At 40.7% G+C, this 72,089-nt stretch overlaps 2 protein-coding genes across 3 annotated transcripts; both read right to left on the bottom strand.

Moving 5' to 3' along the window:
* Nucleotides 1-46,693: 46,693 nt before the first annotated feature.
* LOC147433872 (uncharacterized) lies at nucleotides 46,694-50,448 on the bottom strand. The gene is made up of 2 exons (XM_086490503.1): nucleotides 49,956-50,448; nucleotides 46,694-47,661 (listed from the first exon to the last, which is right to left on the bottom strand). Exons 1-2 carry the CDS (start codon nucleotides 50,017-50,019, stop codon nucleotides 47,525-47,527), a joined length of 201 nt encoding a protein of 66 aa, XP_086346629.1. The 5' UTR covers nucleotides 50,020-50,448; the 3' UTR covers nucleotides 46,694-47,524.
* A 147-nt stretch (nucleotides 50,449-50,595) lies between these two features.
* LOC147433871 (uncharacterized) lies at nucleotides 50,596-56,627 on the bottom strand. 2 transcript variants are annotated; one of them, XM_086490501.1, is made up of 21 exons: nucleotides 56,445-56,627; nucleotides 56,279-56,318; nucleotides 56,059-56,189; nucleotides 55,770-55,844; nucleotides 55,563-55,694; nucleotides 55,299-55,436; nucleotides 55,091-55,198; nucleotides 54,878-55,009; nucleotides 54,676-54,789; nucleotides 54,105-54,242; nucleotides 53,873-54,013; nucleotides 53,654-53,794; nucleotides 52,866-53,090; nucleotides 52,639-52,793; nucleotides 52,438-52,555; nucleotides 52,145-52,254; nucleotides 51,887-51,962; nucleotides 51,538-51,626; nucleotides 51,263-51,462; nucleotides 51,117-51,185; nucleotides 50,596-51,032 (listed from the first exon to the last, which is right to left on the bottom strand). In XM_086490501.1, exons 1-21 carry the CDS (start codon nucleotides 56,472-56,474, stop codon nucleotides 51,004-51,006), a joined length of 2,391 nt encoding a protein of 796 aa, XP_086346627.1. In that variant the 5' UTR covers nucleotides 56,475-56,627; the 3' UTR covers nucleotides 50,596-51,003. The 2 variants fall into 2 exon arrangements, with proteins under 2 accessions (XP_086346627.1, XP_086346628.1); XM_086490502.1 differs by having other exon boundaries at nucleotides 56,253-56,318; nucleotides 56,445-56,613.
* Nucleotides 56,628-72,089: the final 15,462 nt, after the last annotated feature.

The raw sequence follows: 72,089 nt of genomic DNA, 5'->3' as shown, positions 1-72,089 counted from the left end.
TAGACAACCTATTGGGAGCTACCCTCTTATCTTATCATCTCATCTACCCACCTTTTCTCCCTACTGAGGCTCAGGAGAATCCATAACTACCTTCCTTCATATGGATTTGACCCTCTTGGATGGAAAGCTTATCAGTAATCAAAAAAACAAACACTCACCTCCCTTTATCACTCGTCAAATAAATACACAAGGGAGGAAACATACCCTCATTGACTGCACTCACAAAGTCGTCCTACCCAAAATAAAGCCCATCCTCTTCTGTAATCACCACCCTAATAATGCATGTAAATTCATATATGCTTTAGTAGATGCCTTCTATGGAAATGGATTTGAAATATCTAAACTTTAGTGGATCATAATGTTTTACATGAACAAATGTCCGTTGTGTCTTCATACTTGTAACCTTGTCACTATACTCCAATAGGTAAAAATTGGTGGGCACTAGAATCCCTATTGGGGGCCTAGTGCCCCCAATTTGTGTGGTCTTAGTGTGGGAAGGAAGGAGGACCCCACAATACACACATACTCATAAATAACACCCTCTCTCAATCTCTTACCATAAAAACCACCCACTAATCCTACTTCATATATATTATCCCTTTTGGGGATACCTTGAATAAATTTCCTTCATTAACACACCAAGTGGGTGGCATTTGTACCCATCTCACCTCTAGTGGGCCTAAACCCCCAGTTTGGTATGTCTAAGCCACCTCTTAGTTTTTATACCTAACTACCTTGCATTATTCTATAGTAGCTTAAACTATATTCATTTTTATGTAGTGCTAATAATACCCAGTTGACTATTAACTTTAGTAATATGTGGGACTTTCCCTTATTAGATAGCTGTGCGCTCCTTGCCACACTGTCGAAGCAAGGGACTTGCCTAACACTGTGTGCGAGCCACAGACGGCTCCAAGCACACAACTAGCTTAACTAGTAAGCTCAAAAGAGGGCAATGGTGTGTCACTCACCGCTATATGCTCTTGCCGTGGAGGATTCCTCGCCGCAAAGAAGAAGGAGACGCCGCTACGTCGCGCTCAACCGCTTCACTGCCGTCGTGCCGCCGCAATGCTCGATCTCTCTCTCTCTCTCTCTCTCTCTCTCTCTCTCTCTCTCTCTCTCTCTCTCTCTCTCTCTCTCTCTCTCTCTCTCACACACACACACACACACACACACACACACACACACACACAAGGAGGTGAAGAAGAAGAAGATGGAGATGGAGATGGAGCTAGAGCACTCTTCTATTGCACAAATGAGAGAATGAGTGAATTTTAGGTTTAGTTGGCTTTTATATGAGCTCACCCCATTCACACTTGGGCGCCCATGCTTAGCCAACTAATCCCTTGAATGTCCCAGTTAGAGTGCGCCTCTCATCGGCGATCACTCTTACCCTTTTCCTATTGGACCGACAAACCCGGTACCTGACTCTACCAAATAAATAATACAATGTCCACCGTAGATTACAACGTCCGTCTCGTAGGTGATAGGGTGTCCGTGAGCCGTGAGGGTTAACATGCCCCCCTTCTTGATGTAGATTCCGTCCTTGGAAGCTACTGAGTTGAAGCTCGTTGGTCGAGGTGGAAGAGCATTTGAGATGAATGTCCTTAGCCTTCATTAGTCACTGCAAAATCAAACAACATTGGCACAGTAATTGCATTCTCATAAGCGATTAAAAAGCATATGCAATTTTAGGCAGACAATTGATTAGTAACAGAATTTTAAACAATTTGTCAGCAATAAGCATTAAATTGCAATGTAATCAAATGCATAAACAGATGTAAAGGTAAAAAATTAAACAAGTCTGGGGTCGCTAATTTAACGGTCGAAAGGCACTAGAGATCGACTATTAATACCATGGGTAAGCTTCTTAATTTTCTCTGGTTAATTAAGTTGTTTAATCGCGAGAGCCAAGTATTTCATGTTCGAGGGCTGACTAGAGGCTATACCTAGAGGACCTTGCAGTTAAGCTACGATAAAAGGAATTTCTCATGAAATCATCGCCTGACTGATTACCTTTTCTTTGACCCCCCAAAGTCTTTTCACAGTGATTCAATTTGATGTGTGTGCTTATTTTGTATGCCTTGGGTTTTTTGCTTTTCAAGGAAAAGCGCCCACACTGGGAACCTCTAGGGCTTGAGTACCATAGGCAATACATGTGAGTGAAGTACCAAATCAAGCTGAGATTTCTCTTCCAGCTTAAGATTTTACATTGTGGCACTTTGATTTCTTGTTTGTTCATTTTCAGCATTTTAATTTTGTAACTTTGGGGGGTAATATAACACTGATACACCTCCCCAGGCGCATCACACTAGTAAACTCCCTTTATAATACTTAAGCTAAAGGTCAATAGGGTCAAGCCCACTAGAAAGCCCTAGTACATTTCACACAATGCTGCCTAAATCGGATTAAGAACCTAAGTAACCATTGATTATTAGGAAGGCATTCCCCATGGTATTAAGAGAAGATCTCTAACACCTAACTTGGTCAAACTAGCTTAGTCGGACTGCTTGATTTTTAAACCTAGACAAGTGATTATGACAAAAAATTACATTGAATTAAATGTTTGATACTAAGCAAATGCGGTGAATATTAGGCTACCAATCACAATTAAAGCAGACAATCATAGATGCAAAAAAGATAAGGGGCAATGCTAATGGACAAGAAACACTTGTTTGTGTCGATGGTCGCGCTTGATTTGAAGAGTGAGTCGAGATAAAGATTCCATGAAGGTCCAAATCCTATCAATAGCAACACGCTCTTGTACACACTAGGAAACAAAAGGAATACCTCCGGGAGGCACATTAGTGGGAAAAGGTACCAACACTTATTGAACACAACAAAAAACATAAGGAACCCTAACCTAATTATTTGCACTCCCCCTAGAGAGTCAAGGGAATAGGATATTGTAGAGGTTGGGGGGAAACCCTAAGGCTAAACCCCTATCCTCGTCGTCGAGATAAACAAAGTCATCATCCATGAGACCATATGTGCCATCCGTGTAGTCGTGTAAATTTTCTTCTTCATCATAGGTGCCCATGTTTACTAAGAAGGTCACTAGACGCCTATAGTCATCTTAGTCAAAAGGGTAGGCTTGTGCAATGGGACAAACGCTCTCTACTAAGTATGGATCAGACGTGGTCAAGAGACGTATCAGCCATTCTAACTCTTCAAAATTCCTCTCACATGCTAGCGTACCTATCAAATCCCATTCACATGCAAGCACTAGAAAGACCATGTGAAATATTTGTGAAAAGTAACGAGGGTACCTCTCACCCAAGGCAGGAGTGGATGACTCTAGCGTACTAGCCATATCTGTACACGCAAATAGATGATGGTTAGAGTGCAAATATTACAAGGGTCGTGTTCTTGTGCATAATTTTTTTTTATGATTTTGTGTTATGGCTCTTGCTCTTTTACCTTTTTATCTCGTTTTTGTGAGTATAAGGCTTTATATATACATTCCCTAAGATTGGAGATTAAGAGGTCAGGGAGAAAGGTTGAGAGGGAAGCAAGTGAGTAATGGATCTCCACGAACACTCCCCCCTTCCTTGGGTAGATCATACCGTTTGAAATGATGTCGTCACCCTTTGAAACCAGTTGTTCCACGTTGTTATAGGTGAAGATTTTTGCCAGTAGTTTTCTATTACCTTAGGTGCCTCGTCGAGTTGCAAGGGTGGTAAGGTACTCTCCCAGGATCGAACTTGAAGTGGTTCATCAGGTGATTCTTGAACACTGGAAGGTGTGGATTCCTTTATAGCTTCATGGAGGTCCACTATTGTAGGTGGAGGCTATGTAGAAGCTTTTACCTCTATGGATGTATTACATGAGGAGCTAGAAGCTTCATGGAACTCCCCCCTTCCTGAGCTAGGTGGAATAAATTGGTTTTTCCTTGGAGCCCAAACTAGCTCTGGACTAGGTGTGTAGCATTCTGTGATCTTTCCCTTCCCACGGTCTGCCATTGGCTTTAGCGTTACACTGTTTGACTCATATGGGTTTGTTGTCGATAGGGAAGGACACATTTTACGTTTAGGTACCCAGATTTTCTCATTTCCATCATAGTAGCCTTGGGCTTCTAATAGTCGTTTTGGAATCCATCGTGATTTGGACTTGACTCTCCTAGAGCGCGCTCTTGGTTTTCCAGGGGAATTTTTTCTTGGAATGGATGGGAGGGTTAAGGTAGTTGGAAGTAAGGCCTTGGGGACCCATCGATATGTACTCTTAGGTCGTGCAAGTTGAGTAACTTGCAATATTACTGCTTGCTGCAACTACAAGTGTTGAAGTGCTAGGTTCATGGGTAGCCGGCAAAGACGAGTTAACCACCTTGGCTTGTGAATGTTGGCTATCCTTCAACTTTGCTAGAGTTTGCAACGTAGGTGACTTTGCTTGAATGATAGGGGTAAGAGTCGGTGGTCGCGTCGTGACACTACCAGTATCCCAATCAATAGTGCATTTGGTTGCCAATATCCACGTGCGTCCCAGGTTTACGTTGCCTTCCATAGCTCCCGCAGGCATGACTATGCTTCCATTGTCATAGACAACAGGGGTCAGAAGGGCTCCAAGAATAGCAGTTTTCTTTTTATTAATTCCCTTGACTTGCATCGTACTCGGGGATAGGGTCAGTTTCCCTAATTGACACCAAACTCCATAGGACAACAAATTGTGTTTAGCTCCCGTATCTAATAAGGCATTGTATAGTACTTTCCCATAGGGGCTATTTAGCTCAATTGGGTATCGTAGGGGTGGCTCAGATTCTAATGAGTCGTCATTTGTGTCCTCGAAAAATGCTTGCGTGATTCCCAGATTAGCCTCTCGTTGGCGTCTAAGACGTTGTTGTTGTTCTCGAGCCTCAACTCTTGCTTGGATTTTTTCAAGCTCTGCTTGTTCCTTGGCAGCCTTCTTTTGATTTATGGCTTGCAACTCTTCCTGGCTTAGAGGATCATAATATCTTTTGAATTTACTCCCATTAAGGAATCCAATGGTTTCAAGTCCATCTAGAGTCTCCACACGAATGGTACCTTGCGGGATAATTTCACACACTCGATATGGTCCCTTACCAGCGTATTTCAATTCCTTCTTTTCATTACGTACCCCATACATAAGAACTTTATCACCAACCTTGATGTCTTTATCCTTTAAATGGCTATCAAACCACTTCTTTCTCCTATCCTTCTCCACTAGAGAATTTGACACAGCTAATTGCCTTTCTTCATCTAGCCTTTCCAGGATATATAATCGCTCCACTAAGGGGTTACCATCCCAACCTTCTTGAGAAGCTACTCGAAGACTAGGAATGACAAACTCCCATGGCATAACTGCTTCTTGGCCATACACCATCTTAAACGGTGTGCAATTAATAGCAACTTTATACGCAGTACGATAAGCCCATAAAGCTGATGTAAGCTTTAGGTCCCAATTAGTGCGATGAGCCTCAACTGTCTTTGTCAAAATGGAGATGAGAGTTTTGTTGGTACTCTCAGCTTGGCCATTTGCTTGGGGATAATAGGGTGTAGACTTGTGGTGAGATATCATGAAGTTTGATGTGAGTTCTTTTATTACTTCATTTATAAAATGAGCTCCATTGTCACTCACAAGTTCAAAGGGGCATCCAAAACGTGTGATAATGTTCTCAAAGAGGAACTTAGCTGTTGTTTTTGCATCCGCCTTTCGTGTTGCTTTTGCTTCAGCCCATTTGGTTACATAGTCGGTAGCCACAATGATATATCGTGATTGCGTGTTACGTGCAGCCGGACTAATCGGTCCTACAAAGTCTAAGCCCCACTTTTCAAATGGTTGGGTTACCTTGATGGGATGTAGAGGCATCCTATCCCTTCTTTGTGGCTTCTTGAAGCGTTGGCATTCATCACATCCCTTTGCAAAAAGTGATGCATCCTTAAACAGAGTGGGCCACCAATAGCCTGACTGTAAGATCTTTTGGGCAGTCAACTTTCCTGAAAAGTGACCACCAGCTACGCCCATGTGTGCCTCTTGTAGAATATGTAAATACTCATCCTCGCGGGCACAGCGTCTAAGAACATCATCTTTTCCTCTCTTATAGAGAGTTCCAGCCAGTAAGCAATAGGGTTCGCATTCCTTGATTAATTTTCAAGCTATATCTTTTCGCAGCTCTTTGGGTGGAAAACCATTAACTAAGAAGTTAACAATCTTTTCACTCCATTCAGGCATTGTCTCAACAATGAACAAAGGAGTATCAGGCAATTCATCATCAACCCCCGTAGGAGCTTCGCCATTAGGGATACGAGATAAATGATCCGCCATGACATGTTTCCTCCCAGGCCTCACAACAACGGTGAAGTCAAACTCAAGAAGAATTAACAACCATCGTGTAATTCGACCTATAAAACACGGCTTGTTTACCAAATATAGCAATGCTTGATGATCAACATAAAACACAAACTTGGTAGCAAGAAGGTAATAGCGAAATTTCTTTACTGCGTAAATCATAGCTAGACCTTCGCGCTCTGTAGTAGTGTAGTTCATCTCGGCATCATTTAATTGGCGACTTGCAAAGCTAATAGGGTAGTCCAATTTATGTTCTCCTGGTTGAGTTAGAACACACCCAATAGCAAAATTTGATGCATCAATATGCACATGAAAAGGTACATTCCAATTAGGTGTTCGCAAGATTGGAGCACTTGTTAGGCCTTCTTTAATAACTCATAAGATTGATGACATTCTTCCGTCCAGTGAAACTCGATAAGAAGCTTGTACAATGGACGCGCTATCTCGGCAAAGTTTAAAATAAACCTTCGATAATAACCAACATGGCCCATAAATCTTTGAACTCCTTTATAGTTAGTAGGTGGTGGCAAATCGGCAATGGCTTTAATCTTACTCTCATCTGTGGATATCCCATTCTTGGACACTATATGCCCTAGAATGACTCCATGCTTAACCCAAAATTGGCATTTGAAAGGGTTCAATGAGATGCGATAAAATCTGCACCTTTCAAATATTTTTCATAGATATAACAAATGCTTCTCCCAAGAAGAATAAACACAAAGGTCGTCTAGAAAGCTTCACAAAACTCCCTTAGAAATTCTTTAAACGCAGTGTTTATTAATCGTTGGAATGTAGCAAGGGCATTTGTTAAGCCAAAAGCCATAACATGAAATGCAAACACTCCAAACTCTGTGATAAAAGTAGTTTTAGCTTGGTCCTCTAATGCAATTGTGATTTGATTGTAACCAGAGTACCCATCTAAAAAGCTATAAGCTTCCTTGCCCGCAACTCTTTCAAGCACATGTTCTGAATATGGCAAGGGATAATGATCTCTCCTAGTAGCTACATTAACTTTCTTGAGGTCCACGCACACTCTTAGTTTCCCATTCTTTTTTGGCACAATGACTTTTGGAGAAACCCATTCTGAGTGCTCAATAGGGTATATGAATCCACATTGGATAAGTTTTTCAATCTCCTCTTGTACAATTTTGGCGTACTTAGGATTCATTGGATAGGGTTGTTGTTGGACGGGTTTAGCAATGTTGATCATGGGAATTGTATGTTGCACCACAGAAGGTGGAACGCCCTTCATGTCATGATATGTCCAAGCAAAGATATCCTTGTATTCCTTGAGGATCTCCTTAAGTACAGCCTCTTCAGTTTCGGTAAGGTCTTGAGCAATAAAGACTGGTTTAGACTCCTCACCTGGTTCTGCTAATTCTATCTCTTTAACTACCGCTGGACCATCATAGACTCCACTGCTTCCATTGGTAGGTATTCGTGGGGCTTTGGCATACACAACCTTTCGCTCCCCCGTGGTATAAGATTTAAAATGTTCAGGAGCCGTATGTAAGTCAACAGGCTCTTGTCCTGACGGAGACCTTTCTTTTAGTTCTGCCTCCTTTTGTTGTTGTGCTAACTCTCGATTTTGACGTCTTCTTATAGTTCGACTCAATTTCGGCTCTGTAACCTCCAATTGAGCGAGGTCAATGGGTCGCGGGCTGCACCACATGACACTCTGGAGATGTTCACCCCAATTGTCTACTAGCTTTCGATGAGCATCACATGCCCCTAGATAGCTAAGCCATTCTGCAGTAGATCTTTCCTTGTTTATCCTAGCTCTCACATTTGCTCGATATCGTCGTCTCTTATATGACCTTTGTTTCTTGTTAAGGTTTTGATTTTGGTAAATGTTTAACCTCAACTCGCCTGATAGGTCTTCGCTTGTATCTTCTTCACTCTCATATAAATTACCATAGATGGTCATACTAGGCCTTGAGTGTTCAGTTTCTATACTTGGTTCACTTGATGTTTCCTCAGGTTCTGAATCCATTTCTCCCTGAGATTCCGTTTTTGATGTGTATTGGCCTGAAGCCTTCGAGGAATCATCGGTTTCACCCTCAGGTAGGTGTGCCTCTTTCTTATCATCGGATGTTACATGCGCTACACCTAACATGTTTACTGGTGCAATGTGTGGTATCTCTTCCCCATCTGGTGTTACCCAGGTTGTTCCTCTAGCTCCCCATGTATCTATAGTTACTGCTAGGTGCACCCAATCGACATTGTCTGACTCAGCCATTCCGGGTAGGATATCCATATAAGGAGAGTTCTCCCCAATATCCGTGTCTTCGTTACACGTGTAACAATACTGTAATGGAGCTGAGTGAATTGTTGTGTCTGATCGATTATCAATGATGAATTTATTTCCTAGAGGATGCGTTCGACCACTTAAAAGATCAACTCGAATGACAGAGTCTTGGAACTGTAAGTAGACGTGGTTTTTGGACTAGTCATGCACCATTTTTGCTTCCCTCATGAATGGACGCCCTAAGATCATCTCAAATGACATAGGATGCTTGGAAAAATCCATAACAATGAAAGTCTGCCTTACTCTGTGTCCCAAGATCTTGATCCTAAGATCCTTTAGCATTCTAATAGGCGTAACAATAGATCCATTAGCCATTTTTACCACTACGCTTGTGGCTTCAAGGTGAGGTCTCCCCATAGACTCCCAACAACTCTTTGTCACCATGCTGATTCCCGCACCACCGTCAAGGACCCCCTTTACAGTTAATCCTTTAGTAGTGATTGGTAGAGTAGCATTAGATTCATCACCTTCAAAGTATTGCCCCAACTTGTTAACGGGTATTTCAATTACAGATTCATGTCCCGCTAGGTCAGATGGTGGTGCTAAATGTTCCTCATCATTCATTACCGAGTCAGGTTTGTTCATATGTGCAAACTGTGGTAATCCGGTCTGTAATTCTCCATTGAGAAAGGCTCGAAGAGCTGAGACTAGCTCGGGGTCTTTATATAGTTTGGACATGATGGCGGTTCTAACTTCTGAAGACATGAAATCCATCAATTTGGTAACATTTAATGGCATCTTGTGGGACGTAGGACCCTGACAAGAGAATGGTGAAGATGGAATCTCCACTTCCTCAAGGGGGTCGGGCATTCCCTCACCAAACATTCTCTCTAGTAGGAAAGGTGTGTGTCCACTTTCAGATGTCCTACCCTCACTCTCTTCCCGAATGATACTGGGTATAGCTAACGGCCTGTAGTTCTTGTGAGGTTGAACTTGTGTGGGAAACACTGTGTCCAACATTTGGATATGTTTGGGTTCAGGTTCTAATGTTCGTTGAGTTTCTTCCACCAAACCCCTTAGTTGTTGGACTCGTTCAATTTCCACTGTTGGGTTTGGATAGGTTCCAATCTTTCTCTTGCAATCCTCATTTTTTGTCTCTTGTGGCTTATCTTGGGGGTTCGCAACTGGGTGGTTTAACTTTGAATACTCTTTTGGTGTTCGTCGTAATTCCCTCTCATGATCTTCCTCACTAGCTTTTTTCTTTGTAGTAATAGTTTTGGTCTCCGTGGTCTCTATCGAATCTGAGTCATCCTCAGGGTCATTCATATACACGGGATCCTCTCCTGTCCCTATGTCAGTCTTTGAACTAGGTTTTGAGCTAGAAGCATTAAGGGATTTCTTTCTTCGTGTTTTCTTCTTTCTCGCTCGGCCAATGGATGCAACATCTCTCTCTTCGAGGATGTAATTTTGCTTTTGGATCATCGACCGTGTGAGTGCATTCACTAGTGCTATGTTTATAGTTGGTGGTGTCCCATCAACAATCTCTATTAAGTTCAATGGTGTGATTTTCGGTGCGTTTGGATTGTTAGGACACTGTACGATCAAATGATCTATGCCACAACGATTACAAGTGAGTATTGGCATTGCCAATGCACTCCCTTGACTTGTTTGCATTAGTGCAGCATTCTAATGGGGCACTCAGCTACTCAATGTGGTCCACCACATTCGTAGCACTGAAGAGGTGGTCTCCTGGCAAAACTATTAATGTTTTGGCCTCTTACTGCTAGCGCAGTAGCTTGATATACCGATTTGATTTGTCCCCAATGGTCTTCCATATAGTACATGGGACACTCCTCAAGCATGTCGACTCCATAGGTGATACTAGAGTCTATGTCCTCTTCGCAATCTACATAAGTACTAGATGACTTGCAACCTATTTGGTTCATAGGTGTAACTCTTGGATGAGGGGGTTACGGTCTTAGCACTGGAGGTGGCAACGGTGTGGTTTGGACCACATTTTGGGTTCTAGGGACCATGTGCTGTAATGGCAACTGTTGCTCCATAGGTGGGGTAGGCATCAATGCAGGAACTCGAGGTGAGTCTGCCCAAGCTATAGGCGGTCTATTTTCCATGATGCGTTTAAGCATTAGGCAATCCTTCGCTTGATGGCCATACCTACCACACGCGCTACAAGTCCCGTTAAACTTTACTCTGAAAGTAGGGCATTCACTCGTAGTATGTGGGCCCAAGCAAATTGAGCACCATTGTTGCTCCCTTCTTGGATACATATGAGTGTTTTGTGGAGCACAATTACCCCTAAGGCTTTCTTGGATGGCCTTGGTGAGATCTGCCAAAGTCATCTCAGATATCGTTTGCTCTTTCACGATTGGCTTTATCTTCATTGGCTCATGCCCTGACGCTTGCGAGCTACTAGACTTCGGCTCGGCGGACACTCTTTCTCCTGCAATCATTAAATTATCCTCCAATTGGATTGCATTCATGGTGACTGCTTCCCAAGTAGTGATACCTCTAATGACTAGGCCATTATAGATACTTTCATGTCGTAGTCCCCTAATGAATCTATCGAGCAATTGGTTGTTGTTGAATCGCTCGTTTGGATTGCATCGAGAATTCAAATTCTTTAGGCGACTAATGAAGTCTCTCACGGATTCACCTTCTTCTCGTTGGGCTTTCTGGAGCTGAGAGGCTACAGCCCAAAGTACTCCCTCTCGTATGTATTCTTTTAAGAACAGTCTCCTAAGAGTAGAGTAGATCGTTTTCTCTTCTACTCTTAAGGTTCTATACCAATCTCCAGCCTTTCCGCTTAGGGTCAAACTCAAAGCCTTACACTTATGTAGCTCATTGTGCTCTTCCAAGGAATCGCACACATGTTCAAAGACTTCCATATGCTTTCTAGCATCTCCGTCTCCATTGAATTTCTGTGTGAGCTTAGCTACTTGAACTGCCTTGCTCCTAGTCTCTCTATCAGGTGCACTATGCATGTTTTCCGTAATAGAGCGACCGATAGTTTGAGCAAATGCTGTCAAATCTCCTATTTGAGCAGGTATAATGGGTGTATGTGCTCCTGGAACCACATGTGAGATGGGAGTTGGCCTTGGCCTTGGCATATGCGCGGCTCTTGGGTCCCATATTTCGTATGGTGGTGTACCAGACGGTGGTCCAAATTTTACAGGCGTGGCCCTAGGCATAGGGGGGGTTGATATGGCATGTTATTATTAAATTGCATGGCTCCACTTGTATAAGATCTTGGATAATGCCATTGTGGATTGTAAGCTCTTGGAATAATCGGAGGTGTAGGAGCTACATGAGGCTGAGGTACGACAGGTGCACATGATTGATACATACATGTAGGTATAGTTGGGGGCACTGTGCTACTAGGCATCGGCGCAGTGTTAACAAATGAACTCCATGGTGTACTTCTTGTCATGCTCACCACTGGCATATGCATGGTAGCCATAGTGTCATTAAGAGAAATATGAGCTAGATCTGGGAAGGTAAAGCTGCCACTTGTGGGCTCAGATTGTACTGAGGCTCCTGGCAAAACAACATATGGAGGATCAATGGGGCTCACTAAGGGAGTCTCCATTTGTGATAGAGTTGGTTGGTTGGCCTTTCCCGTATCCAAGAATCTCATTAGGCCTGTTGAACGCATGTTGATCCCTGTGTTCTGTCTTTCTAACTCGACAATCCTATGGAGGACATCACAGACTTTCTTTGGTTGCTCATCTATGCTAGTAGCACCCGATGTGGATTGTAGAGCATCTAACCAACCCACATGATAGGTGTGTCTTGTGTACCGATCAGTTAAAGCTTCTGCTTGTAGGTCATACTCCCAATTTTTGTTTAGGAATATCCCATCTAGGCCTGGCGTGCCGGAGGTTTCCCTCGAAGTGGAAGCATTATTGCTCCCCATCGCTTGCCCCTCCGTGACTGCTACCTTGGGAGCACTCGGTTGCTCGGCTGGCATGATTGTTGTCATAGGAGGCCTTTGCTTTCAGGGCTCGACTTTGTTCTAGCCTTCGTAGGTTCTCAATTTCCCTCTCCCTTGTTGCTTGCATATAGCGTTCGATCTCTTGTACTTTGGCAAGACTCCTACCATCGGGTAGTAAAACCTCAGAGGGAGAGAGTCCTAAAGGATCAGGAGGTGCAGTGGATGGAACATTCACATGCACACTCTCAAGAAGCATAGGGTCTATTTTAGGCATGAATGACGAATTTACTTCCCCACTCCCTTCATTTATTTCATTAACCGCATGTTCGGAGCGAGTACCTCTATTAAGGATCTCTTTTAAGCGGCTAAACACGCTGGACCCGGGCCGTGGGCCCATGGCATGCATATCTTGACTTGAACTATCAGGGTTTGGTGTAGGATACCCCTCCATGACTTCGTAGTCAGAGGAAGAATCACTAGGCGCGATATGAGGATCTTGGGTCGCGCTACCTTGAGTCCCGGCTGAAGGTCCAAAACCTAGGGTGGAGGAATAATGGGTGCCCGTGTAAATGGAGGCACTACCAATATGCTCGTGCTCTAACACTCGTCCAGAGCGTAGGTTCATATGACTTGGATCCCCTAGAAGTGTCAGTGAGTGCCCGTGAAGGCTGCTCACCTATTAATTTTGGGTGTTTTGCAACCCAAGTCTTTTCTTATTTATTTATTTTTTGATTTTTTGGTCCTTTTTTTCTGACCCAACTATAGAATAGAACGTATGATAGCTCAAAACAAGCGTCTCGGTCAGAGGGACGTGCCGTTCTTTACAACCCTGCGTTTGGTCACTTTATGCCCTCGGAATCCCTAAAACCGTCAATTTCTAGTAGGGAACTAAGCCCAAATTAGAAAGTCTAAGGGTGCAAGTGGGAAGAGAAGGGAGGAGAGTGGAGGACTTGCCCCACATGCTCTCATTCCCTCTTGAGGATGTAGGGTATATATGTAAGAGTGAGTCTAGTATATATCATAAGACTGAGGACTGAGGCTTGGGCTTGGGCTTGGGCTTGGGGAAATGATCCCGATCCCGATCAAAATTGTTCTTTTTTTTTTTTTTGAGGCACCGACCGCGCGCGGTTTAGGTGACCCTTTCTTGGCCACACACACTGTCAACACCTACCTAACCTCTCTGTCAACAGCTCACAGACAGCTCACTACCTTATCTACTTAGTAACAGTGCTGCTAACCACTAACTAATCTGTTAACCACTATGCTAACTGCTTACTGACAGTGGGCTAACTGTCCACCTACTTCCTCTCTCACTACCTTACTGTGCAAAGACTGTGTGCAGGCAAACCTTGACAGAAAACTGTGTACAGACTGTGTGCAAACAGAAATTGCTAATTGTCTACCTACTTATTCATTCATTGCGAACAAGCTAACGACTACTAATTGTGCAAAGACTGTGTGCAAACAGAAAACACAACATTATGCAAAAATCACAGAACTTGCTGACAATATAGAAATTAACAACTTGCAGAAAAATAACTCATTCCTCTTCCTCTTCCTCTTCCTCTTCTTTCCTACTACAAACAACTCATAGGAGAAGCACAAAGTGCCTCTTGGGCTTAGTGCAGGGCGATTCCCCGGCAACGACGCCAAAAATGTGCGCTCCTTGCCACACTGTCGAAGCAAGGGACTTGCCTAACACTGTGTGCGAGCCACAGACGGCTCCAAGCACACAACTAGCTTAACTAGTAAGCTCAAAAGAGGGCAATGGTGTGTCACTCACCGCTATATGCTCCTGCCGTGGAGGATTCCTCGCCGCGAAGAAGAAGGAGACGCCGCTACGTCGCGCTCAACCGCTTCACCGCCGTCGTGCCGCCGCAATGCTCGATCGCACTCTCTCTCTCTCTCTCTCTCTCTCTCTCTCTCTCTCTCTCTCTCACACACACACACACACACACACACACACACACACATACACACACACACAAGGAGGTGAAGAAGAAGAAGATGGAGATGGAGATGGAGCAAGAGCACTCTTCTATTGCACAAATGAGAGAATGAGTGAATTTTAGGTTTAGTTGGCTTTTATATGAGCTCACCCCATTCACACTTGGGCGCCCATGCTTAGCCAACTAATCCCTTGAATGTCCCAGTCAGAGTGCGCCTCTCATCGGCAATCACTCTTACCCTTTTCCTATTGGACCGACAAGCCCGGTACCTGACTCTACCAAATAAATAATACAATGTCCACCGTAGGTTACAACGTCCGTCTCGTAGGTGATAGGGTGTCCGTGAGCCGTCAAGGTTAACAATAGCTTATCCCTTGTGTGTGATACCACCCTTGTAAATGTTTTTACACCTGGCATTTGGTGACATTATGCTTGACAGAGCATTCATTACTGCCCGCTTCCTCATGCCTTTGTCTGTGCGCTTGTAATACTGCTTGCTTCTCTATTTATTTTTACAACAAGATCTGTAGCTTTTTTTTTTAACCCTTCTCCTTTCCCCTCTATGCATAGCTATCTCTGGTATCCTCTTTTGCATTAAGAATATGTACTCAAGTTGGCCTTGCATATCGGTGATCTTCCCTATACCAAAGCTTTCATAATACTCACGCAACCAAGGCTTGTAAGGCTACTAGATTCTTGGGATTTGGAGAATTATTCAAGGTGCCCTACAAGATTCCATCATGAAGGTACTACATGGGTGCCTTCCTAGTCTCAAAACCACTATGGTGGATAAGTTGCCTATTTAACCAAGGTGAGGGTTTTCTCCACCCTCACTTAGCCTTGTTTTGCTATTTTAGTTTCTTTTTAACCCCTTGAACGTAAGAGTGAGTGATGGTGTCTTCTCTAAGGGTTTAACTGCTACAACAGGGTCTGTTCTGGTATGTTGAATAATGGTTGGAGTGCCGACTTTGTGGTTGAACAACTCTATTATCTTGATTTTTGTGGATGTACCTACTCTTTCTTAGGTGCTCTCTCATTATCATCTTAAAAAATTAATAAACTGCTGAGGCTTTGCATCATGTGGCTGTAACCTGCTATTTTTTTATGAAATGTTTACCTCGGAGCTAATTTGTCTGCTTTTGACAAGTTCTTACATATATACCTCATGGTATATTTTCAAACACTTGACATATGTCTGCCAAAGAGTTTTTTAAGGTTTAATTTTAGCCCTCTGGTTAATATTTGGAAGAGTATGCTGCTCAATTCTTAACACATTGAAAAGTATGAATGGGGCCTTGAACCCTTTGGAACTTTGTATATTGGTGATTATGGTGGGGCACATCTAAGTATGATGTGGTATAAAGTGCTAGAATTATTGTTGGTTTCTATTTAATATTGTGTATTGGGATCTTTGCCAAAATAGAATTTACTGCTATAGCTAATTTCATAAATTCAAGCTTCGAAACACACTCACTTGCATTTGTAAATTTTGCTTTCCCAGGTTCACACGTCACAGGCGAGGGGACTTATCGTACTCTAGCAATGTCATCATCTTCGATGACGAAGGCAAGAAGGTGATCCCATGCATGCGTGGTCTTTGTTCTCAGGTGTTTCAACACTACATACTAAACACCTGGAGTGAAGTGCCAAATGAATTAAAAGTCAGAGTCATCAGCATGTTGCATGACAAGTTTCTCGTGTCAAGTCAGGATGAGCGCTTCAATGAAGACCTGATGAAGGTTCGAATGTGTGAATACTGCAAGCACAAGCATTCTGAAGTATAAAAATCAATAAAGCATGGGTGGAACAAACCAGATTGACTGGCCAAAGAAGATTGGAAGAATGCAAAGCACGCAGCATGCAAGAATCTTGACAAGTGGAAGCAACAAGAGGAGGCATCCAAAGTGCAAGTAGAGGTAGGGAGCTTGCACCACTTGGGGAGCGGGTGGGCATCATTTGAGGCCAATTTTTTGAGTGTTTCCGCATTGCCCTTTAGGTTTGGTAGTTACGTCTATTTGTACTTTTAAATTCTAACATAATGTATTCTTTGTATGTTTTGAACAGTGGTCGATGACAGGACGTGACCCCATCCCGTACGAGCACAAGTACGTGGGCAGAAAGGGCTTAAACGCCCTGATGGACATTCTCGGTTCTCACGACAACATGGTTAGTATTTCACTTTACTCTTTTAGATTTGTTGTATTTTACTGATAACCTAAGATAATAAATTGTTTTGAAAATATGGTTATACTTACAAAAAGTCTTATTGTTTTTTCTGCAGAATGCGATAGATACGACGTGATGAGACGTCTGATTAAACGAGGTTAGTCTAGCTATAGCCAGATAGCACTAGTTTTATTTTTTCATAGCATGTATAATGAGATGATGTGTATACGTCTTTTTGTAACTATTGAAAAACAATGTATTTTTTCAAATCAATGACAATTACATGTAACTATTACATTTGCAAAGCTTAACAATCAAGTGATTTTGCCTATGATGTGTATAATTTTTTCATTGATTTACTTTTGTCAATTTTGTATCTTTATTCTGCAAACAATACTATGCATGGTGGAGTTAATGGTTATATTTTCTTGTGGGTGACTACTTTGGGTCTATACCTTGCACTTTCTTTCAAAGGTCAATCTGTGCTTATCTTGGATTCATTTAGGTATACTTTATTCTGGAAACATTCAATATGGTTGATGGGTGGCAGGGCATTCAATGCTCTACCACCCAAAAAAATTTACTCTCGGGCGTCACTATAAGCGTCTCTATATAAGGTTCTACAACGTTGCTATGAGCGTCGCTACAAAAGAACTGCAATCATCGCTATGGGCATCGCTATAGGCATTGCTATATAGCGACGCATATAACGACACCCATAGCAACGCCTATAGAGATGTTCCTGTAGCGACGCTTTTAGCGATGCCAGGGAGTTAAAAAACCCAATGTCTTTCCGTCGCTAAAAGCATCACAAGTGCACATAGCCTCTTGTAGTGCTAGAGTACAAAACCAACTTGTTAGAAATTGCACGGTTGAGGTGTGTCTACTCCTATTGTGTAGAGGAGCTATCTTGGGAGTAGTAGTACTCACCAAGAACCTTTAGGTTTAAATTAGGTCATTTTTTAGTGGTTGATATCTTAGAATATGTCAGAGTGTAAGGATTGATACACTTTTCAAGCAAAAAACAAGAAAAACTAGTGTCGGTGGACACTTTCCACTACCTTTCAGCTGATGTGATTAGGAGTAGGATAAGTAGGAACCAAAGGGGGTTTCTGTTTTTTATCCTTGCCACACTCTAATTCAACATCATTGAGTTGATTTCAAAAAATTTAGAGACTACAAGACTGAACCTTCTCAGATACGCTAGAAAAACCAAAGAGATCAGCATTTCAAACCATAACTGATCTTGGGAAAGCCACGAGAAAGCTTTGGCAAGTCAAAAAACCAACTCTAGGAGAAGATTTTAAAGATTGACCAAAACTCAAATTAATAGCTCCTTGATGTTTTATGCTTGTAAATTTAAATTTGATTAATTAGATGCTTTTGAAATGCTCTACTTGCAACTTGGATGGTGATAAAAGTTCACAAAAGTCCATTTGCAGGCCAAAAGCTATTAATTGTGATTAATAGCCAAGATCCCAAAAGTTGACTTCAGCTCTACCAAACCCCATGTAAAAGACCAAATCTTTCTTGCAAGGAATGTCAAGGAGTGGAATTCCATTCTGTATGAAATTCCATATTGACAGCAGATTTGCTTCTTTAGCAGAAAATTAACAGGTTAGAGTTTCAATTTGAATCCAAATCTGGCAAAACCTTGAGACAGGCATTGATAATACTGTGTTTTTGAAATTGGTGTCACAAAAGGTGGGGGGAAAATGTGAAACTGCTCACAAGGCTATTAATCATGATTAATACCTGATGACCTAGCAGGGCAATATTTTTACACCGTGATCGTACCACAGGCTACCGCCCCGGACCGCCTCACCATGAGAAAATGAAGAGAAATCATTGGTTTGCAAAACAACAAAACTAAATAGACCAAAAAAAACGTTGGATGTGGCAAACTTGCAACCATAATGTCAACTCCCATTCAATGCACAGTCACACTGGGTGAGTTACTTAAGGTACAACCACATTCATGGAGAGATTTACAGACTACTATGGAAAAGATGGTCTTAAAGGAGTGACCCAAGAGAACCTAGTAGAATTTCAAAACAAAGGAAGGTTACGGGATAAACTTGTCAGCTCTGTGCCTATGAACAAGGTAGGAGATTATTGCAAGGGAAATGAAGGAAGCACAACCCTTCTAGTATAATACAATGATGTAACAACCATGGTTGTTTTGGACAGTGGGGCAGGCATAGCCATAGCAACAAAAGCTACCTGAGAAGCATGGAGAAAACCAGCATTTAGACAAGCAAGGATGAAATTGCAATTGTCAAATGAACACATTGAGAAATCGATGGGCTTACTAGAAAATGTGATAGTCAACTCCTATGGAATTGACTACCAGCACACTTTTGCCATTTTAGATCTTGGAAAGAAACTCAATTATGAAATCATTTTGGGGCGACCATTTGTGAGACAAATACAATGATCCAGGATTGAGGAAATGATTATCTTTACCTGAAACAAGTGGGAGCAGTTACTCGAGTAATTTGAAGGACTATTCTTACAAGGATGTCTTCAGGAAACCTCTACAGGAATTGGACTCTGAAACCTCAGCAACTGCCATTGTGGATACAAAAAGACACTCCAATTTGGATGTGGGGGGCTTCTAAATCAAAGAAAAGACTGGATCTTAGATAGAGAAGTAAATGATGCTAAATACATACCTGAACCATTCCTTGAATGTTTGCTTGAACCCCTTGAGTGGACTCAAATTCTAGCCATCATCATTAGAAAGTGAATGGGGTATAGGAGGGCCTCTTTATTTGGCAGTTTAAGGGAATTCTTAAAGCTTAAGCCAAGTTTGACCAAGCCTAAAAGAGAGGGAAATTTTTTAAAAAATCATTTTCATAATTTGTATTTGAAAATAATCTATAGTGACCCAAAAGAGAGGTGGGTAAATGAATCTTAAAATGTCGTTTTCCCACACCTCTCTCTCTCTAACATATAAAACACTCTCTCATTTAGATCTCATTAGAAGAGGCACTTTTCAACCCCCTTGCTAGAAAAGCAAATTTTCCACATTCTCTCTCTAAAATGTGGGCCAACTCTCTCTCTCTCTCTCTCTCTCTCTCTCTCTCTCTCTCTCTCTCTCTCTCTCTCTCTCTCTCTCTCTCTCTCTTTACCCCCTTTTCTCTCTTGTCAGTTTTCCCTCCCAATCATTAAGGGAACATTCTTTGTTGCCTAACTTCTGATAGAGTGCAGATCCTCCAAGGTTGCAGGTCTTATCTCTCCCACTCTCTCTTCCTTTATTGTCTTTATATATCCCTCTCTCTCTCTCTCTCTCTCTCTCTCTCTCTCTCTCTCTCTCTCTCTCTCTCTCTCTCTCTCTCTCTCTCTCTCTTCGCCCACTCTAGCTCCAATTGAGAGGAATGGAAAACTCCATTACCTCTGTGTGCAGCAGCATTTCTGTTTCTACACTCATGATCAACAATTTTAATTCTAAGGAGGGTTGAGCTACACTCCCTCTCTTTCTTCCCTCCACAACATAATCCTTTTCTCCTATCTCTGAGTACTTTCCACTTCTTTCCTCCATAGCTAGCTTCACCTGCTTGTAGCAATCACCATTACACATTCTCTCTCTAATTTTCTTGAATAGCTAGCACAAATGCCATTCAATCCCCTACCATTGCAAGACATTACTAACAAGACAAAATGATATTGATTAAATGTTGATTTAGAGCAGGAGTATGCTATTGTGCGACTTGGACATCTAATCCGATGAGCTACTGAACCTTGGGTGCAAGAAGGCAATCAACGTATGGATTGATGGCCATATTTACCCTGACGATCCAATGACCAATGCATCACGGCCCTTTTGTAATGTCACTGAGCTAGTGCATTTTACTGGAGATAGGAGAGACAGATTGTTTGGCTATTGTTGGAGATTGTATTCAGCTTTTGTCAAAATGAAAGGGAAGCAAGAAAACATCTTTGTGCTGCCTAATTACTATTGCAAGAAAAGTGTGTGAAAGACATTTAGCAAGTCAGAGAGGAAGCCAACGAGAAGACCAAGCAACTAAACAATGAGATGGTGAAGCTTAATAAAAAAAGTAGAGCATCAAAAAAGGGAGCAAGAGTGTCGTTTAGACAATTATGTTGAGCTACAACACACTGCACATAATATGCACCGGTGAATAGATCATCTCTCACACATTCCATTGGACTACCACATTTGCAAGCGCGAGCGAAATGCAATGTCTATGTTATCTTCAAGTGGTGGAGCTTGAAAGAAACGTATCCATCAAACGCGGTAGAGATACAAATGCAAGCTTCTAATTTCTTATATTTTTTTGCACATTGCTGTAATATTATTTCAATATGCTGGAACTTGGCTCGGATGATGATGGGAATTGATTTTGATGCTCAAATGACTTGACATACTCTGTTGTGGCATTTCATCAAGCCAAAGGAGTTGGTGAAGCTATTGGATGATCCATCCAATGCTGCCATTGCTAATGTTTTGTGTTAGAAGTATTTTAGTGAGATAAAGAGCATTATGTCGCCTCAAAAGATGATGGAGGTGTGTGACAATGTAGGAATAAGTTTCAAGGCCTACAAAGATTTGTATCAAATTGTCACACTAGGTCACAAAGAAAAAGGTTTGTTTAGGTTGCTGCCAACATCTTAGAGTGTTAGCGTTGCAAAAAGGTGCACCAATAATGATGTTGCAAGCTTGTTGGGTGGATTTCAATATGTGGAGGATGAAGAGAGCAAATCCTTCCATTACAACAAGTTCAATAACTTGTTGAAGCTCCAGGAGTATTTGATTAAATTTTATGGGTTGACACAAGAAGAGTGTGATGGAAAATTTATATTTGTGATGAAGCTTGATGAGTGCCGGATTGTCAAAGGTCAACGGCTCAAAAGGGTAAGTGTTATGCTTATGAACAGAGCCTTGGTGGTGGGCATTGATCTTGAGCTAAATGCCAATCATAAGGGAAACACATGTTTAGGTATTCAATCAGAGAAGAATATCTGGTGGCTGGCAGATTTTCATCTCCCACACAAGACACATGAGTCCCTCATATGGTATTTTAATCACACCCCAATTGTTGATGTCATTCAACAACAACAAGAAGGACAACAATTGCAGGTTTCAGGTTTGGATACATTCCAAGTAGAGTGGCATTTGGCAGGAGACTTGAAAACTCTCAAGTGTATGTTATGTGGCAAGCAAAAGGTGGAATGAACCTCTTTCCATGCATTTATTGATGCCACAATAAAGTCTCATTAGGAAGAATTGAGGGCAAGGGTGTAAAGGCCAACGAGTCAAAGGGTGTTAAGGGTAAGGGTGTCAAAGTTGCAATCAACTCTGCGAAATGTGTGCCCACTACACAAACAATGGGTAAAGCACTACAACAATGGTCTCAAGGTATCCTCAATTGTAACCAGAGTGTACCCCCTCATCGAGACATGGACGGTCCAAATTGGGATCCTATTCTACCTATTTCTCTGATAAATGTGCATATGTGCACTCTTCATGCCCGTCTAGGAATTCTTGATAAGTTGCTTATGCTCCATATTAATTATGCTTAGAATAATGGATCTTGCAAAAAGAAGAGAAGAGTGTATAAGAGAACTCAAATCTATTCTATCAAGTGTTGGTCTACATGGGGTGCATTTGAATTATCAAAGGACAAGAAGACATCTGGAAGTACACAAGATCGTCCTAATAAAATATGTATGGGTGGTAGTAAAGCATTTTCTTTCGGTTTATTCTGACTCTCAAAGTCCCAATGAGTTTCAATTGTGGAAAAATGTGTGTGACATTACCACCTATAGATGTAAAGAAGCAGCCCTACGAATTAAGCGTGCTCGTGTGTGGCAGTCTATAAATGCTGTTTTTTGTTTTCTTGAAAAGGCAAAGCTAACATGTGTTGAGATATCCACTTTAAAGTTTGTAATCAATAGTTTCACAGTGCAAATGGTGGATGCCTGGGGGGAAACACACATAACACATTACATGGTGGGTTGAACACTTTGTCTTTGCAGTCAAAAACATCAATGTTTGAACTAAAGTTTTATTGTTTTTTCAGCACATTCTTTTTGCTCATAGCTCATTTTTTATTGACACATATGGTTCATTGGACATCTAGAGTAGCCAAGAAATGGAGCACTCACACTATCAAGCAAAGCAAGTGTATTTAAAAAAAACAAAGCATGGAGGTGGGAGGAAAAAGAGCAATGCCCTACATGAAATGTTCAATTGGTTCTAAAAAGTTTTAGTGCGGAGAGAAAGGAATAAGACTAGAGTGCAAAGAAGTTTGAAATGCAGAATAGAAAAAATGGTTAGTGTGCGACGATCACAATCATATCAAGTTTTGAGTACAAAAGATTGATTTCAATGATGATTGGAGACAAGGCAATGATGATTGATTTCAATGATGATTGGAGACAAGGCAAGACGAAATGGCATGTGTTGGGTGGAAAGCGAATAAATTTCTGGCATTAACTGCTTCTAAGGTAAACAAGCATTGTAATGCCACGTGATTTGTTGACGCCCCAATCAGTGGTTTCATTAGTCAAGTTTCGTCTATTTTGAAGTTTTTGAAATTTGTATTAGTATTATTGAGTTTTTAAGTTTTAAAAAAAAATAAGCTATATAAGTCAAAACTCACAGCTTGAAGTTCATTTCTTGTTTGCACATTCTAGAAGATCCTCTCAAGCACAAATAAGCATGCACTCATATCTTGCACCACATGGACGATTCACACAAGCAAACCACTACGCACTTCAATACCACCACAGCCACTCACACCACTGAAAATCCGCAGCCAGCACCCCATGAAAAATCTATGGCTTCAAATCCACATCCTCAGCCACAAGTGGATAACCCAATGTCCCAACCCGCTCCAAACGCCCAACAGCCTCCCCAGCCATCAAATTCAAATGATCAAACCACCATGCGACATATTTTTGGTGATCTCGGACCACTAAACCATGCCAATTGCACACCTCCGCTAGATCCCCCACCATTTTCATCTCTACGCAGAGCCATGCAAGAAACAAGAGCAATCAAACAAGAATACCGAGGTCCGCTTCAAAATCCAGAGCCCTCGCCTGTTGTCACAACACCTGGTGCTCAAACCATCGCGGAAACCACACCACAAAGATTTGGACCGCGAGTCAAACAAAGGGTAATCAAAGTAATACCAAGAGACCCAATTTCTAAAGCACGAGAGGCCAAGAGGAGGAAAAGAATGAAAGAGATGGAAAAGAAGCAAAAAGAATGCAAGAAGAACAAAGAAGACAAAGGGAGCAAGAGGAATGGAAGAGAGCCGAGGTTGAGAGAGCTCACTTGGCAAACTTACAAGCACGAGCAAAGACAGAGAGAAAAGCGGCAGAGGATAGAGCTCAAGCCACCCAGCAAGCAAAGATTGGGAACTCTAGGCCTTCAAAAATACCTCAAAGAGCCAAGCAATGTGCAAAAAGGAAGAATGACAAGGTGATGCCTAAAGAACAACAGGCCCAAGAGGAGAGGAGGAAAAAGTAAAAAAATAATCCTTCTCAATGGGCCAGGCAGGCGGCTCCTCCACCACCTTCAATAGCACACAAAAAGAGAGGAGATGGAAGCTAGGCACAGTGTCTTTGTGGGAGATTCAAAAATATCAGAAGAGCACTAAGCCCATCATACCCAAAGTGGCCTCTCTCGGGTGGTGAGAGAGATAATGGATGAATATAGTGATTTTGTTACATGCACATAACACTCAAACTTACTGGCCCTATAGGATTTTGTTGAAGACATTTTGGTGCAGATGTTTTAGGATGGTGTTTCTTGTATGATGCATGCTAAGTGCATAACATTGAAAAATACGGATTTAGCTGTAGCAATCAATTTGCAAACTGAAGGTTGTCTTCATAAGAAATAGTGTATTCCATGTACTCTTTCTTGATGAGATTTATAATCTTTTCATATAACATCAAATATCTAATTTTGTGAGATCCCCAACCCGCCAATACCAAGATCGATGGGATCCTTGACAGGTCTCTAGGTCTGATAAAAATCAGAGTCTCTCAACAAGAAAAATCCAAGGAATAGACCTTTACCATTGACAATGGCTTGGGTCTATAGCCTTAGAAGAAGACCTAGTCCTGTCTCGCAGCGGAAACGGGACAACCTTTTGAAAGTCCAAAAAAACTATTTTGGTCCTATAACTGCCACAATTGGGCTAAGGTATCCTCAACCAAGGCTTTTTTCCCCCTAACAGATGTGAGGGCACAGCCGCTGGTGGACTCCTCTTCCAATTGAAGTAGTTTTCTAAATGTTTTAGTGCACAGGGATGGATAGTTACCTGACTAATGAGGTCCACCCGTCCATGATTGACAACCTTAGTCAATCCCCACTTACCACCCCGCACTCACACAAGATTCATTTATCTTATTATCACATTGTTTTAACATTTAAAATAATGGTTTCTTTTAACGTTCCATCACAGTAATTCCTTGAAGACAGCATTGAAAGCATTCTTTTAGAAAACAGACATCTTTAAACTTAAGACAGGGTACTGTCAATCAAAACATTATCCATAATAACCATGACCAGCACTCTTCTTGTCTCAAGACCACCTAAGGGTGAAAAACGGCACCCATTCCTTATTCAAATCCGGAGTGGATAAACCCCCACCCAAGGTTCCGGGTGCCCATACACCAAACCAATTTCCCATACAACCGGGCGGCTCCCCTAGGATAAAAAACGGTATCCTGACTTATGTAGAAACGTCAAGACATGACACGGAGTAGAAACTCGTCGTTCATGGGGGTAACCGACTTATCCGTGGTTAGAAAGCCAATCATTATCATCAATTTATACTAAGGAGTCGGAGGTGTCTTGAGACAAGCTGTCTTAAGGATGATCAATCATATCTTTCCTATTTCAACCAGTTTTAACCCAAACAATTCTTTCCTACATTATAAACAAATGCACGTTGGAAGTTACCTTCCATTTTCAGCCAGTTTATCCTTCCTAACTTTACGTATGCAATGCTAACTTAAAAATGAACTTAAACTAAAAAAACTTAATTGAATAATGCGAAACCCACCTGGGATTGCTCGTCCATGTGTTGCGGGGCGGGTGCCCGTAGACTCTCCTCTGTTGGCCTATGGTTAGGCCCAGCCTCATGGTCATTTGTGGCTTTGTTTCGCTTGTTGCTAACATCCTCTTCCTCAGTAAGAGAATTTTTCCTGGTTCTCTTGGGAGCCATGTCGGCAGCCTTATAAAAAGACTTAATCCATTAGCAGCTTAATTGAATAGTCTTCTTTTTCCTTGTTTACCCAAAAATAAGGATTTTTGGAATAAATAGGTATCTTTAATAGTCGATTTGATGAGATATTCTTTCTATATCTTATTTATTCTATAAGTAATTTTTCCCACTCTTCAATAATTGTTTTGGACCTCGAGTATTTATTTGGCAATTAGATAAATTCATTTCCTAATTTCCCTTGTCCATTTTATACAAGATTGGTTATTTTTATTGAAGACACATACCTAAACTATTTATCTAAGGTTCGGATATTTATCATGTATTCCTCAAGGTGTGTTCTTCCTCTGATATTGATATTAAAGGTTTTTTGGTTAATTTACTATATTTCCTCTTTTATTTTCCCCTAAAAATAATATAATTTTACTGGGATATTTAGTAAAACTAATTTTCTGATGGGTTCCCCAAACTCTAATTAACCTCTGATAAATAGTTCAATTTAATTTGAATCTATTTGGTAATTTTTCCTATTTAATTTGTCTTAAAAAAAAGATAATTTAGCTAAAGTAATTAGGTAGATTACTCCTTTGAGCTTGTCCTAATTATCACGAGTTTATTAACATCTAATTAACCTCTCATAAATAACTCAATTCAATTTGAATCTATTTGTTAATTTCCCGTATTTAAATTGTCCAAAAAACAAAGTATTTCTGCTAAAGTAATTAGCTAGATTACTCATTTAAGCTTTTCCTAATTATCACAGGTTTTTTAACATCTAATAAACCTCTGATAAATAAGTCAATTCAATTTGAATCTTTTTGCTAATTTCCCTTATTTAAATTGTCCAAAAACCAGAGTATTTCCGCTAAAGTAATTAGCTAGATTACTCATTTGAGATTTTCCTAATTATCACAAGTTTCCTAACATCTAAATAACCTCTGATAAATAACTCAATTCAATTTGAATCTATTTTCTAATTTCCCCTATTTAAATTTAAAAAATAGAGTATTTCTACTAAAGTAATTAGCTAAATTACTCATTTGAGCTTTCCCTAATTATCACATATTTCTCAACATCTAAATAACCTCTGATAAATAACTCAATTCAATTTGAATCTAGCTGCTAATTTCCCCTATTTAAATTTTCCAAAAACAGAGTATTTTTGCTAAAGTAAATAGCTAAATTAATTATCTGAGCTTCCCCTAATTATCACAGGATCCTTAGCACCTAATTAACCACTAATGAATAATTCAAAGCATTTAAAATCATTTTACTAATTTTCTCTATTTAATTAGTCCTAAAAATAGAGTATTTCTACTAAAATAATTAGATAAATTAATTATCTGAGTTTTTTCTAATTATTACGAATTTCTTAATAGCTAATTAACCACTGATAAATAACCCACAGCATTTAAAATCAATTTACTAATTTTCCCTATTTAATTTGTCCTAAAAACAGAGTATTTCTGCTAAAGTAATTAGCTAAATTAATTTTCTGTGCTTCTCCTAATTTTCATGGGTTCCTTAACACCTAATTAACCACTGATAAATAGCTCATAGCATTTGAAATCATTTTACTAATTACCCCTATTTAATTTGCTCTAAAAACAAAGTATTTCTACTAAAGTAATTAGCTAAATTAATTATCTGAGATTCTCCTAATTATCACGAGTTTCTTAACACTTAATTAACCACTGATAAATAACTCAAAGCATTTGGGATTAATTTGCTTATTTTCCTCTTTAATTTTCTCAAAAAAAACAGTGCAATTCTGCCTAATTAATTAGGAAAATTACTCAGAAAATTATCCTAGCTTAATGATTGTCTAATGCAGCTCTGATAATTACCTCAACTTAATCTAAGATTAATTAATATATTTCCCATTAATTCATGGTTAATTTGGCTAATTTCAGTCCTAATCTGATAGGATAATTAATTAGCTTAACATTACCAAGATTAATTACAACAATCAACAGAGAATAATTAATTAATAGAGGGTTTATGAGTAAACATAGGCCTAATCTTTGATTTATTAACAAAATAGATTAATCTAGCCTTGCTAATTAAAAAGGATTAGGCTAATTACCGTTTAGGTTAATCAACTAGAGCTTAATCTTTAGTGATTTTTGCATAGCGTTCTCTCTAGATGAGAGAGAGTGTGTCAAGGCTCCGAGTCTATCGAATTTGTGAAGCAAGGGGTTCTATTTATAGTTTTCTAGCACTCACAAGCTCTCACAGGCTGTAAAAGGCAGTTGCTTGCAGTTCAAGCAGTCCCCAGCAAGTCAAAAAACGCCCCCTGCTGCTAAATGAGTCCCTAGCAGGTCAGTGATGACCCTCCCATTACCTGCCAGCTTTTAAAATGTCAATTTTGCTATAATTTGACCTATTTTTGCTTAATTGGTAAATATCTTGTAAATATCTGACAAATATCTGGGAGGCCTTTATTAAAGTCTATGCTTAAATTATTACTGCAACCCTTCAATTTTTCTTAATAATTTAATTTACATGGAATCTTCCGGAAGGACTAGCGGAGTCAATTTTTGTCCAAATTTAAATCTGAAAATTTCTGCCCCGGGGTTTGTTGTGCTTAAGATTCCAAAAATACCAATATTTTCCATGGTCGGACAATTCTACATTGCTTTATTAATAACCATATCAGATTGATTAAGCTTTATACAATCTTTAAGGTTTCGGAAACTAGAAACCTTACAAATTTCTACCATTTCATGCAATTGTTGAACTTGATTTTGTACAATATTTTTTTAAGTATTTCAATTATTCAAGATGTTAAATTTAAACTGATGACCACGGCGCATGGCTTGCCCGGCAGGGTTGGAAGGCACAAAAAAATCCATGTAGCTACCCACTGGCCAGGGGGCACATCTCAATCATTTTTTTACAAAACTGAGCAACGGGGGGGGGGCATACGGGGTCAACGGGACCACCACGGAGCACAGTGGTGCCGAGCGGGGTCGGACGGTGCAAAAAAAATCCATGTGCGCCACAGTCCACAGGAGACAGATCTGTCAACAGGACCACCACGGAGCACGGCGGTGCCCAGAGGTGTCGGACAGCGTTAAAAAAAGCCATGTGCACCACAGCGTGCAAGGGGCAGATCTATTCTTGACAAATTTGCCCCCTGCACTGACAAATCTGTCCCCTGCGTGTTGTGGCATATAGGGCTTTTTTTGCACCGTCCGACCCTGTCGGACGCCAGTGTGCTTCATGGTGGTCCCATTAACCCCATACACCCCCCCCCCCCCCCCCCCCCGATCGCCCGGTTTTGTAAAAAAATCACCGAGATGTGCTCCCCAACTGACAAGTCGCTGCTTGTTTGAGGTTCTATGCATGTGTTGCGGAAATGAAATTTATTGGACAATATGAATTTTTAAAAAAACAAGTACAAAATGTTGATAGAAATCGTTAACAAAAATAATTATTCTGTATTGATTTGGATATTACATCATGGTCAATTAGTTTTACTATGAAGTACATCTGTGAGTATGGGGTGAATGGCTAACTTGATGCCAAGGGATTTTACAATTTCCTATGGGTTTGTCAACCCTTGACCTAGGCTCAAGGCACAATGTGAGAGGACTGAGCTTGGGTGCTTGCCTGTAAAGGCATACAATGCCACCTCTCGGTCCACCAATATACATTTGTGAGCATCTAGGGTGAGGGAATCTTCAGCGAGTATGGCACTTAATGATTTTCACTTGAGTAGCTCCGTGGAACCATTCTTGGAGAACTCTGTGTGAGCAACTCAAAGAATCAATGGCCCCAAGTGGCTCAGGTAGTGCCAAAGTGAGCTATCCCGACCCATGGGCGCATTGAGTGAACCTCCAGTACGTATTGCAAACTTATCAACATGGTATTCCATCTGCAAACTATTTTAAACAACTTTAATACTTGTTGTAAGGAACAATAGACAATCAACTAGGTTAAGACACGTTTACCTCAGTTTCTTCATCCTTCTCTTCAAGATTTTTCTTTGTAAGATCGATGCTAGATTGATCATCTCTACCCATCGTGATCAGTGGTTTGTGTGGATGAAAAGCGCTTTCCGGGATGCTTTTGTAAAATGAGACACATGATTTGATTTCCACAAGTGTACTTGCTACTGTTTGCACCAACTTCTATTTGTTTTCATTGGGAAGGAAAGAGAGCCTTGCTGGGAGACCTTGGTCTTCAAAGTCAATTTGAAATTTCATGTTCTCTTCCTTTCCACTGGGATCCTTCATGCCTACATAGATAGAAAGCACTACGATTGACTCATCTTTTTTGAGTCCTAATGTTTTGGCAATGTTGTTAAGGAACAAAAAGTGAGAATCATCCACCACCACTACATGCAAAGTGAGAATTTGGAGGTCTGGGACTTCCTCCAACACCTCATCTCCCTCTATTATCCAATCTTCCTCCTCGGTGGAGCTGGGCTCTTGCAAGAGGAGGAGTGTTCTAGATGCTTCAATCTTGTCATCAATCTCTTTGATAACTTCATTTGATTCCTCCATAATGGTCATGGGTGGTCTTTGGTTGTCCTTTTCCTTTAATTTTTCCTTATCCATGCCCTCAAGCTCAAGTAAGGACACAACCATGTCCCAAGAAATGAATTGGGTGTCTATGCACCCCATGCCCAAATCTATGAGATCATCCTCATCCTCTATCCTTTAGTCCCGTTTTGTGAGGCCTTTAATAAACCTCAACAAGCGAAAGCAAAAGTTTTTGTCGGCTGCATAGAGATGCTTGAGGAAATCAACTCGCAACCATGCCGTGTCGAATCTCTAAAAAACTATGGAATATTCTTCCATGTGTTGCACCATTTAGTCAAGAAAGCTTTCAAATGCCTCTGCATGAAGGTTGGCAGTGGCCTGCATGTCAATTGTTCCCTTGAACACACTAAGTAGTTCATGTGCTCGATCTGCAAGTCCTACCTTTTCTAGTTGTGTCAGAAGTGCATCAGTAGACATTGCCATGGGTTCATTCGCGAAGAAGACGCAAAGAGATCTTAGAGTTAGAGTTTTGTGAATGTAAAAAATAAAGTTTAAAACATAGAAAGTCACTTATATACCCAAAGTCACTTTTTTAAAAGCACTTAAAATTAACGTCAAAATAACTTAAAACTATAACTTTAACAAAATCACGCGACAAAGCATTGAAAGACACCAACATTAAAAACATTTGTGCTCCACATCAAAGAAATTGCACATTTCAATCAAAAACTTGAACAAGTTGAGAATAAACAAGTATGCGCATAAACGAGATTCAAAACACCGTATGTATTAATGGGAGCAAAATCCCTATCAGTTGCAAGATTTACAAATATACATCATGGAAACGGAATGTTCTCACACAGAAAGCTCTTCTCTTTTCTGGAACGAACAACCTTTTCATTGATTACAAAGTGATATTGCTTAGACAAGGTATATTTGAGATTAAGATACTCGTGAAGGTGACTGAGGTGCTAGTCATTACTCACTGTAATGTCGTGCACTACATCTTCATGGAGGCATATTTGCAGGTCAAATGATTCTCTAACAGCAGCACTAGAGTCTAGTGCCTCCCATTCTCCCATCATTAGCTTCCAACTACCATTGACAAGCTTTGCTTTGCAATATGGTATCCGAACACCACATTGTCAGCAACTACAAAGCACTTGATTCTATCTCCCTGGGGGTTGAATACCTTAGTCTCCCATCCAACTGCAAGGAATCCATTGATCACACTTCCCCCTTTGCAAGTCCACATTGTTGGTGTCCTATGAACACTCTAAAGTCAAAAGATAAACACAAACACATGAAGAGAAATAAACCATGTTACCGTGGATTTCTGGGAACCATAGGTGCACTTCATTGCTACTTTCACATCTGTCTCAATTCTCCTTTTGGTTACTGCGAACCAGGCACTGTCTAGCTTAGGCCATCCCATACTCTCCAAGGTTGGCGAGTGAACCGGAGAAAGATTACCATACCCATTTCACCTAGGTGTGACATAATTATGATTATAAAAAGAAATGTCACGTAAGGCAAGATCAGAGGATGGATAGCCAGCATAGAGCAACTTGCCAAGCTCAGTGTGGATGGCCTCAAAAGTTCCTGTGAAGGACTCTATTGGCTCCCACTCTACAAAATTAGATGGAAAAACATCTGCAAACATGAACAAGCAATGGAAATTTTACAGTCATCAAAAGCAACGCACAAGGAAAAAATACTAAATAGACAACCTAAAAACTTAAAAGAGGAGTAAAATTATAATTTGCAAGAAACCTCAATGGAGCCACTGCTCTCTCTAGCTTCAGTTGTGAAAAAGCAACATACACATGTTGCACCTTTGCAAGCCTCTTGCCATCTTGTGTTTTCTTGAACTCCATGATTCTTCCCTTCCAATGGTTTTCCATATAATCCATGTGTCTCCTTGAGACCTTGAGTGCACCTCTTGAGTTGGGCTGCACTATCACCCACATCATTTGTTTGAACTCTATCGTCACCCAATATCCACGGCGTCTTGTACATTGCTACATGAAATGGAGTCAATGACACTCCTAGGTTGTCGAGTACCTGATGCGAAATAGTGGCACAATCTACAGACAAACACTTATGATTAGACATTGCACATCCATGTTCTCAGTTGTATAAAGAGCAAGATTCTTGATGGTACACAAAGGCGATTGATGCCACTTACTCCTATATTGCTCCACCTTCTTGTTGGCTTAATGGGGAAGATAATGTTGCAAAGCTTGAGAGGGAAGTAGATCCTCTCTAGAGAGCTTAATGGAAAAGGAGTAGGAAACCTGTTGAGGAAAGAAAGAGGGATGATCTAGCAGAAGGATATGTTGCAGATCTTCAGCTTTAAGTAGAGGTGTTTAGTGAGGCTCATCGATAAATGGAGAACTTCAGCTTGAGGAGCATGCAACAAGCTTGAGGAAAATGTAGCAATCTAGAGGAGAATTTCGTAAGCTTGAGGAGGGAAAGGAGATTCAAACTTCTGCTACATAGATTTTGGGAGGCAAAACTGAAAGGAAGGAAAGAGAAGCAACTTGCAAGGTGAAGTGAAGAGAAATGAGAGATGGTACAAGAGAGAAAGAGGGAGGGAATGATCATCATGTTTTTGGAGGGACCCCCTTTTAGTAGAGAGGAGGGGAGAAACTGGCAGCCACTAGAGAGAGAAAGGATTGGTTTTTACCCAACTATTTAGAGAAAAGTTCAGTTTTTTGAATTTATAAGAGATTTTCTCTTTATATTTTATAAAGAATACAAGTTTGACCACTTACTTTTAAGCCTTGCCATACCCACCCTTTTAGTCCACATGGCATCTACCTATGTGCCCCTTCCATAAACTCCTTTTTAATCCCATGGCAAATAAAGAGGCCCCCTTAGACCCCATTCCCTTCCTAATGTGGATGTGTGTGTTAACTGATCTACACCCACGCACTTTTGTGATGAGGATGGCTATGCCATAGTTCGTATGATGCCATGGATGAGTTGGAAAAAGAAACACTTACTGTAGAGGGATCTGACTCTGAAAAAGAACACATAAGAGCAAAACTTCATCTTAAGGGAGGAGAAAAATAGTTTTCTGAATTTCCAAACCAGCATTGTAGATGCCAACAAAGATATCAAAGAAAATGGAAAAACAACATAAACAGGAAAACATTGCGTGATGTGGCATGTACATAGTGAAAAAAAATGCTAAGAGATTTATTTTGTGACATTTTAGATGCATAATTATATTTCTCATGATGTACATATGCATATCTAAGTATAAAAATAAGCTTTCTATCTCATCCTAATATTTATCTCAAGGGTAACATATTCTTACTTTACCGTTAGAAAGTATTGTGGGAGAAAGCAGTAATAGATGTGCCTCTTTAACTTGGGGAAAAAATCATTGCTTCTTTCTTTTTACTATCCCATTATCACCTCACACTCTAGCTAGATCTTACAGCTAGTGTGATTTCTAATATATATATTCTATGTATTTTCCATATTTTTCTTATATTTCTTTTTAGCTACTAGGAAGGTATCAAATCCTAGTGGGACACTAGCTTGCCTAATTTTCAAAGATGCACCTATTTTAATCCATTGTTGGAAGGATTCTTACAAAACTTTGTCAAGGACCAATGTCATGCTTTCATATTGCATGAGGTGTCCATTCCAGAATCAAATGGAAGTCTAAGCTAAGGGGACCACAAGTAGACTTTTGCTGCCAAAAAGATACTATTTTGATTATTTTTTTACAAACGATTACCATCTAAATTGAAAAAAGTATATAAAATAAGGATCACAGCTCAGGAGCTAAATTTTTTGCCCCTATTTTTTTTAAAAAAAATAGAGTCACAATTGAGGAGATATGCTCAAAATGGTGGACCCATGTTTGCCCACATCATGCGTAGGGACATACCATTTGAAACTTTGTCAGCTCCTATTCACACTAGCTCCTCTCTTTCTTGTGTAATCCTTGGGGGTTACCTTAACCTATAAAAGGGAACCTCTTCATCCTTAAAACCCATTCAATAGAGAGTGAGAGGATTAATTCCTAATTATACTTAGCCATAAACATAAACCTAAGCCCTACACTTGGTCTTTGAGGAAGACAAGCCAATCTTGTAAGCATTCCTAGTAAGATCAACTCTAATCAAAGAAATACTTGGATTTGGTGCATCATTCAAGGCTGGAAGTCTTCCCTCTCCTCCTCTTTAAATCAAATTGGTGAATCAAGGTGTGATTTGATTTGTGATTTTGTTGGTTTCTTGATGTTTTTCTTTGCATCTCTAGCCCAACCCTTACCTCTATCTCTATCTCTATCTCCAAATTTACTCCCTAACCTAGCTATTATCCATTTCTAATTCTACACCCACACTCACCTCTATCTCTACTTTTACTTCTATCTCTATCCCTATCTCCATCTCTCTTGTGTCCTAATTGTTGAATGCATTCAAGCCACAACATTCCATCAAAGCTATGATCAACCTTCTTGGGGAGCTATACTTATGCACAAGGTGAGTATCCATATCTTCACACTCTCACAAATACCCTTTCATGGTATCCATGATTAGATATGACCAAAGCCTTAACGTTTTCATCTTTGTGTTGTTTTGATTTTTTTTTGTGTTATATCTTTGTGTGTGTAAGTGTGTGTGTGTGTGTGTGTGTGTGTGTGTGTGTGTGTGTGTGTGTGTGTGTGTGTGAGAGAGAGAGAGAGACAGAGAGAGAGAGAGAGAGAGAGAGAGTAAGGCTTTGCACTCCCTACCAAACTATAGACTTCATGGCATCTATGGCATAACTCCTTCATATAGTTTTTGGAGTTACCTCATAAATTCTCACAGCAAGAGGCCTGGTGCTTTCTTGGCAAGATCTTCTTGACATAGCTTTGGTAAACTCAACGCAAAACTGCAAGGGTGCGAGTTTGCGGATAACATGGGTGATCATACGGAGCAACATGATATGCAGTTTGACCCAGCAACAATGTAAATGTTTCAAGCATTTGCAATATTCATGCAACAAAAACATGCCACTAAAAGAAAGGGGATTTCAACAACCAAATCCATACAAGCAGTCGTTGATAAAATGGATCAATTCAATGGCAAAGATATGACAAAGTACTTGCACGAGTATGTGAAGGAGATGGACCTGCATCACGTATCGAAAAGTGAGATGATTCAAAGTTTTGAGCTAGTTGTTGCTCAAAAAATTAGGGAACATGTAAGGGCAAATAAAGATGGGCATGGAAAAAATTGGGAAGAACTCAAGGTAGGTTTAAAGGAGAAATATTTCATGGAGGACTGAGAGAGTGACAAAAAGACTTTCTTAGAATGGGTAGCCAAGCCAAAGGAGGGACTTTCAATAACAGAGCTACTTAGAGAATTTGAGTGGCGCTATGCACAACTCACGAGGACAAAAAATGCCACACTAGATGTAGAGAAGACAAATATTTTCTTAAGCTACAGGTAAAGAGTTTCAAGAGAATTTGGAGCTACTTCTTGAAGATAAATATGTTGAACAAGGACTAAAGACCGACTGGAATGAGATTGAAGGTGTTGTCTCACTACTTGCCAATCAATAAGGAAGAAGGGACAAGATGGTAGTAAACACCTACAAGTCCTTCCTCCTCAACTTCTGACAAAATGGTAAAGCCTACTTTTGTAGCTCCTAAGTTTGATGAGTCAATGCTAGATGAGCTTGTGAAGGATATGTGCGACTTGAAGGTAAAGCTTGCAAAGCTTGAAGAAAAATGCCAACCATTGGGGCCACTTCCTAGGCAAAGACGAAAACTCAAAGAAGGGTTTGTCCATATATGTATTTGGTGTGATAGTACATACCATGTAAGAAGGGATCGTGATAGTTTTAGTGATGCTTTGATAAAAGATGTTGTCTTTTTTAAGGATGGTAAAATCCACTTAAGAGAGATAGGTCTACCCTTGAGAACTAACTGTGGGAAGGGGGAATGAAAACCTTAGTTGAAGATATCGAAACTAATCATGCCACCTCTTCAATTGAGGCAACTACTTATGGAGTAAAAATTGAGCATCTTAGTGATAAGAGATGAGTGATCACCATGGTAGAATTTGGCCAAATATCATGGAATTAGCTAAAAAGGAAATCTTACAAAAGGTATTCTTCATGAAGCAAGGGATTGCATACGTCTAGAAATGGGATGGAGTGATCCAGTGGACTCAATGTCCATGTATGCCTACATTACAAACTGCCAAAACCATGAAGCCATTGTAGAGGAAAAGCGAAGGCGTGAAAATGGTGATGAAGGTCCTTCAAAAAGAGTTGCAAGAAGTGGATGAAGGAATGATGCAACACCTCCGTGAGCACCACCAACACAAGAGATACCTTCACCAAAATTGACCATGGAGGAGTCTACAACAGGGAAGAAGAAGGAGCTAACAAAAGGTAAGCCAAAGGGACCAGCTTATAGACTACAATTTGACATTGAGCTTGCTACAAACTTGAAGAAAGTGCTAGAGGAGAGGATTTTGAATGTATTAAAGGCTTGAGAAAAGAGCAGCTAAATATAGAATAGACATTATCATGGGAATTTTCAGCTTGTATACCACATATAAAAGTGATCATTGTCAAAACCACGGTCTCACAGCCAGGCCAGAGCTAAGGTCAGGTCAAAGTGATAGTGCTACAAAGGCACAAGAGTGATATACCAAATATAGGGTAAAATTAGTAGTCGTGAAAAATATCCTGCTACTAAACCACACAAAAAAAGTGACCAAGTATAGACTCAAGGTAATCATAACAAGATAAAATACCCATTTGGTGCTACATCGGTAGCTCAAGTGTAAGAGTGTGTGTAGCTAGATGAAGCAAACATAGCCATATGAAGTGACCAAGTGAGTGAGTGTGTGTGTGTGTATGTGTGTGTGTGTGTGTGTGTGTGTGTGTGTGTGTGTGTGTGTGTGTGTGTTGTTATTGTTGTTTTAAGACTAAAACAACAATAACAAAAGAACATAAAAGTTCAAAAGACAACTTGCTTTAAACAAGGGTCAAGGAATAGCGCAAAAACAACTCAGTCTTTTATTCATTTTTGTACATAAATATGAGAATGAGGTATCATTCTAGTGTTTTTGTACATGGGGTAATTTGCAATGATTGTCTACAATGTGGAAAGGATCAGGTACATCAATGACGGACAGTAGCTAAAAAAAAAGGGGTTCCTAAGAAAAGATAGAGTCCTCACCTGCATCCATGTAAACAAGAGAACAAATTCATTAGCCTTGAACACGTATAATAGGTGTCGGCAAAACCTATTAGTTATCCATGTACAACTTACAACCTTTTTTCCTTAAACTAACATCCAAATGTTTGTGAATGTAAGAGAAACCATGGATATGAAATTTGTTTACTTGTGTTATTGCAAATATATAAAGCCTCTTGCTTAAAAAATTAAGTGTAAGGAGTGTCTCTTTCAAAAAAAATTAGCTTTGTTTTTATTAAACTTGAGATCAAAAAGGTTATTACTCCTTTCAGATCCAAGTGAGATTTATAGGTTCTAAGTAAGGTTTTTAATAACCCCACAGAAATACTAATATTTATTTACATACATTAAGTTTTGATCAGAAGGCCACCACCCCTTTTGATCCAAGTGTTTCATTCCTTCTTCTTTTTTAGGTCCCATAGATTTGTAGTGTTTTGCAAATCTCTTTTTCTTTTAGGTCCCATAGATTTGTAGTGTTTTGAAAATCCAAAAAAGGTTTATGTATACAAAACCAGATTACATAGCTCAAAATCCTGAGAGCTTAGTTATTACCAAAGTTGATGCTTTATCTCTTTCTAAACTAATTCTATATAAATTTGAACTAACAATAGTTTTTGGATTTTAAACGGAGCAGTCAAGTTGCCCCTCTTTTTTAACCAAAACTAGTTCTAAAAATAATCAGAATCGGCTCAATATCGAGAGAATCAAATATTTCAACTAGTTCGCAATAGGTCGAGTTAGTTTAATAAGGTGCTCCATGATATTCAACCACAAGGCAGTTTGCCCATAGACCCCTCTTTTTTTTTTAAACACGTTTGACTTTAGTAGGTCATAGCGCATTTCTACATAAAAGAACAAAGTGGAATGTGACCAGTCAGTATAGAGTTTCTTTTTTTTATATTTTGAAAATCACATCATGAGAAGGAGCTAAACATCTTTCTCAATCAATCTCATGCTATCAACCGAACCCATAATCATAACCAATAAATGTAGAATTTTTTTAAAACAGTATTTATATCAGTTTTATGTTATAAGCAGTGACAAAAAATTAATCCATGCGGTAGAAAATGTAACCCCATAAGGAGATTAGATCTACGAAGCAGTCAGCAAAGTAATGTGATTAATCAACAAAAAGAACCATTTAGTTAGTAGCAACCCCCAAAAAAAAAATCATGTTCAGTCACCAACCTGCAAAGCTCTGTCTTGCTCAACCAGCTCCATGCAAGTACAAAACAGTCCAGTCCACTTGGCAATGTGTTTGATAGAGACAAAATTCCCTCAACCTTTCTTTCACATACACATACCACACAATAATGGCTAAGTGAGGGGCCAGAGAAACCCTCACTTGAATTTATAGTAGCTACCAGATGGTAAGCCATCGAATGTACTGAGTAAAGAATCCATGCACGTTCCGCATTTGAATGGTCCATGGCTTGAGGCAGTCGGTTCATTGAGATAAATGCTAGGGGTAGTAAGTAGAGGTAGAGAGAGGTATGGATAGGGAGAATCCCCTTTAGTAGCTTATCACAGTTCCATGCGCTCCCTACACATCTTGCAGGGGGTACAAGATGACACACAGAGAGAGAGAGAGAGAGAGAGAGAGAGAGAGAGAGAGAGAGAGAACTTACCATTAGAAGGTATACAAAACTAATTACCCAGCCGGCATGGAATGAATGCGGTGTAATCCATCATGTCCAAGCCACTCATACCATGACAAAGCCTTATGGGCTACGGGTTTGCAGGGGCCGGGGGGGGGATGTTGTTACTACTTAATATTGACCAGCTTGTTTCCCAACTTAGAAGGAGATCAAAGAGTTCCTTCAATACTCAATCACACATCCAATACTTGGGAGGAAAAATACTTAGTTTAGTTGAGAGCATTAGGGAAAATTTGGCCCTCAAAGGGGCCCTACAAGGACTTTGACTTTCTCTCTCTTATCCAAAATGGACGCACGGTAAAATTTTACGAATGAAATCAAAACTTGTCGGACCTTTTGAAATTATAATGTACTCATTGAGATCTATCCATTGATATAGATTCTTTATATTCTAGAAGATTCCATTTGTTGATGTGACAACTCCATCTTATAAATGGAATCTCTCCCCACATTTCAGCTTCAGTGGCGAGACCATAACTTCTACAAATCAACTCCAAATTTTTCAAAGTTTGGGTATTTAAAACCTACTTTCTAAGATCTTTCCAATGATATGTTGGTTGATAGGTTTTTGACAACGCGATCATGGACTTCACTGGGTTGCCCACTTTGGACAAGAGAGACACAATCAAACATCCTTATAGGGCCCCTTTGAGAGTCCAATTTTTTCCCTAATGGCAGTTTTCGCTATTGGGCTAGCAGTAGCCAAAGCATGGATTAGGCAAAGGTTGTCAGGTTCCCATAAGCTATCCAAAGAGAGTGCATTAGGTGAGAATAAGTGTATGGATATAGGGTTAAGCTTGAAAAAACAAATCATAGCAGATGGTGATGCATGTGTGTGTGTGTGTATGTGTGTGTGTGTGTGCACGCGTGTGTGTACCTGCCCTATCCTAGGTACCATACTCATTGAGTCAGTAGTAGGCCCATTGAGTATGGGCCTACTACCTGATTAATGTGATGAGATTAGTACAATAATTCTTAAGTCAGGCCATTTATTATGTGAGATAGCACTAGCGGGTTCTAAAAATAACCAGAATTGGCTCAATATCGAGAGATAATCAAATATTTCAACTAGATTCACAATAGGTTGAGTTAGCTATATAGATTAATAAGGTGTTCCATGATATTCAACCACAAGGCAGTTGGCCCACCCCCCCCCCTTTTTTCTAGCACCTTCGACTTTAGTAGTTCCTTTAAGAAATAGCGCATTTCTACAAAAAAGAACAGAGTGGAATGTGATCAGGTCGAACGACAAGCCAGTAACACTACAAAGTTCCTTATATATATATATATATATATATATAACCATATCATGAGAAGGAGCTAATCATCTTGCTCAATCAATCTCATGCTATCAACCAAATCCATAATTCTAATCAGTAAACGTAGCAATTAAGTTAAACAATCCCCCCCCTTTTTTCTTAAATAGTATTTACACCAGTTTTACGTTATCAAGTAGAGACAAACAATTAATCCTGGTGGCAAAAAATGTAACCCCATAAGGAGATTAGATCTACAAATTAGTCAGCAGAGACATGTGGATAATCGACAAATAGAACCTACAAAGCACATTCAGCCACCAACCTGCAAAGCCCCGTCTTGTGTTTGACCAGCTCCATGCAAGAAAAAAAAACAAAGCACGTACAGTCACCAACCTGCAAATCCCCATCTTGCTCGACCAGCTCCATGCACGCAAAAAATAGTCCATTAGGCAATGTGTTTGATAGCGACAGAATGCCCTCAACCTTTCTTTCACATACACATACCACACAATAATTGTTGAGTGAGGGACCAGAGCAACCCTCACGTGAATTTATAAAATCTCCCAGATGGTAATCCAGCAAGTGCACTGAGTAAATAATGCCTGCATGATCCACATTTGAAAGGTCCATGGCTCGAGGCAATCGATTTACCAAGACCAGATGCTAGGGGTAGTAAGTAGAGGTAGAGAGAGGTATGGATAGGAAGAATCCCCTTTAGTAGCGCATCACAGTTCCATGCACTCGCTACATAACTTGCAAGGGGTACGAGATGAAAAGGGACACACACACACACACACACACACAGAGGTAAATAATCCCTGCATGATCAGCATTTGAATGGTCCATGGCTCGAGGCAATCGGTTTATTGAGACCAGATGCTAGGGGTAGTAAGGAGAAGTAGAGAGAGGTATGGATAGGAAGAATCCCCTAGTAGCACGTCACATTTCCATGCACTCGCTATAGAGCTTGCAGGGGGTACGAGATGGGGAGAGAGAGAGAGAGAGAGAGAGAGAGAGAGAGAGAGAGAGAGAGAGAGAGAGAGAGAGAGAGAGAGAGATCTAGAGAACTTACCATTAGCAGGTAAACAATTACCCAGCCTGCCTCGAATGAATGCGGTGTAATCCATCATGTCCAAGCTGCTCATACCATGAGAGAGTCTTATGGGCTAAGTTTCCACAAGGGGTTTAAGGGGGGCTGAGGGGGGTTGTTGGGTTGGTGGGTGTGTTGTTACTACTTGATACTAGCCAGCTTGTTCCACAACTTAGTAGGAAATCAGAGAGTTCTTTCAATACTCAATCACACATCCAATACTTAGGAGAAAAAATACTTAGTTGAGTCAAGAGACAGTTTTGGCTATTGGGCTAGCAGTAGCCAAAGCATGGATTAGGCAAAGGGTTCTAGGTTCCTATAAGCTATCCAGAGATAGTGCATTAGGTGAGAGTAAGAGTGTGGATATAGGGTTAAGCTTGAAAAAACAAATCTAGCAGATAGTGATACGTGTGTGTGTGTGTGTGTGTGTGTGTGTGTGTGTGTGTGTGTGTGTGTGTGTGTGTGTGTGTGTGTGTGTGTGTGTGTGTGTGTGTGTGTGTGTGTGTGGTTGTGGTTGTTTTACCATAAATAATATGACATAATTGAACTTTTTACATTCAAAAGGCAATTGGCTTTAGAAGAAATGAAATGATAAGTACAAAAACAACTCAGTCTTAGAATTATTTTTGTACAGTGTTTGTGAGAATGAAGCCTCATTCCAGTTAAACAAAGTAGCAGAAGAACTTCCCAAGTAGTAAGATAATGTGTAATCCAATGTAGGATAGCTTGCTAAAGCTAAAGAAAACCTTCGAAAACAAGATAGAGTCCTTACATGCATCCATTCAAACAAGATGTGTTAGCCTTGGATGTGTTTTATAGGTATCAATGGACTATACCAGTTGTTTTTATGTAGATCTTACAAACTTTTTTTCAACTTTTTTCAAGCTCAGTCCATAGTAAATGTGTGTTTTTTTTTAACCCAAAGATTTTATAGAAGAATTTCATATCATTCTGATTAGAAGGCCATTACCCCTTCTAATCCAAGTGTCAGAATCCCCCCTTTTTATAAAACCTTAATCACATATCATCTTTTAATGAAGGCACCAATTAGTGCAATAAAAAATATTTTTTAAATAGTTTCAATCCAGCCATAGGCTAGTTTAATGATTGTGTTTTTCAAGTATGGCAAGGTAATTCGGCCATCATGTTTATCATAACTCACCAATTTTGTGGGTATACTTACCTTCAACCACCTTATGGCCAACCAAAGTGGCAATAAACCCCTGTTGAAACTAAACAAGAACACGAGTTTCCCCTCTTTTTTCCAAACTATTATGTTATAAAATATGCAATTTCCTAATGTGAGAAAAGACAGTAAATCCTTGTAGTAATTTCATTATGCTGGATTATAGCCATTAACTAGTACTCAAAAGGGACTGGTGTTACAAAGGAGCAACCCGATACTCATAATCAGCAGGTTCAAGCCTTACTTTGACCATAATTAATAAGATCATAAAGTCTAAGTAACCATCGAAAGGCAGTGCATTTCCAGGGAACAGTCACAGAAGCTACAGTAATGCCGACCTCCCCATATTATAGTGATGAAAAAGGCATTGTGCAATAGTAAACCCCCTTTTTTGAAGTTATAAAAGATTCCTTCCTAAGCAACACTCGACAGTAACCAAGAAATAGGGAACATTAGACGTTAGTGAGCCACCAGAAAAGAGCAAAAAGTACTGCAATTTTTACTAGTAACACAGCCAAGTTTTAAACAAAAGTAATCAGCATGCTACTTGGCCCAATACAAGATCATTACTGGTGTACAGAGGATGGAGCAACACCCCCTTTTTTAAGCTTACTATAAATAAGATAACAAATAGTTAAACTAGTTATAAGGTAAAAAGTCATGCAGTACGGCACTAGGTAATCCACCAACCTACATCAGAATTAGTATGTTTTGAAGGAAATGCCAGTTTACACCGGATATCAGGGTAAACAACCATAGCCAACATAGTGGTCAAAACACCACCTAGTAAAAAACTAGTTTTTTAAACCAGTGACAGCAAATAGTGAACAATCAGAGCTTAACGCGTCCCAAAGTATCCTACCACACTTGTGTAAAAAAACCCCTTTGGAGTGGCATGCTTTCTCAGCTAAGCCAAATAGCCATAAAATACGTGCAAAAAACCATAAAAATAACAGATGCCGACGTGTGTCACTTGGGTTGAGAGTTCCATGCTTCGACGCAGTGGAGAAACGGATACACAAAAAACGCAGTCACTTTTTCTATGCAAACAACCAAAGCTAAGTGAGGGGCAGAGATGCACCCTCACCTTTTAAATAGAGGGTGGAGGGAGGTTGCCATAACTGCATATCGTGCAGTTTCCTAAGCGCGGAGAGATCTCCAACAGAGGTGGTGAGGCCGCCTGCAAGGTGCAATGAAGAGGCAACCAGAAATATTCACAGTCGGGTTTTACACGATGCAATACCTATTGTGTAGTCACTTATGTAGTGAGAAGGGTTATGTCCCACGGTACTGCACATAGTTGGTAGGATTTAGTAGAGTCCCAGGAGTTTAGGCAAGCTCAGGAATATATTAAAGGAGGGTGGTTCATTTCGTGTGTGTGTGTGTGTGTGTGTGTGTGTGTGTGTGTGTGTGTGTGTCAATAAGCCAAGGCAAAAAATACCTTCACCACAGCAGATCTTTAGTGATCCTGAAGGGCTGAGTCCCATAGTGGAGACTCAGCAAATCGAAGTTTAAATAGAGGTGAGTGACAATTAGGATAGGATTTATTTTTTTAAACACTGTGTGTGTGTGTGTGTGTGTGTGTGTGTGTGTGACAAAGGACAGGGATCAGCACAAAATTGACTCAATCTTAAATTCATTTTCATTCATCAAAATGAGAATGAAGTATCATTCCAGTGCATTTATACATGAGATAGTAAAGAAAATGGTTCTAAAGTAGAGGAAGCCCGGTTCTTTAGTGCCGGACAGCAGCTAAGCCAAAAAGATCCTAAGTAAAGATAGAATTCTCATTTGCATCCATATAAACAAAACACATTTGTTAGCCTTGTATACGTATTACAGGTGTCAACAAACCTATCAGTTCTTATCCATGTCCTACTTAAGAACTTTTTAACGTAAATCTACTATCCTTTTTAGAGCATCAAATATAACAAAAGTGAGTAGATAGACCAAAAGAAGTTTATTTCCACATGTTTTCATTATGATCAAGCCACCACCCCTTCTGATCCAAGTGTCAAAAGATCCCTTATATATTTCATAAAAGATTAAAGTATTCAAGATATGATGTAATTTTTTGAATTTACAGACTTCAAAACATCAAGAATTGTTTTCCAAATGTTTTCAATGTGATCACAAGGCAACCACACCTTTTGATCCAAGTATCAAAAGATCCCTTATATATTTCATAAAAAATTGAAGTTCAAGATATGATGTAATTTTTTGAATTTGCAAACCCCAAGAAGTGTTTTTCCACATGTTTTTCATTGTGATCAAAAGGTCACCACCCTTTTGATCCCAATGACAAAAGACCATGCTTCTAAACAGTCAATGTACAATAGTAATCTAGAATCCAAATTATTCGAAGCAAAGTATCGACACTTGTTTGCCCCACAGGCCCAAACAAAATTTTATAAGCTTTGAAGGCCTATCAGCCTTCTTTTATGTAGGAATATCAGGACTTCAATCATGCAAAAGATCAGCAATAGCCACGGTCAAATATTCAGGTCAAGGCATGACCAGCAGACATTACAGATTTTGAGCATAAATTAAAGATCAAATTTCAGTAAAACCATATCCTCCTTTGAAGACCATATCATAATGCTAAGAGAGTATCACAGTAGCAAACCCCCATGTATAAATCTTGCATCACCAATCATTTTAATGCAGCCTATCATGGCTCACCAATTTACTCATAGAAAGTCATTAACTACCAATTTCTCTTCAAGCCATATGTTGCAATGTCCAGATGTCAGTACCAACCCAGTAAGTACCCACCAAAAGATTGGACTTTTAGCCAATCAGCTTAAAGAATCTCAAACATATTTTACCATCTGCTTAGATTTCAATAGTCTAAAAATATAGCTATTGTGTTCAGCTTATAGCTCCAAAGCTGATTGCGAGGATGATCCATGTTACTAGTCAATTATCACAAATATCCAAGCCGAGTGAAACCCAAATGATTGTGCTTGTTTTGGAAAGGTCTACATTATGTTTGAAGTTACAAGGAGGCAGTAGGGTAATATTCATCAGCCATGAATTAGATAGTGGAATAACCTAGGATCACATAGGTCATCTTTAACCCATCCAATTCCAGGGATACAACAATAAAGACTATCATTTACGTCATTTTTTTAAGAAATCGCAATATAGCCAGGCAAGACGCAACTGCACTAGCCTTGTATTAATCAGGCAATCCGTATCAGAAACGTCATGGTGAAGTCTAGGTATAGACAGGCACCTACACTCGGACAAATATTCCTAGTATAAACACAACAAAAGAAACCAGTAAAGTCAAGAATAAGCACAATCACCAAAGTGTAGACATGAAAAAACTTGTAAATTTGCTCCATACTCAGAAGGGCTCTAAGATTGAGCAACCCATAGTAGTAAAAACTCAACAAAATATCTCATTCATATCAGATGAGCAAGTTTCAACGATCCCCGATTTCAGTTATGCAATCTACAACAGGAGTACCTTCCCTTTCAGCAAAAACCCCAACAAAAAGTTCAGCTACACTCCATCAATTACATTATACAATCATTCAGGTTTAACATATATAATTACCCAATTTCTGCATAGTACCCAATCCTATCTTGAAGACTTTTTACAAAAGCCAAAAATATAGCAAAATTTACAAATGCAAGTGAGTGTGTTCCCAGAGTTAATGAAATCAGCTATAGCAGTAAATTCTATTTTGGCAAAGATCCCAATACACAGTATTAAACAAAAACCAACAATAATTCTAGCAGTTTATACCACATCGTACTCAAATGTGGGCCCACCATAATCACAAGTATAGAGAGTTCCAAAGGGTTCAAGGCCCCATTCATACTTTTCAGTCTGTTAAGCATTGAGCAACATACTCTTCCAAATATTAACCAGAGGGCTAGAATTTAACCTTTAAAAACTCTTTTGACATATGTTGAGTGTTAAAAAATAGGCCATTAGGAATATATTTAAGAATTTGAGAGAGAGAGAGAGAGAGAGAGAGAGAGAGAGAGAGAGAGAGAAGCAATTTGATACTGGAAGGAAGAAAGAAGAGGTCTGATGAAGTTGATCCTGTGATTGTTGTTGAGCGAGGAGGGAGGCGGCCTCTTTTATGTGGGGAGAGAGAGAGAGAGAGAGAGAGAGAGAGGAGTTGCATGCTCTGTGGGTCCATTTTCTTGATTCAATTACATGCCAATGTACTTTAATTTTTGACACTCCCATAATCTATCTATATGAGAGGAATATCTCACCCGGTGTCCACGGACACAAGTATTTGTACCACCCGACCATGGTTCACCTGGTTGACAACCCACACACCAACTAAGCAGCCAAAATTATGGTTGGCAGCTCAGCAGTCAGAATGAATACTGCCATAATCGTTGTTTGCCTCCTTCAATTAGTGTAGGCCAATTCATTGCACATAATATCTGTTGGAAGCCTCCTTCTCCAATAATTACAACCAGGCCAACCCATGTAATAATTTTTTTGTAAACCTCCTCTAATCGCCAACTCAACATGAGCCAAGCCATCGCTTACTCTTGCATTGCTCTCGTCTTGTCAGAAGACACTACATGGCCCCCCTCCCCTCGACACTTGACGGCCAAGAAAGGACCTGCAGTGTCCTTTCCCCACAATGCAGCTTCCCATGAATCCCAGCCGCTGTTGGTCGCCAATAGGTGGCCAATGGGCCACCTGCATTATGGGGAAAGTACATTGCAGGTCTTTTCACTATCCCATCGAGAAATCATCTAGAACCGATCTTGGATGATCGATCATTTGTATCCCCAAGTAGCTCGATACATACATCTATATGAATGCCAAAAAGGTTCGCTTGATTGTAATCCATTCCGAGCCAATTCTTGATTTCAAAATCTGAAGCACCACCATCATGACAATCTTCTCATGCTCTGCTCCAATGCATGATTTTAGCTCGAGCAGTAAATCTGAATGCCAACAATCCTCAACAATAAAGGGACACAAAATGAGTAAACTTTAGTACAGAAAAGAAGAAGACAAAGACTAGACTAAACAAGTGCTTTCTTTAGAGAAGGCATGCATGAGAGCTCTTATTGTTGGAGAAAACCCCGGACAAATCAAAACATAATCCTTGAATACACACATACTGAAATGGACTTTCCCGTGAAAGGAATCGGATACAAATAATCAATAGTCGTATAAAGTTTTCAAGTGATCTACATAATAATCCATATTTAAGGAATTTCCAAAGCATCCTGACACAATTCAAGACTTGGATGACTATGTCAACATGTATATGCCTGCATAATGACATATTTGGTTCATCAAAGTATCTATCTTTGATTCCTCTTCGAGTGGCAGTATATTTTTGTGAGCTTATACTACAAAAAACAAAATCTCTTTAATGGAAGATAGTTCAAAAAATCAAGTCCGTTGCACCAAATCCGCAACATTATAAATGACAAACAGATCCCCGAAGTTTTAAAACCTGTGGTGGAAATGAAAAGAGAATGAATTGTTACATAATGATCTACATGGAACTGACAAACATGGTTGCTCTTAACCAAGTAGGAACCTAGCACATCTTGTGCCAATCATATGATTTGAGCCCATTTAGCTTTCCCATCTCTGGCGACTGTTGTTCGAAGAGAAGGCATAACATCATTTTGTGTGTGGATTCAGCATACGATTTTCTTTTCTTTGTGCTCTTTGCTCTTGGAGAGAATGTAGGGAGCTTTGGGTAGCATTAGGCGACCAACCATCGCGCGTGATCAATACAGCTTCATGACTCTTATCGTATACACCAATTAGAGTTTGGCAAAGATTATGCAAGATGTCCCACATCTTATTGATATGCAATGCACTACACACAAAGAGGCCTTAACAACTATAGATGTATGCAAAGTTGTTTCTTTTATAGTCCTATTTCTAAGGGCTGTCCACTTCAACTCTTACCACAAATGCCTTTAAAGCTAGGTTGGCTATCGCTCTTTAACTTTTTGGGCCTCCATCCTTTCTACGCAAGAAGCTATCATATCAGAAATCTTACTTTAGCTGTTTTGAATATGATTTGATGTACTACAGCGAGCTGCCATGGTGTGGGTAGACCATATGATGACCAAAACAATACGTCATGCTGAGAATATATGGTGACCAAAATAATACCTCAAGGCCCTGTCTAAGTTTGGCTGGGAAACTTGAAGTTGAGATAGGCAACCTAATAACTTTCGAGTAGATTTGCCTTGTGCAGCAACACAACATATAAACATTGCAGCAAGTTGCCATACAAGAAGATAATTTGGTAGCAAGGCTTAATTTGTCAAAACAATTGATATCTCATGGCTGCTCAGTGTCTGGGGTTCTTAGTTAAATGGCAAAAAAGAGAGAGAGAAAGGGACAATAAATTATTATCTCTAGGGCCAGGCCCGATGTGAAAGCAAAAGACTACAACTATTTTCGGTATGCTAGTTCTACCAAAAACACAAAAAACTGCACCACCTACTTGCGAAATGCTGGTTCTACCAAACAAGGGTAAGATTGCACGAAATGAAAAATCTTGTAAGAATGGGCAAGCAAAAAGACTTTTCTATACTCTGGAATGAAGAGCTTGCTAATATGCTAAGCGCTCGAGCCTTCCACGTGTCACACACTGGTAAGGTCAACCCACTTTCTTCAAATATCCTTACCCCTTCTATGTTGACCCACTTTATAGGTATAAAAGATCCAACTAAAACTATGTAACCTCAAGAGCTTAACCTGTCCGCATCTACCTTGCTGTGCTAAGAAAATGTGGATGTGGATACCACATATAAAAGTTCTTGATTCCGTCTGACATCAAAGAGTTTTCTTCACAAGAGGGTACATTGTGGCGTGGATTATGACAAATTTTGGCTGTGAGTAACCCCTACCCCAATAAGACATCGATTGACAAGGTGACTGCTTCTTGACAATGTGACTGCTTTGAAGTAAAGTATCAAAACCCACTTGCAAAAACCTTGTCATAAGGAATAGCTATTGCTGCTGGAGGTCAGAACCACCAGTTGAAAACAATCCCTCTTCCCCTCTCAGGACTTAAGACCATGGAATTGAGAGGGGAGCGAAAAAATCATTGAATGAGCAGACGTCCTCACCATCAAAGAAGCAGGGTGGACTGTCCTCCCCACAGTCCCCAGCAACACAGGCCTTACACACCCATACATGTTAGGACTTCTATGGCCACTGGACTTCTATGGCCACTTCAAAGTTCAAGTCTACGCATTACCTTCTGCTTCAGTGCTCAGCTTTCGATCCCGAGCTGCCTTCCTCGCAATTACAGTCTGGACCATTCCTTTCTCTATTTAAGAGCTGTATTCTCTGATCACAAGTCTGAGCAGGACAAGGTTAAGTATTTTCCATTTATGGATTTTCCCTACAGCAGTGCACAAGCTGTAGACACTCTTCAAGAATAAGAGTCATTAATCAATTCATTCAAACCTTTAGGTCAGATTTCTTCTCAAGATACAATTCCTCTCTCTCTCTCTCTCTCTCTCTCTCTCTCTCTCTCTCTCAAGATCTTTTGTGATTCAGCTATCCCAACAAGCCGCCCAGTTTTGCTTAGCTTTTTGCTTAGCCCACATTGACCAATCTAGGATCCCATAGTTTATATCTTTGTTTTGTAAGGTTGTTAGGTTATTTTGTTACTATGACTGTCTCAGGTCCACCACCTTGTAACTTTCTGGTCTCATAGGTCACTATGGTCTTTTGAAGACGTTAATATAACATTTCATTTTCTCTCTTTCTCTCTCTCTCTCTAGTTTCCTACGACATTATACAATCTTCTTCTTCTCTTGCACATGTGGAGGATGTCAATTCATGAGACTTATGTAAAATGGTGAAGATACTGCAGAGCTTTGTGAGAACAATTTCAGAAGAATCTCCTTAGTTACCAAGCAGAGGATCAAGCCATCAGACATTTCAGCAAAACAATACACTCCTACACGACACAGTATTAACACTCCTCTAAGGAAGGGTGGCTGGCAGGTATTGGAAATAACATTTTCTGGATGAAGACCAGTCCCTCTTGCCACATATGAGCCAAGGAGGCTTTACCCGAACTCCAAAACACAGCTGAGGCCCTCATGCACACTCTGATTGAATAACCCGCTTGCACAACTCATTTTCAAGTTTACAAATTGGCAAACCACAGGCTGTCAAAATCTCAGACTCGAGCAGCACAATGAAGAGAGCAAAGCTTGACCATACGCAGCTACAAAGCCCCTTGGCTGCATGTCACCAATCTCAAATCGCGATACTTTCTTCATTAGGCACACTCAGTCTTCACCAAATGTAATCTTCTTGCCTGTGGCAAGATAAGAGAATATAATCCGAATTTTAGCATAGGAAGGAACACATGCTGAGCATGTGTAGAGAAGCAAGCATGTACCTGATCCAGAAAGGGGTGCCTTCTCTTTTGGTGAAAAACCCCTTCCACCTCTACCGCGTCCTCCCCTACCTGAAGGTTGTGTACAGGATCAGTCAATGTAAGAGAACCAAGATAACAAATCAATCTACAATCAACAATCTACGTACCCCTGTCTCCTCGGCCGCCACGAGCACCCCAGCCACCAGAATCACCACCTCGTCCTCCTCGGCCACCACGCCCACCACTGCCACCTGGAGGTGGACCGCTAGCCTCCTCCACTACCAGATAGCGGCCATTCAGCTCTGCTCCATTGTATTCGATTGCTTTGTCAAGAGATGGTTTGTCTTCAAAATCTACGTAGGCAAACCTACAAGTACGACACAAAAATTAACTGCCATGCTGTCACCCTCTCATCACGAATTGCTTAGAGAGTTGTACTCACCCCTTAATTGCCCCCGTTTCCCTGTCAGTTGGAATTCTTATCTTTACGACGCCGGATTCGTTAAAAAATTCAGTCAACGAGTTGCGTATCTGCATTCACAAGAGAAAGTTGAAAGGAATCTATTCATGCAAAGTCTGTATACATGACAAAATGGGACATGCGAGCAGCTAAAGACACAGAAAGGCTTTCCAAGCGATCATGTAACATAAGATCTTTCTATCACCAATTAAAACTCAGACAGTACCTCCTCCCCCAAAATGGCATTGAAAATCTTATCAAAGTACTAATTGACAAGTAAGTAAAATACTCATTTCTCAGCATTTCAAAAAAGACCATTTAGATTGCTTACAGTATCTTCGTCCTGAAATTTGTCAAACCCTCTCACAAATGCAGTTGCATCAGACCTTTCACCTCGGCCCCCTCCACTGCTTTGAAAAAATTAGGAAACAGCTTAGTGAAACCCCAGTAATAACGTCAAGCAAAGCAGCTGACAAATCCCCTTCTACAACCATTGGCAAAAATACATTAAAACACTAATCTTGAGCACAGAAGCAAAAATCAAAAACATATGTAGCTTACACCTTATAGAGAACCTTGCAGAATGTACCTGACACCTCCACCCCTTGGTGACTTGAATTCACCATCGTACGTCCGTTCTCGAGCAAGATCAATATAAACCTCTCGCCCTGCAAGAGATTGTCCAGTCTTCTTACAAGCCTGCACAAGTCAATTGCAAAAACCTCTTAAAAAAGCTCTGGTTCAGAGAGACTTCAACTTCAGTTTGAAAAACTTTAGTCTGACGAAGACAGCAAAACAACGCTACTGAGGGTTATCACTGAAAACAGGAGTAAAACCACACCTTTCCACTAGTATAAAAGCTTAGAGATAAAGAAGTCGGACCTTGTTTGCAGCTTCCGCACTAGTAAACTCTACATGACCAAAACCACGGAATTCTCCATCTGCATTCTTTGCCAGTCGTACTTCATGCACTTCCCCTGCATCCTTGAAAAATTCATGGCTGATAGAAATAAAACACCAGAACTAAAGTCATAAAAAATATTATGTCACAGCAAGATCTACAACAACTGCCAAGATACATACACAGAATCTTCATCGATACTCCAGGCAAGATTCTTCACAAACACTGTTTTACTACCTCCTGCCTTGACCTCCTGCACCTTCTTGGCAGCAGCTGCTGGTTTGGTATCTTCATCTTCATCTTCACTTTCCTCACTGCTTTTAGCAGGTTTTGCTGGCTGCACTTCAAAACTATATTGTCAAACCTTTTCACAGACTTTTTCCCTTAAACAAAGCTCAAAAACACTGACCTCCACCTTTGCCTTCTTTTTCTGTGGTCCTTCGTCCTCTGGATCACTCTCATCAGAATCCTCCTCGCTACTACTCTCCTCCTGCTTGGGAGGAGCTTTACCTTTCACCACTGGGGCAACAGGCTTCTTCGGTTCTTCTTCCTCACTCTCTTCGGAACTGTCTTCATCATCACTACTCTCTACCTTCTTGACAGGTGTCTTGACAGGTGGTGCTTTGGCTGGAGGCTATATAAATATTACAACAAAATGACTTAAAGATCAAAAGAGCATCTATAACACAAAAAGCAAGGTATATCAATTAAGAGAAAAAATACTTCTTGATCAAAAGAGTAAGCTGCAATTTCAGACATATATTCACCCCTTTCTATCCAAAACCTTCAGAATTGAAGAGAGGTCTAGTCAACAAAAAGTCTCCATGCATGTTTTAAAACCTACAAACGAGTCTTTTCAATAAAGCAACCCAATTTCTTTTCTAAGGATGAAGTACAAGAGTTACGTATTCACAGTTCACCATAGATAAGCAACCATAAATTCCACCACAAAGAAAACATAAGCACTCACCTTTGCACTACTGTTCTAACCCCAAAGATTTAAACTCTCAGTCAAAGATCATAACATGCATGTTTCACAATCTACAAACAAATCTTCTCAATAGCGCAATGCTACTTCTTTTCTATGGCTAAGTACAAAGGTTATGGTGCTTAAGTAGTTTTCCATTGGATGGAAAGTGGGACTAACCAAAGCACTAGCACAAAATATTCTACCACAAATACAATATAAATATTTACCTTTGCATCACTCTCATCTGAAGAGTCATCGTCTGAGGAGTCGTCTTCTGACGAAGATTCCTGCTTCATGCTTGCAGCCTTGGCCTTTGAGGCCACAGCTGCACTGCCAGGTTTTGACTGCGGTGGTTGGGCTTTCTTCGCCTGCAGGGCATCAAGGGCATGTCAAATCCTGTCCAGCTGACAAGTATGAAACAATAAGCAAAGATCCTGACCACTGACCGCGACATCCTCATCAGAGGAGTCATCAGAAGAATCGTCACTTTCAGATGAGTCATCCCTCTTCTGTTGAGGAGCACCTTTAACACTCTTCACACCGGCAGGTTTAGCAGGTGGGACTTTGGCAGAGGTTGCTGCTGGCATCTTACCACGCCACCCAACACAACATATTGCACATTAGATACCTCCAGCTAAACAGTATCTGCAAGAGAATACACCAAACAAGTGTACTCACCTCATCATCACTGTCAGAAGAGTCTTCTTCAGATGAGCTCTCAGCTTTTTTAATTTCTTTCTTCCCATTAAGAACAATAGATCCTTTGACAGGCTGAGACTTAGCTTTGAGTTCAGGTTTCGTTGATGGCTTCGTTGGCTGCAATCAGGCAGTGTTACCAGATGACATTTTGTTACAAATCATGTATGTGTCCTAAACATACACATACGAGAGCCAGCAGACCATCGCGCAGCTATGGAGCAAGACAAAGTTTCCATGCATCAGGATATTGGGACTCATTGACATACTGAAAACTGAGATAAGTATACAGGAAACCTGTATGCAAATACTATCCTCCTTAGATCAGGATTATATAAGACTCTACACTACCACCCTCAATAAATGGACACTGCAAACCTCGCCCCGCTCTACTGTCCCCCATTGAGGTATATTCCACAAACTCGACAATAAAAAATTTGTATCAAGAAGTCACACCAGAAATCATAGAGCTCAAACTCGTTCATGCAATAGCATGCACAGTCAAGTAGGTCCTGTCGCAATCTACTCAAGAGCTGGGTTTCACAAAACCGACCTCTTCGTCACTATCATCAGATGAGTCCTCTTCGGAGCAGCTTGCTGGCAGTTTGCCCTTCACAAGAGTAGCACTACCAGGCTTTGCAATCGGTGCAGCTGAGACCTTAGCAGGCTGCAGAAATCAGACGAGTGATTCTAACGTAGCGATATTGACGTCAGGCGAGCAGCCAAACACACAAACCTTTCAGATTAACACCTACCTTTTCTTCCTCGTCATCAGAAGAATCATCTGAAGAGTCCTCATCAGATGAGCTAGCAGCAGCCTTGGCACTTTTCACAATACTAGGTTTGACTGACTGTGCTTTTCCAGCAGCTGTCACCTTCTTGACAGGCTACCATAACAACAAACGAAACAGTATATTAACCCTCGGAGCAGGTTGAACCCAGATTCGCCAAAAAAAAAAAAAACGAACCTCATCCTCACTCTCAGATGAAGAGTCTTCAGAGGAGCTTTCTTCCTTAGCAACCTTTTTTCCATTGTTTACAACAGCAGCTCCTTTAGCAGGGACCCTTGTAACAGGCTGACAATATGGCGTAATCATATGAAATGTGTGCTTGTATAAACCAATCAATAACTCAGTCAAAGAGACTGATGAGATAACGAGGTATTTCATATCCTACCAAATCCTCCTCACTTTCAGAAGAAGAGTCTTCGGAAGAGCTCTCTTGCTTAGCAGTCTTTTTACCATTGTTAGCAACCACAGCTTTGGCTGGCAGGGGTTTTCCTTTTGCACCAACCTTGGCAACAGGTTGCTTGGGCTGTAATAGACAATAACAGAGCCACAAGAAGAGCATTTATCACAATCAATGAGACCTGGCTTATCACATGCCAAAACACACTTAAGTTCAAACATGCCGAAGGCAGTTGCATATAAAACTGCTAACTTCATCGTCACTATCATTGTCGGAGTCTTCATCTTCCTCTGACGAACTTTCCTGTTTTGCAGCTTTCTTCACATTTTTGCTAGGTACAATCTTTGCAGGTATAGCTGCAGCCTTGGGTTTCTTAGTTGCAGGCTGGACAATGTAACATTGCATTAGAAGCAATCGTAACCACCCAGAAAGCAATTTAAGAAACAACAAGCTCCCCACCTCATCATCTGATGACGAATCATCAGAACTAGTCTCAGCCATCTTGACTTCCTTATTAGGAACCTTTTTCACCGGCTGACAAGAGAAAAACGAACCATGGGAAGCAAGAAAATGAAAGATACAATGTGACTTGCTTACAGTAACATCTTCTAAACAATGCAAACGTACCTCTCATGACGCACGTGATTACTATGTCTTGTGCTATAAACAATGCAAACATACCTCTCATGATACACATGATTACTTTGTCTTGTGTAAAGTTAAGATGCAAAAACGATTCACAATGTACCTTCTCTTCTTCAGACTCTGATGAAGAGTCCTCCACAGCAACAGGCTTTTTCTTCTTTGTCTTGACATTCTCAGCAACTTTTTGCTTCTTTGAGGATTTCACAACAGCATCCTCCTCCAAACTCCTCTTGCCTACAGCCGGACAATTTCATTAGAAACGATGAAATTCACATAGAGGTTGTCATGAACACTTACAAGACTCTTTCGTTGCAAAAGTTCACCTTTTTTCAGAGCAACAGGAGCAATTGGAGATGGAATAACCTGCAGTTGCAAAAAAAGGCAGGCTTAAATTGACAAGTCACAATGGCTCCGCACCTTCATCTCCTTCTTGTTGAACAGAACCAGGAAGATATGATGACAGGAAAGGTTTAGCAGAAAGTATGTTACCTGAGTTGCCTGCTTTTTCGATTTCCCCATGCTTCACAGCAATCGGCAAAGGAATTCGCACGCACTCGCACCCACCTCTCAGATGAAAAAAAATCGCAACAACGAAGAGCAGAAAGACGAGCTGATGCTCACCCCCTTCACTTTAGGGCTTTCCAAAACGTACGAGAGTAAAACCCTCGCTACATGAGAGACTGCCATTTGATTAAGGTTTTATATCAAAACTTAGCGCTAGTTAGAAGTTTCTCTAGAGTGGATAGTTGAATATCATTCATTAGGTTATCAGTTCAATAACTCAGGGTGTGGCATACTTGATATAGGTGAGATGCTTTTTGTTGCATTTCATGCACCAATTCGAATTCTGAGACTCATGCCATATGCATTGTGAAGCAAGCCTTAGTCTTATCTCGTTCGAGCACTCTATCATGTATTTGCTATTTTTTTTCACTCTTTGTCTCTTGTTACTGTGTAACTAAATACTTACATGGGTTTGGGTTGCCTACTCACCAGTATTAGATCGGGTTAGCTGGCTTTAAACTAACAAGAGAATCGATAAAACACATAATGGCAATGTCTTTGTTATAGGGACACATGTCAAGCCCCTAGCTAGGTTGCCCTCAAGGTGTGCCCAAAGCCTATTGGTTGACCCTTAGAGAGGTCCAATGAGGATTTAGCTAATTAAATTAATTGATTAGGCATTTATCAAGCCCTCTCTCTCGAAGGGGAAACTTTATGAGCGTGTATAGAGCTAGAAGAGAGCAAGAGGAGGCGCTCACAATGTACAAGAACTTGGACTTGATGATAAGCTTAATATTGATATAAGACTTAATACTTTATTAAGAGAGCTAGATACAAGACTTGGATTACATAACTTGAGTGCAAGACAAGGCTTCATTGCAAGGACAAGACTTGAACATAAGAACTAAAAGAGGGATTTCCTCATAGGAGCCTCACAACTGGTGTTGGCAAGACTAAGGGGCTTGTGGCCCAAGACCCCTATTTATACTAGTGCTTGAGGAGTTTAGGACTTTCTAGGTTCTTCTTGAGGAGGTTAGAATCTTCTAGAACCTTCTTGATCCTTCTAGTTCTTCTAGAACCTTCTGGATCCTTCTTCAACTTTCTAGAGCTTTCCAGAAACTTCTAGATTCTTCCGGAATCTTCTCCAAGCTTCTAGAAACTGCTTGATCCTTCTAATTCTTCTAGATCCTTCTTCAACTTTCTAGAGCTTTCCAGAAACTTCTAGATTCTTCCGAAATCTTCTCCATGCTTCTAGAAACTTCTAGAATCTCCTTGATACTTTTAGAACTTCTAGAATCTTCTAGATTCTTCTAGAGCCTTCTAGAGATGATGTAGGCGATGACATAGACGATGATGTAGGCAATGACTGACTCTCAAGCATCCATGACATTACCCCCTCCTCTAGCGACAAGTTCCACGAGGAGCAGTGGTGTTCCTTGAGTTGGGCTTCCATGGATGTTGTTGATGGAACTCTTGGACTTTGAGAGATGCATGCTGTAGATTGTGTGATGGTTCCCAGGTTCATTCACTAACATCATAGCCTTTCCAATGCACCAAGTACTGTAACCTGCCACGCGAAACTCAAGAATCTAGGACTTTCTTGACCTCATATTCATCATGTCCTTGAATCTCAACCGGAGGAGGTGGTTGTAGGGCTCTTCCTGGGATCTTAGATGTGTGACAAGGTTCTAGGACTGAGACATGAAAAACCAAATGGATTTTCATGGATGAGGGCAATTAGAGTCGATAGGTGACTGAATTGACTTGACGGATAATTTTAAACGGGCCAAGCCTTCGATAATCAAGCTTTTTACAGGGACGAGATGAACGCAGATCACGTCAAAGGAGCCACACTTTATCCCCTTCTTTGTATTTTGGATGTTGCATGCGATGGAGATCTGCCCTTTCCTTATACTTGGATTGAGCTTCTTTGATATGAATTGTACGTTCTTTGTGAATTGCAGATAATTGTTGTGTAAGATGAATAGCAGTTGGATTCTTGACTTGATAGTGTCTGTGGATATCCTATTTGGGATGTTGACCATAATTAGCAAAGAATGGAGTGTGACGGGTTGAGGCATGAAAATTGTTATTATAGGAGAATTATGCTAGCGATAGGAGCTCGACCCAATTATCCTGGTGATAATTGATAGTACATTGGAGATACTATTCCAAAAGTTGATAGTACATCGGAGATATTGTTCCAAAACTTGATTTAATCTCTCTGTTTGTCCATCACTTTGTGGGTGATTAGCTGAGGAGAGGTTGATTTGTACTCCGAGTAGCTTGAATAAGCTTTTCCAAAAGCTAAAGATGAATTGTGGGCCTCGATCAAAAACTATGTCATCCGGTAATCCGTGATAACGATAGATATGTTGTAGAAAGAGTTTGGTCGTACCTTTGTTGGTGATGGTTTTAGTGGTTGGAATGAAGTGTGCCATTTTTGTAAACCGATCCACGACTACTAAAATGGAGTCAAACCAAGGGTAGCTCTACAATGAAATCCATGGAGATGGATGACCATGGTTTGGTTGGAATGGGCAAGGGATGGAGTAACCCATGAGGACAATGACGAGGGGCCTTTGATCTATTGCAAGTGTCACAAGTGCCTACATACTCCTTGACAAGCTTCCACATTTCAGGCCACCAAAAGTCACGGGAGAGAAGCACGATTGTCTTATTAATCCCAAAATGCCATGCTGATGGAAGATCATGCCGTTGTACCTCCAAGCGCGTTGGTCCTGGCAGAATATAGAGAAGACCCTTATAGTAAATTAGTCCATCAATTTCTTGAAAGTCCTCATTAACCTCTTGTCCTTGTAGTTGTTGTCTAATATTCTGAGCAAGTGGGTCTTTGGCAATTTGCGTCTTCACCTTAGAAAGAAAAGTAGAATCTTCAGGAGCTTGGCTCATGGTGGTGTTTATCTTAAGCTGCTCAGGTTTCAAAATCACTTTCTCTTGTTGATCAAATGATGCGTCGCCTTTTCTAGGTGCAAGGTAGGATCTTCTTGATAAGGCATCTGGCCTAGCTTCTTGACGGCCAAGTCTATAAGAGATAAGAAAATCAAACCTTGATAGGATACCACTCCACCTGGCTTGGCGACGACAAGACGCAGGTTGTCATGCAGTATTCCAAATTCTTGTGATCTGTATAGACAATAATCTTATGAGGAGCTCCTTCAAGTACGTGATGCCAAGTGTCGAAGGAGTCGATGATTGCTAAGAGCTCTTTGTCATGGATTTCATAATTGATTTCTGCAGCTGAGAACTTGCGGGAATGAAAAGCCACTGGATGTACTCGACCATCCTCTCCTACTTGGGATAGAATAGCGCCAAGGGCAAAATATGAAGCGTCTATTTCTAGGATGAAAGGCTTTGTAGGATCTGCGTGAATTAGAATGGGTGCGGTCGTGAAAGCTTGCTTGAGAGTCTGAAATGCTTTCGCGGCCTCTGAGTCCCAGAAAAACTTATTATGGCATGTCAACCTTGTGAGTGTTGTAACCACCTTGGAGTATCCCTGTATAAAGATACGATAAAAATTTGCAAATCCAAGGGAACATTGAACATCTCTTACCGAGGTGGGTGTCTCCCAATCAAGGATGGTTTGAACCTTCTTTGGATCCATGGAGATTCCCTTTTCAGAAATTACATAACCAAGAAATTCCACCTTAGATTGATGAAAAGAGCACTTCTCCAATTTTGCATATAACCCTGATGCACGAAGCTTTTCAAGCACTAATCGTACATGGTGCTCATGCTCTTCTTGATCCTTGGAAAATATCAAGATGTCATCCAAATATATTACCACAAAATAATCCAAAAACTCCCGAAAGATATCGTTCATTAAAGGCTAAAAAACAGCTGGGGCATTTGTGAGACCAAATAGCATGACGGTATATTCAAAGTGGCCATACCTTGTCCGAAAGGATGTCTTCCATTCATCACCTTCTTTGATTCTCGCTAGGTTGTAAGCACCACGAAGATCTATTTTTGTAAGTATTCTTGCCTTGCCAAGGCGCTCAAGAAGCTCTGGGATCAAGGGAAGGGGATAGCGATCCTTGACGGTGATCTTGTTTAGGCCCCTATAATCCACGCACATCCGGAGAGTTCAGTCCTTCTTTTTTACAAAGAGTATGTAACATTTAATGGCCTAAAAACTTGTGTGTAGCGGAAATTAGCATGAACATAGTGGGCATTTCATTAGAATAGATTCCTAATGAGAATTACAAGAGTGCTTGGGTGGAGAGAGCAACAAAAAGCATAACACCTAGTTAGATAGCATGAACAATACTTTCAAAAGAGAGAGAAATTAAGCTATTGACAATAGTTGAGGACCGGATTTGCATGGAGCCGGTCCCCCCTCCAAAAGGCTTTGTATTATGGTTTTTCCCATCAAGAGAGACATTGTACAATACAATTCTTTGCGTTCCTTCAAGACTAGCTAGTGCAATGAAGATGAAAGCCTCATGCACTAAGTAAAACACTTAGCAAACACAACATCAATTATCCCCGGTCTCAGACCCAACACCTCACACACCTTCGAAGATGGTGAGATCTAGCAGGGTATGAGAGTAGATTGAGAGGAAGAAGGAGTATCTTACGAGAAAGATGTACATCTCCTCACATAATCACTCATATTAGCATAGCTTAGCTTAGTAATTAGCTTGGTAGAGGAGATGAGCATGCATTGAAGCTTGGCTCTTGGTTGGATTTGCATCCACATGCCAAGAGTGTGTCGATGTAGGCTTCTATCTCACAAGCTTGGAGTACGTGATGAGCTTTCCATTAAAGCTTGGGAAGACATAGTCTTCTCTTTCTTCACGCATGAGATTGTGTGAGTGTGTGTGTGATAATGCCTTGCAAAAATCAGCCCCCTCTCCCTCTTGGGCGAGCCCTCTTGCTATTTGCTCTTGCTCTACCCTCATTGGACCTCCCCAAGTCAAGCCAATGACAATTAAGCAGCATAAGTGATAGCCTTCTGACATGTGTCCCCCTTTCCCCTTTTGTGAGAGCTTTAGGTAATTTAATAATTCAACTAAACTCTCATTGGACCCCTTTGCCTCTTGGCCAATAGGAATCAAGGAAGCCATTGGGCTCTTGAATGCTCATTGGACCCCTTGAGAGACTGTCCTATAGTCTTCTAGGAGACTTAATTCTCATTGGTTCTTTTATTAAGTGTTTTTAAATTAATTAAACTAGATTTACTCCAGCCTAATTCTCATTGGTCCACCTCCAAGGCCATCCAATAGGAATCGGGTACACCTTGTGGGCATCTGGCCTAGGGAGCTGACATGTGTCCCTCATTCCCTTTGTGTAAAGGGAGCTTGTGTGTGTGTGTGTGTGTGGCTTTCTCTCTCATCCCCTACATGCAAGGCTCGCCCCCTCCCAAGTAGGGATTGCAAAGACTTTTTGGGTCACACACAAAGCACCCAATTCCCCCCATGGTTGACCTTTGGACACAACCTTTGAATTTTGGAACCTTAGCATTTTGGAAGTCTTAATGGGCTGAACCTTAGGGTCTTTTTTTCCCATTGTTGCACATGGCTCTTTTGCAGATGGCCCCCCCTTTGGATCCCTATTTTCCCTCCTTTGGATCCCTACAGTGGCCGGTCTGCTAGCTTAACCAATATTCTAGCTTTTTCTCCCCTGGCACTTCCCCACATTCAATGATCAGTTTAATATGAGAAAATCATTTAGGAGAATTAGATATTGATTATTATGACTTACCTCTCTCTTGAAATCATAGTCGTCCTCGACTATGGTGTAGAGAAGATAAAGCATATTCATGAGTCCTTTTCTTGGCGGGTAGAGGATCCCTATGTTACCCTACGACATCATTCCACAATGGATGACTAGTCCATTTGGCACTTGAGAGCCTGAGGCTGCCGCAAGCATGTCTGCACATTAGTCCTATCAGTCTTCCATAGTAGAGTGACAAGCTCTACTTGGTGTTTGGGAGACGTCGTCTCCGCAAACTTGATCTAAGTATGCATACTACTTCATTTTTGTGCACAATAAAGAAAAAGAGAGTCTTATAAGACAAAAAAAACTTTGTTCATTTTTAACATTTTGTACATTTGCTTACTCTTGGGAAGCATTGTAAGCATTGACAAGGTTTAGGTTATCCTTTAATTGTATGCCTTGCATCCATCTAGCATCTTCAAAAGGATAATTCTTAAACTTAATGAGATATCTTCGGATAGTCTTACCGCCTCTTAATACCTTGTCTTCATGTCGGAGAATGGACTCGGGCTGCAGCACCTCCTCTTGGTCCTCGATCTCCGGTGGGTCTTCAATAGTTGGTTCTTGAGGTGGCTCTCCTTTGTAAGGCTTTAATAGGCTCAGATGGAAAGCATTGTGTATGAGCCAATGATTGGGCAACTTGAGTTGATAGGCCATCTCATTGATTGGCCTAAGAATCTGGAAGGGACCATAGTACCTTTTTGCTAGTTTAGCATAGTACTTTTGGTGTCCCGTAGGATTCTTGCCCGTCGTGTGCCTTAATCAAGCCTTGGGAAACTTTAATAAGGCCCAATCATTTTCTTTAAAGGCTTGGGCTCTTCTGTGCTTGTCAGCAGCAGCCTTTTGCCTTTGCTGTGAGATAGAGATAGCATCCTTAATCTTTTGAAAAGATTCTTGTAGGTCTCGGCTATACTCATCTGCAACGAAGATCTTCCCATGTACCTTAAGTAGCAAGGGACTTTTTGATCTCCCCTTGAAAGGTGCTTTTCCCGTGGAAGTATGTACAGTGTTATTGTAAGCATACTCCACTAAGGGTAAGTACTTCTCCCATTGGGATCTTTGATCTACTTCCGTTACATAGGCTTTTAGTAGATCGAGAATTGTTAGGTTAGCTATTTCACTTTGGCCATCCGTTTGTGGATGATAGGCCGAAGAGAAGTTTAGCCTCGTCCCTAAATTCTCAAAGAGACTCTTCCAGAAATTACTGGTCATTCTAGGATCTCTATCCGACACTATGGACATTGGCAAGCCATGGTACTTGAAAATTTGTGAAATGAAGAGGGTTGCCATTTGATGGGCTTTGATAGTCTTTTTGACAGGTATAAAATGAGCTTGTTTACTGAACCTGTCTACTATCGTCCATATTCTCGTATTCCCATGGATAGACTTAGGCAATCCAAAGATAAAATCCATGGATATGCTCTCCCATGGTGAATTAGGGATTGGCAAAGGTTGAAGCAATCCAAGTTGCTTCCCTCTATCAAATTTTGTCTTTTGGCATACCACACATTTAGAAACATACTCTTGTATGTTCACTTTCATGGTAGGCCAATAGAAATATGTTTCAATTCCCTTTAAGGTAGACTGAATCCCTCTATGCCCCACATAAGGTGGAGCATGAGATTCATACATTACTTTCTCACGTAGTGAGTCAGTAACACATAGTCTATTGCCATAGAGAAGATAACCATCTTGTAAAGTAAATGGTTCTTCTACATGATCACTCATATTAGCATAGCTTAGCTTAGTAATTAGCTTGGTAGAGGAGATGAGCATGCATTGAAGCTTGGCTCTTGGTTGGATTTGCATCCACATGCCAAGAGTGTGTCGATGTAAGCTTCTATCTCACAAGCTTGGAGTAGGTGATGAGCTCTCCATTAAAGCTTGGGAAGAGATAGTTTTCTCTTTCTTCACACATGAGATTGTGTGAGTGTGTGTGTGTGTGATAATGCCTTGCAAAAATCACCCCCCTCTCCCTCTTGGGCGAGCCCTCTTGCTATTTGCTCTTGCTCAACCCTCATTGGCCCTCCCCAAGTCAAGCGAATGACTATTAAGCAGCATAAGTGATAGCCTTCTGACATGTGTCCCCATTTCCCCTTTTGTGAGAGCTTTAGGTAATTTAATAATTCAACTGAACTCTCATTGGACCCCTTTGCCTCTTGGCCAATAGGAATCAAGGAAGCCATTGGGCTCTTGAATGCTCATTGGACCCCTTGGGAGACTGTCCAATAGTCATCTAGGAGACTTAATTCTCATTGGTTCTTTTATTAAGTGTTTTTAAATTAATTAAACTAGATTTACTCTAGCCTAATTCTCATTGGTCCACCTCCAAGGCCATCCAATAGGAATCGGGTACACCTTGTGGGCATCTGGCCTAGGGAGCTGACATGTGTCCCTCATTCCCTTTGTGTAAAGGGAGCTTGTGTGTGTGTGTGTGTGTGGCTTTCTCTCTCATCCCCTACATGCAAGGCTCGCCCCCTCCCAAGTAGGGATTGCAAAGACTTTTTGGGTCACACACAAAGCACCCAATTCCCCCCATGGTTGACCTTTGGACACAACCTTTGAATTTTGGAACCTTAGCATTTTGGAAGTCTTAATGGGCTGAACCTTAGGGTCTTTTTTTCCCATTGTTGCACATGGCTCTTTTGCAGATGGCCCCCCCTTTGGATCCCTATTTTCCCTCCTTTGGATCCCTACAGTGGCCGGTCTGCTAGCTTAACCAATATTCTAGCTTTTTCTCCCCTGGCACTTCCCCACATTCAATGATCAGTTTAATATGAGAAAATCATTTAGGAGAATTAGATATTGATTATTATGACTTACCTCTCTCTTGAAATCATAGTCGTCCTCGACTATGGTGTAGAGAAGATAAAGCATATTCATGAGTCCTTTTCTTGGCGGGTAGAGGATCCCTATGTTACCCTACGACATCATTCCACAATGGATGACTAGTCCATTTGGCACTTGAGAGCCTGAGGCTGCCGCAAGCATGTCTGCACATTAGTCCTATCAGTCTTCCATAGTAGAGTGACAAGCTCTACTTGGTGTTTGGGAGACGTCGTCTCCGCAAACTTGATCTAAGTATGCATACTACTTCATTTTTGTGCACAATAAAGAAAAAGAGAGTCTTATAAGACAAAAAAAACTTTGTTCATTTTTAACATTTTGTACATTTGCTTACTCTTGGGAAGCATTGTAAGCATTGACAAGGTTTAGGTTATCCTTTAATTGTATGCCTTGCATCCATCTAGCATCTTCAAAAGGATAATTCTTAAACTTAATGAGATATCTTCGGATAGTCTTACCGCCTCTTAATACCTTGTCTTCATGTCGGAGAATGGACTCGGGCTGCAGCACCTCCTCTTGGTCCTCGATCTCCGGTGGGTCTTCAATAGTTGGTTCTTGAGGTGGCTCTCCTTTGTAAGGCTTTAATAGGCTCAGATGGAAAGCATTGTGTATGAGCCAATGATTGGGCAACTTGAGTTGATAGGCCATCTCATTGATTGGCCTAAGAATCTGGAAGGGACCATAGTACCTTTTTGCTAGTTTAGCATAGTACTTTTGGTGTCCCGTAGGATTCTTGCCCGTCGTGTGCCTTAATCAAGCCTTGGGAAACTTTAATAAGGCCCAATCATTTTCTTTAAAGGCTTGGGCTCTTCTGTGCTTGTCAGCAGCAGCCTTTTGCCTTTGCTGTGAGATAGAGATAGCATCCTTAATCTTTTGAAAAGATTCTTGTAGGTCTCGGCTATACTCATCTGCAACGAAGATCTTCCCATGTACCTTAAGTAGCAAGGGACTTTTTGATCTCCCCTTGAAAGGTGCTTTTCCCGTGGAAGTATGTACAGTGTTATTGTAAGCATACTCCACTAAGGGTAAGTACTTCTCCCATTGGGATCTTTGATCTACTTCCGTTACATAGGCTTTTAGTAGATCGAGAATTGTTAGGTTAGCTATTTCACTTTGGCCATCCGTTTGTGGATGATAGGCCGAAGAGAAGTTTAGCCTCGTCCCTAAATTCTCAAAGAGACTCTTCCAGAAATTACTGGTCATTCTAGGATCTCTATCCGACACTATGGACATTGGCAAGCCATGGTACTTGAAAATTTGTGAAATGAAGAGGGTTGCCATTTGATGGGCTTTGATAGTCTTTTGACAGGTATAAAATGAGCTTGTTTACTGAACCTGTCTACTATCGTCCATATTCTCGTATTCCCATGGATAGACTTAGGCAATCCAAAGATAAAATCCATGGATATGCTCTCCCATGGTGAATTAGGGATTGGCAAAGGTTGAAGCAATCCAAGTTGCTTCCCTCTATCAAATTTTGTCTTTTGGCATACCACACATTTAGAAACATACTCTTGTATGTTCACTTTCATGGTAGGCCAATAGAAATATGTTTCAATTCCCTTTAAGGTAGACTGAATCCCTCTATGCCCCACATAAGGTGGAGCATGAGATTCATACATTACTTTCTCACGTAGTGAGTCAGTAACACATAGTCTATTGCCATAGAGAAGATAACCATCTTGTAAAGTAAATGGTTCTTCTACATGATCACTCATATTAGCATAGCTTAGCTTAGTAATTAGCTTGGTAGAGGAGATGAGCATGCATTGAAGCTTGGCTCTTGGTTGGATTTGCATCCACATGCCAAGAGTGTGTCGATGTAAGCTTCTATCTCACAAGCTTGGAGTAGGTGATGAGCTCTCCATTAAAGCTTGGGAAGAGATAGTCTTCTCTTTCTTCACACATGAGATTGTGTGAGTGTGTGTGTGTGTGATAATGCCTTGCAAAAATCACCCCCCTCTCTCTCTTGGGCGAGCCCTCTTGCTATTTGCTCTTGCTCAACCCTCATTGGCCCTCCCCAAGTCAAGCGAATGACTATTAAGCAGCATAAGTGGTAGCCTTCTGACATGTGTCCCCATTTCCCCTTTTGTGAGAGCTTTAGGTAATTTAATAATTCAACTGAACTCTCATTGGACCCCTTTGCCTCCTGGCCAATAGGAATCAAGGAAGCCATTGGGCTCTTGAATGCTCATTGGACCCCTTGGGAGACTGTCCAATAGTCTTCTAGGAGACTTAATTCTCATTGGTTCTTTTATTAAGTGTTTTTAAATTAATTAAACTAGATTTACTCTAGCCTAATTCTCATTGGTCCACCTCCAAGGCCATCCAATAGGAATCGGGTACACCTTGTGGGCATCTGGCCTAGGGAGCTGACATGTGTCCCTCATTCCCTTTGTGTAAAGGGAGCTTGTGTGTGTGTGTGTGTGTGTGTGTGTGGCTTTCTCTCTCATCCCCTACATGCAAGGCTCGCCCCCTCCCAAGTAGGGATTGCAAAGACTTTTTGGGTCACACATAAAGCACCCAATTCCCCCCATGGTTGACCTTTGGACACAACCTTTGAATTTTGGAACCTTAGCATTTTGGAAGTCTTAATGGGCTGAACCTTAGGGTCTTTTTTGCCCATTGTTGCACATGGCTCTTTTGCAGATGGCCCCCCCTTTGGATCCCTATTTTCCCTCCTTTGGATCCCTACAGTGGCCGGTCTGCTAGCTTAACCAATATTCTAGCTTTTTCTCCCCTGGCACTTCCCCACATTCAATGATCAGTTTAATATGAGAAAATCATTTAGGAGAATTAGATATTGATTATTATGACTTACCTCTCTCTTGAAATCATAGTCGTCCTCGACTATGGTGTAGAGAAGATAAAGCATATTCATGAGTCCTTTTCTTGGCGGGTAGAGGATCCCTATGTTACTCTACGACATCATTCCACAATGGATGACTAGTCCATTTGGCACTTGAGAGCCTGAGGCTGCCGCAAGCATGTCTGCACATTAGTCCTATCAGTCTTCCATAGTAGAGTGACAAGCTCTACTTGGTGTTTGGGAGACGTCGTCTCCACAAACTTGATCTAAGCATGCATACTACTTCATTTTTGTGCACAATAAAGAAAAAGAGAGTCTTATAAGACAAAAAAAACTTTGTTCATTTTTAACATTTTGTACATTTGCTTACTCTTGGGAAGCATTGTAAGCATTGACAAGGTTTAGGTTATCCTTTAATTGTATGCCTTGCATCCATCTAGCATCTTCAAAAGGATAATTCTTAAACTTAATAAGATATCTTCCGATAGTCTTACCGCCTCCTAATACCTTGTCTTCATGTCGGAGAATGGACTTGGGTTGCAGCACCTCCTCTTGGTCCTCGATCTCCGGTGGGTCTTCAATAGTTGGTTCTTGAGGTGGCTCTCCTTTGTAAGGCTTTAATAGGCTCAGATGGAAAGCATTGTGTATGAGCCAATGATTGGGCAACTTGAGTTGATAGGCCATCTCATTGATTGGCCTAAGAATCTGGAAGGGACCATAGTACCTTTTTGCTAGTTTAGCATAGTACTTTTGGTGTCCCGTAGGATTCTTGCCCGTCGTGTGCCTTAATCAAGCCTTGGGAAACTTTAATAAGGCCCAATCATTTTCTTTAAAGGCTTGGGCTCTTCTGTGCTTGTCAGCAGCAGCCTTTTGCCTTTGCTGTGAGATAGAGATAGCATCCTTAATCTTTTGAAAAGATTCTTGTAGGTCTCGGCTATACTCATCTGCAACGAAGATCTTCCCATGTACCTTAAGTAGCAAGGGACTTTTTGATCTCCCCTTGAAAGGTGCTTTTCCCGTGGAAGTATGTACAGTGTTATTGTAAGTATACTCCACTAAGGGTAAGTACTTCTTCCATTGGGATCTTTGATCTACTTCCGTTACATAGGCTTTTAGTAGATCGAGAATTGTTAGGTTAGCTATTTCACTTTGGCCATCCGTTTGTGGATGATAGGCCGAAGAGAAGTTTAGCCTCGTCCCTAAATTCTCAAAGAGACTCTTCCAGAAATTACTGGTCATTCTAGGATCTCTATCCGACACTATGGACATTGGCAAGCCATGGTACTTGAAAATTTGTGAAATGAAGAGGGTTGCCATTTGATGGGCTTTGATAGTCTTTTTGACAGGTATAAAATGAGCTTGTTTACTGAACCTATCTACTATCGTCCATATTCTCGTATTCCCATGGATAGACTTAGGCAATCCAAAGATAAAATCCATGGATATGCTCTCCCATGGTGAATTAGGGATTGGCAAAGGTTGAAGCAATCCAAGTTGCTTCCCTCTATCAAATTTTTTCTTTTGGCATACCACACATTTAGAAACATACTCTTGTATGTTCACTTTCATGGTAGGCCAATAGAAATATGTTTCAATTCCCTTTAAGGTAGACTGAATCCCTCTATGCCCCACATAAGGTGGAGCATGAGATTCATACATTACTTTCTCACGTAGTGAGTCAGTAACACATAGTCTATTGCCATAGAGAAGATAACCATCTTGTAAAGTAAATGGTTCTTCTACATGATCACTCATATTAGCATAGCTTAGCTTAGTAATTAGCTTGGTAGAGGAGATGAGCATGCATTGAAGCTTGGCTCTTGGTTGGATTTGCATCCACATGCCAAGAGTGTGTCGATGTAAGCTTCTATCTCACAAGCTTGGAGTAGGTGATGAGCTCTCCATTAAAGCTTGGGAAGAGATAGTCTTCTCTTTCTTCACACATGAGATTGTGTGAGTGTGTGTGTGATAATGCCTTGCAAAAATCACCCCCCTCTCTCTCTTGGGCGAGCCCTCTTGCTATTTGCTCTTGCTCAACCCTCATTGGCCCTCCCCAAGTCAAGCGAATGACTATTAAGCAGCATAAGTGATAGCCTTCTGACATGTGTCCCCATTTCCCCTTTTGTGAGAGCTTTAGGTAATTTAATAATTCAACTGAACTCTCATTGGACCCCTTTGCCTCCTGGCCAATAGGAATCAAGGAAGCCATTGGGCTCTTGAATGCTCATTGGACCCCTTGGGAGACTGTCCAATAGTCATCTAGGAGACTTAATTCTCATTGGTTCTTTTATTAAGTGTTTTTAAATTAATTAAACTAGATTTACTCTAGCCTAATTCTCATTGGTCCACCTCCAAGGCCATCCAATAGGAATCGGGTACACCTTGTGGGCATCTGGCCTAGGGAGCTGACATATGTCCCTCATTCCCTTTGTGTAAAGGGAGCTTGTGTGTGTGTGTGTGTGTGTGTGGCTTTCTCTCTCATCCCCTACATGCAAGGCTCGCCCCCTCCCAAGTAGGGATTGCAAAGACTTTTTGGGTCACACACAAAGCACCCAATTCCCCCCATGGTTGACCTTTGGACACAACCTTTGAATTTTGGAACCTTAGCATTTTGGAAGTCTTAATGGGCTGAACCTTAGGGTCTTTTTTCCCATTGTTGCACATGGCTCTTTTGCAGATGGCCCCCCCTTTGGATCCCTATTTTCCCTCCTTTGGATCCCTACAGTGGCCGGTCTGCTAGCTTAACCAATATTCTAGCTTTTTCTCCCCTGGCACTTCCCCACATTCAATGATCAGTTTAATATGAGAAAATCATTTAGGAGAATTAGATATTGAATACTCTCTCCCATAAAAGAGGAGTAATCCAAAGAACGAGAAAGAAGCGAATCATTAAGTTCCTCTGAAGATGCGGTTCCACAAAGACGGTGGTCTAGACGATCGCCAACTCCTCCTAAGAGGAAACGGTCAACCGATAGTCCTTTCCTCATCACTTTGAAAGGGAAGAGAGGAAACAAAGGAAGAAAAAGGCAAGAAAGAGGACACCCTCTTCTCCTTCTTCTTCACCTTCCTCCTCGTCTGACGAAAGAAATAGCTATTCTCCTAGAGAGTACAAGAGGAGAGAACATTGCAAATCCTACCCTGCATGGAGAAGGTCCCAAAAGCTCAATAAGTTCAAAGAGGGAGAAAATAGTATCTTTGTTCTCACCTATGATGGCACCTTTGGTGCTATCGACAAAGTATTGGCCTTCATCTAGCAATTTGATGTGGCCTTTCGAGACAAGGGCTTCACAGAGTCCTCAAAGCTATGTCATGTTAGCTATGCACTTCCAAAAATATGCTTGTCAATGGTGGGCTTGTCAATGGTGGGCTAGCCTTTGTTGCCTTCGTGGCAACGACGAAGCCCCAAAGACATGGAAAACTCTAAGAGTTTCCATCATGAAGCAATTCCTTACAAGCGATGCAAAGGACAAAGTGCTTACTGAATGGCGAAGTTTGAAGCTACTCTCCAACGAGTCTATTCACAAATATGTGGACAAGTTTTGGGGTTTACATATCAAGGCTATTGTCTTTCAAAAGTTAGACTTTGTCGAGAAAAAGCAACAATTCTGTGCGGGATTACCTAAAGAAATGGCCGACTATGTCAACTCCCAACGGTTTGCTTCTATCACCGAAGTAATCCACCACACTATGGTTGCTTCACGTATCAATTTCTGACAAGGGGCTAAACGATATGCCAAGCCCATGGAAAACAAAGATCGAAAGGAAGTAAAGGGGAAGAACAATGCCCAAAACTCTTTCCAAGGCAATTCCGACAACAACAACAACAACAACAACAACGATCGGTCCAAGGAGAAGGGAGTTTATAAAGCTAAAAATTAAGTCTATAAGATTTTTGTAAGGACCACAAATGATTTAAGTGTGGGGAGAAAGGACATGGCTATCGTTCTTGCCGCAAAATAAATGCCTGCAATGAGACTCCTAGAGCTTCCACTGTCGAAGCTCCAAAAGAAGATGCTCATTGCCAAGGATCACCTCTCTCCTATGCTTGGGGAAAGGTAAGGGAGCATGATGCCTTCATCTTGTTTGACCCTGGCTCTACTCACAACTTCATATCAACGGAGTTGGCCACTAAGTTGGACATTCAAGCTTTCGAGATGGGAGATATTATAACTTCCAATGGAGCTTTCAATGGATAGCAAGCCCCTAATACTCCCTTGATTGGGATGTTGAGG

The sequence above is a fragment of the Adiantum capillus-veneris genome, chromosome 19 (genome assembly GCF_014529385.1).
Source record: "Adiantum capillus-veneris isolate H3 chromosome 19, ASM1452938v2, whole genome shotgun sequence".
Lineage (NCBI taxonomy): Eukaryota > Viridiplantae > Streptophyta > Polypodiopsida > Polypodiales > Pteridaceae > Adiantum > Adiantum capillus-veneris.
Note: the sequence above shows the minus strand (reverse complement) of the source record. Positions and strands in the feature narration are given on the sequence as shown.

Coding starts and splice junctions, on each gene's coding strand:
- LOC147433872 (XM_086490503.1), bottom strand. CDS start 50,019: ATGGTCCAGACTGTAATTGCGAGGAAGGCAGCTCGGGATCGAAAGCTG. Junction 47,662..49,955: donor GCTGAGCACTGAAGCAGAAG/GTAATGCGTAGA, acceptor GTTGGCATTCAG/ATTTACTGCTCGAGCTAAAA.
- LOC147433871 (XM_086490501.1), bottom strand. CDS start 56,474: ATGGGGAAATCGAAAAAGCAGGCAACTCAG. Junction 52,794..52,865: donor AAAAGAAGGCAAAGGTGGAG/GTCAGTGTTTTT, acceptor TTTGAAGTGCAG/CCAGCAAAACCTGCTAAAAG. Junction 51,463..51,537: donor GAAACGGGGGCAATTAAGGG/GTGAGTACAACT, acceptor TCGTACTTGTAG/GTTTGCCTACGTAGATTTTG.